This window comes from Micrasema longulum, unplaced genomic scaffold, assembly GCF_059751315.1.
Source record: "Micrasema longulum isolate JH-2025_06_02 unplaced genomic scaffold, ASM5975131v1 h1tg001703l, whole genome shotgun sequence".
Lineage (NCBI taxonomy): Eukaryota > Metazoa > Arthropoda > Insecta > Trichoptera > Brachycentridae > Micrasema > Micrasema longulum.
This window is the reverse complement of record NW_028278881.1, coordinates 16,336-88,424: the sequence shown is the minus strand read 5'-3', so window position 1 is coordinate 88,424 and position 72,089 is coordinate 16,336. Positions and strand designations below refer to the sequence as shown.

Genomic DNA, 72,089 nt, shown 5'->3' with positions numbered 1-72,089 from the left:
ACACTGAGGCATAGACATGCCCTGATCCCCCACTAATGATGACACTTAACTCATGCCCAAACGCCCAGTCATGCCAAACGCGTATTTAGTTGTTCTCCGACTGCCAGCCAGGTGTGACGTTTAGAATCAGAAGCAAAATGCGTGATTGTCATAAAAGCGTGTAAAAACCTTTCGTATAAACATTGAAAAAAGGATTGTGTAATTTTTTATTGGTAAATATTTGTTCATGAGTAATTAACAAAGCATAAAACAATAATTATTATTCTTGTGTCAAAATGTCAAACTATGCCTAGCAGCGCAATTGCAAAGCTCTTCTTAGTTACAGGGTTGGACTGATAGAAATTTTTGAAATATAATAAACCTAGTTTAAAATTGTTTTTGCATTCCTGAAAATCCAGTGAAAAGAAACAAATTTAAGGAAAGAATCTGTGATCCAACAAAGACGAATGTTAATTGTTAATGTTAAAATACAAACTTTTTCATGTACAGAAAATGAGAATCCTTCAATTGTTGGCATCATATGCATGATTGTTGCATTCCTGGTATAAACAAACAGTATGTATATACTTAGTAACTATCAGTATGTTTTCGTGTCACTACTTTTAAAAATATTTTACTCTATAGGGCGGGTCTATGTATAAACATGTCAGTGCACTGAGGTATAATCAAATAGAAATGATGTTTCATAGAACAACATTTTGAAATTATGTTTCGAAAAATGTGCATAATTGCATGAACATTGCCATGCAAAACGCTTAGTAAAGTATAGAAGACTTAACTGTCTGTCAGCTTACTGTAAATTCAAAACTGTATGTCGCGCCTTTTTACGCTGCTTCATGTTTACTGACTTTGGTTCCGAAACTTAAGTTGGATGGAACACAAGACAGTTGCTTAGTGCTGCATCTAATGTACAAGTAGAACTCAAATTATCTAAATCAATTGGGACTAAGCTCCATTTAGATAGTTGGATTTTTTCTTAAAAAGGGGCTATTTTAATTTATCACTATATGTATGTTGACAGTGGGAGAAAAAACTATTTTTAAAGAAAAAGAGCTATTAATTAATTTAATGGAAAGGCAATACTTACATGTTAAGCATAGTATGTACGTACCATACTGTAAATTAATGTAATTGCTTGCTGAAAGCGATTCGGATAGTCTGAGTTCGGATGCTCTATTAGCATTAAAATTATCAGAATATTTATTTTTTATGCAGGCTGTATTATCCAATACCACCCGATGTAATGTTCATTTACCCTCTACCAAAGTCTCTAAATGTTATTTCAGAACTCCAATGTAGAGGAAATTGAGAGACAGATCGGTTGTGGGCAGGTGGAAGAGTTAATACTGCAGGCCAGAAATGAGTTGCAACTCTCGAGAAAGATGTTACAGTGGAAACCGTGGGAACCATTAGAAACTGTCCCGCCCAAAGGACAATGGGATTGGCCACCGACTAACTAATAAACTTTCTTTTTGTCAAATATGAATATAATGTATTTAAATTTAGATATTAATAAAATGCAATAAATAAAACTGCTCGTTTTTTACTTACATTATTTATTTTTCAATAACTATAATATATAGAAACTATATAACTTAAAACACAACTCTAAAATTCTGGTGTCAAGACATCCACAAAGAGTATTCATAACCTTGTTGGGATTAATCTTATAACACACAATATAGTATCACAAACACGGTTAGCGGAATGGCTTGTGTGATCTTGATCACTTGCACATCAAGCAGATGGATTATAGATGCTCTACCACTTACATAAATAACATTTAATAGAAATGCATTCTTGGAACTGAAACAATACACTCATCACAGTATAATGTGGATTGGTACGAGATTAAAATAATAATTTATTGTAAAAAAAATACTTGAAATAAATATTTACACACGAAACGAAACATTCTTACGTAAGGACGGTTATATATTATATTGCTACAGTAATATAATTAGGTCATCTTGTAAAATGTTTAAATCAAGTTGGAACATAATATTTTACTGCTTATAGTTAGGCCAGTTGGAAAAAAGGAGTGAGATTTGATAATAAATAATTATGGCTGTACTGTGATGGCTCCTGCATTGCAATATTTTATATTTAACAACACTTAATTACTGTATATTTTTAAATTTGGCCACTGTTAACTTAGCTAATACTCTGTGGATTGATAGCGTGAAGCAGTTTTATACTTTGATAATGTCTTTAAAAACTGTCAACTGTATCAAAATCTCAAAGGAGAAAATAAATAAGATTTACGTAGAAGTGACTCCCTTCCTTGCCACGAGGAGGTTTAATACGGGGTGTTTCTTGATGTAACTGACGGCTTTTTTGTGAGTTACCATAGTAAAGTCATAACCATTACATTGGAGAATTTTGTCGTGCATTCTCAAGCCAGATTTTGCTGCTGGACTACCATCGTACACTTCTGTCACGTATATCCCCTGAAATCAACAAATTATAACATTACTAACATATTTATATATAACATCACAACATTACCAATAGTAACAATCGAAAGTAAAGAAATTAGCAAATTTGACAATAATTATGCATTTTTTTTGGAAAACATTAAAATACAGATATGCACATCATGAATAATTCTTGAATCTGTAACGATTACAAAGAATGGACATCCATGTCACTACACTACCACGGGATCACAACCCTAATAAGCAATATAAAGGTTAAATTATGGAAAAAGCAGATACGAGGGTTGTGTAAAAAATAAGGTTCCCAACGCTGTAAACTCGCCGCGCGAAATGCTAGACGAAATCCGGCAACACCGCTGTGCGCGCTGGTTCGCCCACTCTAGATCCTGCCTTAGTAAATCTCGCTGCGACGTTCAGTGCCAGCCTGACAGAAATCCGCGATGGAATCCCTGATCGCCGTCACCGCCAGGTGCGAAGTTCGTGCAGTAATCTGATTTTTGCACGCTAAAAAGTTACCACCGGTTGATATTCATAGGCAGTTGTGTGAAGTTTATGGGGAAGCTTGTACCAGCAGCTAGGTGTAGGAAGTTCTCCGATGGGCGCACAGACATCCACAATGAGCAAAGAAGCGGAAGGCCATCGATCTCGGACGAAGTTGTGTCGAAGATTGAGGGAAGTCTGTTGGAAGATCGGAGGATAACAATTCGGGAACTGGGTACCCAGGTTCCTGAGGTTTGTGAAAAAACATTCCATGCGATTTTGACTGAAAGGTTATGTCCCGCACATGCTTTCAGAAACCCACAAAGACAAATGCGTCACTTGTGCCCAGGAGTTTCTTCGAGAATGCGCCGAGAATACCGAAGATTTCTTAGACTCCATTGTTAGCGGGGATGAAACGTGGTGTCACTACGTCACCCCGGAAACAAAACAACAATCGCGACAATGGCGCCATACCGGATCGCCTGAACCGAAGAAGTTCAAGCAAACGCTATCCGCAGGGAAAGTGATGGTTACTGTCTTTTGGGACCGTAAGGGCGTCCTGCTTGTTGAGTTTACGATTCGAGGGACCACAATAAATTCGGAAAATTATTGCGAGACCTTGAAAAAACTAAGAAGAGCCATCCAAAATCGCCGGAGAGGAAGACTGACGAAAGGCGTTAGACTGCACCATAACAATGCGCGCCCGCACGTCTCTCGCCAAACCAAGGATTTAATCGAAAATTTTGGCTGGGATCTCGTTGAACAGGCTCCCACAGCCCTGATCTTGCACCGAGTGACTTCCACTTGTTTCCAAAATTAAAGCCACACTTGGGTGGACAACGTTTCGAGACTGATGAAAGAGTGCAGGAAGCGGTCACCAAATTCCTCCACGGACTGGCGGCGGACTTCTTTGAAGCTGGATTCCAAAAGTGGATTAGTCGTCAACAAAAATGCGTTAAAATTTTTTGGATTATGTTGAAAAACAGTTAAGAAATTAAGCTTTCCAATGATGTATTTTTCAGTTCAAATAAAAAATGCCTTAAACCTGAAAAAAAATTCAGAACCTTATATTTTACACAACCCTCGTAAAATCAAAGAGCACATAATTTGAAAGTGGAAAAAGTTAGAAATGTATGTAAGAAAGGACACATGCGGTGTTCTCAATGTGCTTTATGCTTCTAGCAATTAATTTATTTTTAATTTACATTTTCCCATCCACACCTAGTGCATAGGGCACTGCATTGGCACTCCAATCGCGACATATCTAGATAATTTTTGTGACATGGAAGGTAAGGTCATCAGTCTTATGTGTCAGGTACCAAAGGACAGTGAAACATTGCATTGAAACCGTGTTAAATCACCATTTCAGGATTTTTACCTGAGAGAACTTTAAAAAAGAAAATATTAAAAAATATTTCACTAGAAAAACGCAACATGTTTGGCATTGATAGTTGTGACGATGTTATAAAAAAGCTTGAATGGTTTGGAACAAAGTTGAAAATGAACATGAATCGTGATGTATTAGGGGCGTGGCCAATGCAATAACCGTTTTTGCGGGAATTAAAAATTACGAATTCAAAAATATTTTTTATGCTACTAATAGCAAAAAAGTATTTTTTTACTAGACAATATTTCATAGAACCTTATTACTCTAAAAATGTAAAAAAAACGTGATATTTCTCTATTGCTGTTCATTTGTATTTAATTTTAAATCAAGAGGTATAGTGTTGTAAATTTTGTGCAAGGTACATGTGACTCACCAAATGATGTTATCATTTTAGGTGCCACAAATAGTTGTCTCTTTTTTTATTTTGTTTCATAGATCGTATCATATTTAATCCCACCATTTTTATGTGTGTGAACGAGAAGTGCCCTAGCGTACAGTTGCCTGACGTCCAGAACACTTACTCGTTCAGTTTCAGTGCTGCAGAGCAGCGTTTATTTTATAATTAAAAAATACATAAAAGAATTTGTTAACCACTAAGTCTAAAGACTTTTCGGTGGGAAACATTTTTTTAATTTTTTTTTATGACAGGTTTAAATTACATTTATTTTATTTGTATTTTACAGATTTATTTATAAACAGGCACTATAAAGTATCAAGAAGATATTTCTTCGGTTCTTTTTTTTTCATTTGAAGATTTTTCATGTTGATGATGGTTTGTGGGAGATCATTGAACAATCTTGGAACAACGCAATTTAATGTTCGCTCTCCGAAGTAATTTGTAATTCGGGGAACAGACAGGGAGCCCTTAGTTTTTAATCTAGTGTTGTGAGTGTGGGAAACTCTTTTTATATTCCGAATCAACAAAGTGATCTACAATCAATTTGTAGTCACAAAGTTGTTTATCGGCAGGACATTACAGAATTTAAAATATACACTTTCGCCCATATGTTTCGCCTCACGGATTATGCTATCTGGTACGATCCCCCTCAACAATCTCACCTGAATATCATAAATTTTACCCAGGTGAGACTGGAAGGTGAGACCCCAGACACGCACTCCGTAAGATATAATGGATTCAATGAGCGAGGTATATATGTATATTTACGTTTTGAAAGGTAGTATGCTTTTAATTTCATAAATCACCTTAAGCCAGTACCTTAATCTGTCGCAGATTCCATCAATATGAACACCCCAGCTAAATTTAGAATCAATAATTAATCCTAAATATTTATGATTATTTACAACATCTATATAAGGACAATTACATTTATCTGATTCTATATTTAAATTTGAATGAAGGCAAGAATTTATATGAGCTTGTATTTCTATTTCAAATTCACATTTAGTAATATATGGTGAGGATACATGAACAATTTTAGTTTTTTTAGAATTTATTACTAAATTGTTCAAACACCTCCGTTGTGGGTGTCCTGATATGGACCCCGAGTAGAGTCTTGAGTACATACTTTAGTGCTATTTCCAAGGTATGCATAGCACTTTTGCTGGTTTCACCCCATGCAATTATTCTGTAATCTATAATGGTTTGACACATTGATTTAACGTTTGTTTGCCAAGAATGTTTCTTACAGTATTAAATACATAAACAAGTTTTTATAACTTTTACTGAAACATTATCTATGTGAATTGTTCAGTCCAAGGTACAATCGATTTTGATTCCTAGATATCTCATGTCTATAGGCTTAACCATACTTTGTATGAAAGCGATAAGTTAATAAATATGTAAAGAAATTCACATTATTTTAAGATGATTAAACTAAATTAATTGTAAAATTTGCAGGTTTGATGCGAGACTGGGGTCTTTCATCTTCTAAAGCCATTCTAGTTTTACACATTCCAGTGAATTCAATTTAAGAAGAACGTTGTACATATGTGTTGATAAACATATGACACAAACATCTAAGATAATATATCATAATAAATATACCTACAATAAAACTCTGACAAATATTTACTTTGACTAAGTAAGTTGATACCCAAAACCAAATGTGCTAACTTTTATAAAATAGAGTAAAATCATGCTTAAAAGAGAGATTTTGATTACACTATAAGAGGGTTTAGTTTTCTAGATGATTCAAAAGTTTCTTAAATAATAAAATGAATAACAAAATAGTATTTACATTGTCAGTATATCCTTGGGGGCTTTTGCGGAAGTCTTGGTCTATTCCACCACCTATTTTGAAACCACATTTCACAACATCTCTTCCTTCAGCATCAACGCTATTTTCCTTGTGTAAAGTAATAGGGATCTAAACAAAACATCCACGTTAAATCTAATTGAATGAAACATCACAATATGTCTGCTTAAAATTAAACCTTATTGTTAAACTTTGGGTCTGAAACTATTTTGTTGAGTTCAAGAAACAAAATCAATCATTCCGGTCTTGATCAAATTAAAATAATAATTGTTGTTTTTGGGATAAAAACGTAAATTGAAATAACTTACGCTCAGGCACTCCATCGCCGTGCCCGCTTGATGCTGAAATGCCATTTTCGCCATTTTTGAAGATAGTATTAATACTTTTCAATTTTAAAAATGTTGAACTGTAAAACACTGTATAGTTTAAAACCGCAATTAAATGCAAAAAATGATAAATATTTTAGTTTTCTAAAACTGATGGCACACTTAGCTCCGCCCGCAACAAAACCACTTTGACAAGTTCCATAACATAAGAAAAAAGGAAAAGAAAAATGTTATTAATTATATTCAGCGTTCGGCCATTCACCATAAACAAAAAAAACCTTTCAATAGGGATGTTCCAATGACACCAATATCTCAATATTCGTATAAATAGAAAAAAAAACCGAGCGTTCCTCACATATATTTTGTAAAAGACTTTCGGAAAACAAGTGCTGTATGTTGGTAGATGGTGTAATAAAGTATATGAGAAAAATAATTTTCAAATTTGAAACAGCAGTTTTCTGAAAAAAGAATATCAAAGTCGAAAATTTCAAACCACGTCTTTAAAATGAAAAAAAGGTGAATTTCTTATTTTAATAAATAAAACAATAAAAAAAACACGTGATGTGTTATTGACAGTTATTTAATATATATCTAATTTGATTAATATCTTTATTAAAAAAGAAAAAAACATCCGCAACGCTGTTTACATTATTTTTATAAAATTTGCTAACAACAAAAAAAATATTGCGGAGTATTAACGCAAGCACATTTTTTCATTAATTAAAATTATTCAATCACGAAGCTGCTGCCTGGGTGCTGCCACCAATGGCGATTGTGGGAAACTCTAGAAATAATCATTTAACACGACAATCCGGTGTTTTGTTTTTGGATGAAGTCGTCAAATATTGCTGTGTAAATACCTTTAGAAAGTATATTACAATTGTACGTCTGTCCTGTAAATCCTATAATGTGCATAACCTTTTTGTGCATAACTACATACACTTTTCAGTTTTTTTGAACAGCGCGTACATGGATGTTACCGGCCAACATAATAAAAATGACAAAATAGTTTTTACTCTCAGATTAGACTGCTGCTGCTGGCATACTAGAATAGACTTTTTTGTGCTCGGGTCGTTTTTATTTGCATGAAGTAATTCTTATATTATTTTCATCGAACCCATGATAAAATATGAACTCGCCGTCACTCATCTGGATAGAAAAACGCAGTAACGTGTTTTAAAAAAAAATATATTGAAAAATAATCATGACAAAATAAGTACAAAATTACAAAAAGTTTGTACACACATAATTAAAAATAACGTTTTTACCTCTCTAATAGAGTGAAAACTCGTGTTTAGAGAGGGAGTTTGATTTACATTTATTTTTATAGTGGATTATAATTATGGATATTTATTACATTTTATTAACATCGCATTTTCACTATATAAAACAGATTCCTTAAAATTAGACGTTGTAATATATTGTTAAAATGATCATTTTTATAGCACTAATTGAACGTAGTTATACAGAAAGCAGCCAGCCATAGAAAAGTGAAACTGAGATAATAGCCATTTTGTGAAAAAAATAAATTATAAAATCTTCACAACAGTTGTAATGTTTTTGACTTTAACAAACGATAAACAATGAATACATACGTTTTGTTGAAATATTACAAACAAGAATCTTATTATGTATTTGACCAGTTTAAATATTTTTTATAGTACCATAAGATTTTTCTAGTTTTGTGGGTGTTTTCTGCGAAATTGAGAAATACCGTTTTTGTGATCCACACCTTTTTCCGAAGGTGATTAATACCGTTTTTTGTATGAAAGCGGTCTGGCTGTTTTTAGCAGAACATAGAATCGACCTCACTGCACCCGATAACATCAATATCGCATTTTTCCAAAATTGTGGACTGGCAGCTTTCTGCATAACTACGTTCAATTTTGTGAAAATCTTGACATAGGCGCTGTACAATAAACATCTCAACACGTCTTGATTGGGATTTGGTTGAATTTTAGTAACATTCGTGAGCTAGATTTCAACGTGTCTTTCAGCTACAGAGCTCACGGGTGGTTTAAATCTAACGACCATTCAAACTTTACAAAAAAGTGACGAATATGTCTTCTTGCCCATACTGATCATTGTGATTTCAGATGTGACAGGGTTTAAAGAACACCCTGCATAAGGCTGAGACAGATATTATCAACTTAATCAAGACCCTTGCAATATGATAGAGTGCTGCATTGGTTTGGACATGCAGAGCGAATGAATGGCAAAAAAAACAGCTTAAAGAATTTACTATGCGAATAATGAATAAAGGAAATAAGGAAGACCGAAAAAGACATGACTTAACTTGAAGAAGAGTGTCATTAATGAAGAAAACTGTCACAGAATATGTAATTCAAGTCAAAATTTAGCTAAAAAATAATTTTTGTTTTTCACTCATACTTTCGAATAGTATTATGTAGGTACGTGTGATAAGCATGGATAAAAAACGTAATAAAAAAATCGATGTTTATTTCAAAATCGAATCGAACTCATTGGTTTAGTATTAAAAAACTACTTGTCTGTCAATCAACCAATAAAAGGCCGGCATTTGGGTCACGTGGTTAATAATCTGTCGTTGCTAATTGTGACATAAAAATACCAAATCAGTTTAGTTTTATTACGTAAAAAAATTGTTTTGCGCAAAAGCAAAAAATAAGCCGCAGACTACCTACCTCAGTAAAAAAAAAATACTATCTTAAATTCATCTACACGACAAATCTACAGATGCCTTTTGTTATTACACTACACCTTTATAGTTGGAAGTTTTATTATTCAATGGAAGAAGTTGAAGAATAGATTTAGGTAGTGAATTTACGTAATATAAAGGCTAAAATTACCAAACGTCTTGCAGCTACAAAGCGCATAGAGTGATAAAATTCTAGCAACGAAAAACTTTTTTTTTAATTCAGCAAAAATAAAATTATTCAATAATGTCATTTTATGACATGTGCAGTAGAGATGTATTATGTCACTTTATGACATGTGCAGTGAAATATATTATGTCACTTTATGACATGTGCAGTGAGATGTTTTATGTAACTTTATTAATGTTTTTAGGTAATTTCTAAAACACAAACATGTCTTGGATGCTTTTTTCTTACGTTTAAGCTTGAAAATTTTTCGATGAACTGTCAGAAAAAGTGGCGATTATCTTGTGTTCGTTTTATTCGAGAAAAAAAATGTTTGCGTTTCTGTGTTTTGTTTTTACATAAATAACCTTGAGGGGAATGACGGTGCTTAGAGTATATACATATACAGATGTATATACTCTAAGCTACGGTGACTTTCACAGACATCTTTGAAAACACAGCCAAACTAGATTGACCTTAAAATGGTTTAATTTTTGGGTTAATTCTGAAAGTTTATATTTTTTGCCGCTAGGTGACTAAATCGAGAAATTTCATGCAGTCTAAACATGTGGGGAACGACCTTAAGGGGGTCTCACATACTTCGAATACTTAAGATTTCTCGATTTGGCGATCCAGCGGCAAAAAGTATAAGCTGAATTAACCCAAAAATGAAACCATTTTATGGTCATTCTAGTTTGGCTGTGTTTTCAAAGATGTCTTTGAAAGTCACCGTAGTGACCCTCAGGCCCATTTCACATGTGCAGCGCGTATCCATGCGACATCGCATAGTCAGTAGAATTGTATTTGTGTGTGTGAGAAGGGGATGGGGACTGCGGAACTATTTCATTCCTAAAGTATCGATTCGAATATTCGAATATCGATTCGATGTTACGGGATCATGTATATATATAAATATACATACAAATTTCATTTGTATGTGTATATATATAAATATACATACAAATTTCATTTGTATTTTCCAAATTATATACCTAATTTCTTTAAAATTTCATAACCTTGATTCATTGAAACACAGAAAAGATATCTTCAATCAGATCCTGCTTTACAAAACTGTAAATAATAAATTTGATTCCCCAGAACTAATTAATCTACTTGCATACCATGTCCCCTCTAGACGCACTAGACTGATATTTTATATCTTCCTAACATTAATTCTGAAGACGTTTTTTAAATTAACTTAAACTTACTGTCTTTTTTTTTTAAGTTGCTTTTCATCGGTTTTTTGAATCCCTTGAAATATGTAGGTACGTAAATATATTTTACCTTTAAAAAAAATGGTTTGTGCACTTGATCATGTTTTTTTATTCTTTTTTATTTTAACTCTTACTTTTTAATTACTTTAAGTAAGTTTTTTTATTAATGTTAATATTATTTCCATTTATGTAAATACTAACTAGAAACTTTTAACATAACTTTTTTACTTCGATTTTAATTATTTAATTACTTTCATTTATGTTTTTTTTCCCTTACAATATTGTACTTAAAAAATTCAAATAGTTAATTGATAAACTTAGCATGTAATATAATATGTAAACTTCACCGGTCCATTAGAGTTAACTCTAAATTTATGTACTATAAAACCACATTATTAACACATTATAGAATTTATACAATGGTTTCAATATGTCGGTACAAATATATACATTTATATATAATGTGTACAATTACATTATGAGGATAATTTTTACTGTACAATAATAATATTTATGCTAAGTACCTACTTGTTACAATGTATCAGTATTATTGTACATGTTAGGGAGGGGGACTAAATATATTGTGTGAGGGTGTGTATTTACTAAATATATTGTGTATTCATGTATGGGTGTGCATATATGTGACAATGTGTAGTGAATATAAGTTGACTTATTGAACAATGATTCTCAAAAAATAATTGTTTTTTTCAAACCTTTATGAGGAAAGCTATCAACCACCTTATCAATCGATTTAAAATTGTTAAGAATGCTCTGGCCTAAAATCCAAATTCAAAAATATGTAAAAATTTCAACAAAGTAATAAAAAACAAAAATATAAATATATATGTAAGTACTCATATACACACATACGATTACATCATTAAATTACTATTGAGAATAATATTCCGGCACCCTCCAACATACCCGTCAAAACAGCTGTTCCAATACACGAAGGTGCTGGATATGAGACAACTGTACCTAAAAGAAGCACTTACACGCTTTTGGTCGAACAATGAGGAGAGGTCTCAGCAAAATGTCCGTACGAGGTTTTCCCAAAGCATGAATTATGACATACCCAAAACCCGTACGACTTTTGCTCTTTCTTTTGCTTTTGGAGGATCTTTGTGAACACCATATGCTCCAACTAGGTAGCGGACATAGAATGATGATGATGATGATGACTTTTGATAGGTTGACTATCAAACAATTAGTAAAAAGTTAGTGCAAATACCGCTTTTTCGCTATTTCGATCAACTCTATTTGATGTTCAAACGTGTATCTTGAAAAGAATTGGTCCAAAGAAAAAAATATATGAACATTTTTAATAAATTTTATTTTCTCTTGGGCTTTCATATTTTTTATATTAAATCTATAGGGACGTAATTAAGAGCAAAAAAACTTTTTTTTTAAATTGCGGCATGAGCGGTGGTCGTTCAAGGTCACACACGGTTTTACTAACCTTTGGTTATTGTTGACGAAGTACTTTGTAAAAACAAAACACCGCAACGCAAATTAAAAATGTTTTTTTAAATGATTACAAAAACTCTAATACTTCACAAAAGTTAACAGATGGAAGAGTTGAGGAAATGAAGATGTTTAAACATAGGCAGAACGCTGAATGTTACAGTTTGTAAAGTGGCCACTTAAACCAGCCAATGACAGTTCATAAACCCAGTAAATACTTAAATTATCATATTCCCTTCTCAAAATGTTTTCCCTCTGTTACAACAAATTTTAATTTTAATATCTGATACTTTTTACCATGAGAAATCCTGCTAAAAAAGCCAGTAAGTCATAAAACAGTTTTATTGATTTGTTTCAGAGCTGAGAGACAAAATAATGCACCGGACTCTGATCTCCAGTCAATTGACATGAATTATTTGACATCACAACATCATCTGACTTTCTTGGCAAAAATAGCCTGTAATTTTTATTATTTATTCTTTTTTTGTTTTTTTTTTGCTTTGTAGAAATAAACCCTAAATTTCATGGTGTGGGTGGCAACCTTGAAGGGTATTTGTAAAAACAAACATCATGAAAGTTTGTTGGATGGTAACTAGGAAGTTTGATTTAAACTTGCCTCAAGTTTACAGAGTTGCAATCTCAAACTTGGGTCAAGCTTGAACTCTTGTTATTTCAAACTTGATACAAGCTTGAGTCAAGTTTACATTGCTATCTGGAAAGGCTATATCCATGGCAGATCTCCGCCAAGGAAATCGTCCAGCTTGTGTTTGTCCGAACATAGCATCTGGACCATCATCCGTCAACTCTCCGCATAGTGGAACCACCGGTAACATTGTGTTAGAATTAAGAAATAAGTTATTAAGAGTGACAATTACGACTTGCATTAGTTAAGGACCTAGCTCTGTAAGTATTTTTCTTTTTCCTATGTTTGTAATTAGCTCTAAGACAATTATCATGTTTAGCTTAATAAACATACATGTACATTCAAGCTTTTTCAATTATCTTCCGATTTCCACGTTTTCAGAATATATTCAAGTTTTCGTTATTTTCTTTTGGGCTTTAAATTCAATTAGAATAACATTATCACGACGGGAATTCAAAAATAGGAAAACACTTGGCGAATTAACTTGTACACCACATATCCTATAAGGCACTAGGAAGACACGATCTTCTATTACATCTCAAGTTTCCGTTCGGTGGATGTTCCCGCTTTTTCTCAGTTAGCGGCAAAATGGACAGCGTCCGTCTATTCATAAGCGCGAACGCGGAACTTGATTTTTACAGCCTCCAAGATAATCAAATCTCATCCATGTTTTTCTCAACCTCGCCATCTATCTCTCAATTAACCAAACTACCCCATAAACTTACATTCTTTGTCATTTTCCATATATTCCCCCCGTGATAAGTATGATACGAGCTAAACATACCCGTTAAAAATATTCAGCAATTAAAATCTTTTGTCCCCGTAAAATAAGCAGGTATTTTCGTTTTAGATTATAAAATCAATCTTTATTTGTATTTGTATTGTATTTGAAAATATTTCAATACGAATTTAAATATAACTTTCCAATACATTTTATTATTCTCTAATCTGGGGTTTCTCAGCAATAATGCATTTAAATATAACCTTTTAGTTCATGCCCACCAATTCTCAAAAGAACCCCATTTTAATTACCGCCTTTACAAATAAATACATTAAAATAAATCCCCATTTACCAGAGCCGTTACTAGGTATCCACAAACATTTCGTCCATTGTAAATGTCAATTACGACCTCGGGTTAAATTCAAATGACAGAGCGGCGAATTACCCGAAATTCCAAAACCCTTTCTATTGAAAATAATAAGTTTAACCATAAATATTGACCCATGTTTTCCGCTGGGGAAAACATAACCTTTTTTAATAAGAATTCGCAAACCGATGGCCATTAAAATAATATTTTATTTTAAAAACTTACCAATATATATATAAAAATAACAAAATGAAACGCAAAATTAATTTATCAATAATACATACCTCGCTTTTTCAAAATCTTCTTTCGTACGCGTGCCGATTATTTTAACTTGACATATGTGAACATAAAACTTCAATAAATTTCTACGCCATCATTTTCTTATCCGCGCTCGTGGTACACAAGGCACTGCATGAGTGCTCCGATCGCAACGTACCAGCGTTAATTATAATACATATAAAGGCAAGATGGGCAGTTTTTACGCTTTAAGTTCCAGTCCAGGAACTACAAAACATAGCAGCGTAGAATCTCATTTTTATTTTATTTTTTATTCAAGAAGGTAAAAACATGTACAGAATATATAAAAGGAAAAATAAAACGCATAATCAATTCCTCAGTAATACATTCAAAACTTTCTTCTTCAAATTTCATACATCTTCATTTATACGCGCGCCAATTATTCCAACTCGCCACATATTAACTTAAAACTCTAATTAACTTTTGCGCCATCATTTTCAAATCCGCGCCCGTGGTACATAAGGCACTGCACCAGTGCGCCAATCGCAACGTATCAGCGATTATTTTATAATATGTTTGAAGGAATTTTACATCCACCTTGCCAGGAATTGAACCTAGGATCTCAAGTATGGTAGGCGAACGCACCAACCACTACACTAAGAGGTGGATCATTTCTAAATTATTAGTTCTTGATTCCTTTCTAATCTACATAGGTATAAGTTAGTTCAATAATTTAGTTTTCCATGTTTAGTAAATGTTTATTTTTAATTAATTAGTTTTAAACGCATTTAATATGATATACATTCTAATCTTAGTTAATTATAATTTAGTTTTATAAGAAACAATATACAGAACATAGTATTTTAGTTTTAAATATGACGAGGTGTTTATTAATAAACATGGAAAAGAGACAACGAGTTTTAGGCAATAAGTGAAAGAGAGAAGGAGAGACCTCCTAATTTAGGAGTTATAAAACCACCCCAAACAGTCGGAACAAACGAGTCGGAAAAGAACCAGGAAGGAGAGTCGACCAAGAGTCGGTCGACAGTCGGGAGAGTGAGTTGGGTCGACGCGATCGTACCGTCGATCGCGGAGATGATACAATGTCGAGAGTCGTGGAAGTTGAAGTGAAGTGAGTGTACGGGTAGCCAGTGCTACGTAGCAAACCTCGTGGAATCCGACTACTCCACGAGGGTCGTCGGAGGCAGCCTTCCAGCCTCGAAGGTCCCTCCACATCCAGGACATTCATCGTCCTCCAAAGGAACGCCAGTTTCCTGCACCGCCAGCGCGTGTGCCCAGCCCACGGCTGGCCAGTCTTCCAGCTGGCTGTCGCCGTCACCATCGCCACGGGACCGATTTCCGAGAGCCGCCCATGGCTCTATCCATTGCAGATCCCCGCCCAGGACATCGCCCAGAATGTGTTCGTATGAACACAGCATCCGGACTCCCACCCGTCATCTCTCCACATAAGTGAAACCACCGATAATATTGTGATAGAGATAAGATATTAGTGAAGAGTGACAATTACGAACTGCATTGGTTAAGGACCTAGATCTGTAAGTATTTTTCTTTGTCTCATGTTTGTAACTAGTTCTAAGATTATTTCCATGTTCTAGCTTAATAAACATAGGTACATAAAACATTCAAGCTTTTTAAATTATCTTCCAATTTACTCGTTTTCAGATTAGATTTAAGTTTTCTTTATTTTCTTTTGGGCTTTAAATTCATTTAGTTTTAATTAGGATTATATTATCATGATGGGGGATAAAAAGGGGAACAGATGGCGAAGTAACTTTTTATTCCACATACCCGATGAGGCACCAGGAAGACGCGATCTTCCAAATTCATATCAAGTTTCCGTTCGGCGGATGTTCCCGCTTTCTCTCAGTTAGCGGAGAGACGGACAGCTTCCGTCTATTCATACGTGCGAACGCGGAACTTGATTTTTCACAGCCTCCGAGATGATCAAATCTCATCTTAAATTTTCTCTCACCACCACTCTATCTCAATACCGAAACAACCCCATAAAAAAATTTTTTTTTTTCATATTATTTTACCCCCCCGTGATAAGCAGAGTTTGCGGAGACAAAATTGAAACAATTTAAATTTTGTTTTGCATTGGGTTAAAATGATATCATATATTTTAAATGAGTCCCAGAAATTGAATCTCGAATAGTTGAGGGAATTAATTTATGAATTTGGAATATTTTATTTTTCATAACATCTGTAATAATTATTTGACTAGCCCCTCGTTTGTTGTACTTCAGTTGACAATTGCCACAAAATTCCAGATGAATCGCATGCAGGAGCTCAGTATACTGATTTCAATGCGATTGTAAAATGGCTGAATCCGTCAAGAAATGTCGGTAATAATTCATTTTGTGGTGTTTTGTATATTCTAACATGTGTTACAAATATGATCTAAATTGCAAGTCTATACCAGTGTTAACGTGAACTATCGTTTCGTGTTTAAATACATTACCTGTTCACGGCCCCATCCCAAGTTCGCAGAATTGTCATTCATATTCCCATTCGTGTGCAGTGTGCATTCACTCAGTTCTCACTATCGACTTCTTGGCGAGCAGAAAAACAACATATTGATTCTGGGATGATCAAACAAATCTGGTAAATTTGCAACTTTTAAAATAGTGCTTTTAGTTTACGGTATTATTATTAAATGGTAGCAAACATTGTTCCCAATAGTTACAATAATATGTAATCTGATTTCCATCTGTCATATCATAAGCTTAGTCATTATTATTTTAATACGTTTTTACAATATACCGAATGTTTTTTCTGTATTTGTAATAGTAAATGCCATAATATTATTATGATTTTAAGTGAGTGTTTATGAAATGAAAAATTTCAACATTTTGAGATAAATTGTATCGTTTTATAAAGTGCTGTTTTTCTAAATTTTATAGTAATTTTACTATGCAAGGGACCATCTGTAATTTTCAAAAATGTTCAGGATCGCTGGAATAAGACTCAATTTCAAGACTTTAATCAAGAAACGCAAATATTTTGGTGTTACTTTTCAATAATAAATTACCGTTCTAAATGATGATGTTTTTTCTTTATTTGTATTTACTAAAATATTTATTAAAACTTTTGAAAACAAAAATAACTTTAAAAAAAATACAGATGGTCCCTTCTGCTATCTGACTACCGACATATGAGGCAACATTGTATGTACGAGGATAAGGTGAAAAGTTCTCAGCCTGACAATGAAAGACTGCGATTTTCAGTTAAAAAATGATTTTATTTTTCTACATAATCTCCCTTGACTTCAACACACTTAGTCCAGCATTTTTCCAACATCATTATTCCTTCTCAGAGGTGAGAGTCTGGAAGGCTGTGAAAATATTGATCTATGGCCCTCTCAACTTCTTCATTAGATGCGAAGCGCTTCCCAGAAATAAATTTCTTCAAGTTTGGGAACAGATAGAAGTCTGAGGGTACCAAATCAGAAGAATGAGGGGGGATGGTCGAACAAATCGTATCCCACAGTTTTCCCATTGCCAATGCACCCTTGTGTGCAGGTGCGTTGTCCTGGTAAAATATTTTTTTTTTCTTCTTCAAGCCAGGCCTCTTCTCGCGAATTTTGGCATCCAGCTGGTCAAGAAGGTTGGAGTAATATTCGCCTGTAATTGTTCTGCCTTTTTCAATGTAATCAGTTAACAGGATCCCCTTGGCATCCCAAAACACGCTGGCTATTCCGGCAGATGTGATAGACTTTGCTTTTTTTGGTGTTAAACTACCGGCTTCCACCCACTGCTTGGACTGCTGTTTCATTTCTGGCGTGTATTGGTGGATCCATGTATCATCCATGGTGACAAATCGTCGCAAAAAATCAGTTGGATCCTTATTGAATCGGTCCAAACATTGCTGCAAAAGTCGTTTGTGCATTTGCTTTTGATCGGCATTTAGTAAATGCGGCACCCATCTCGCGCAGAGCTTTCGCATCCTTAATTCTTTGTGCAAGATATTTCGGACCCTTTCTTCCGATATCCCTACAGCCTCAGCTATCTCACTCACCTTTACTCGCCTATCGTCCAACACGATATCATGCACCTTTTCGATGGTTTCCAATGTGGTGGTGGTGGTTTTTGGCCGTCCTTCACGTGGGTCATCTTCGAGGGACGTGGGACTACGTTTAAATTCAGCTGCCCACTTTTTAACGGTTGATATGAAAGGAGCGGAGTCCCCGTAAACTCTTGTCAACTTCGAATAAATTTCCTTAGGGGTTAATCCATCCAAAACGAAGAATTTTATGACTGCACGATATTCAAGTTTATCCATTTTAATGAAAAACACGCAAGACATCCACTGCAAAATTTCGTGTAAGCATACTACTTGAGAGAACAAATTGAAACTTGTCATACGAACTAATGACACGTGTACTCAAGCAGGCAAAATAAATTTTTGCTGATTGCAACGCTATCTCTGGGTCAGGCCGAGAACTTTTCACCTTACCCTCGTATGTATTATAAAATAAATATATGAATATGGAAAAAATCTTTTACATATTGTCGGTGTAGCGCAAGAAGTCATTAAGTAAAAAATTCTTGTTTTTCAGCAAATTGCTTCCAAAGTTTCTATGCCTCTATAAAATACATACAATGACTTTTTTCATCCGCATAACAACTGCTCCACGGCAAAAATCGTGTTGACGACTTCATATTCTGATAGTAAAAATTAACCCATAATGACTTCTAACTCGGTTTAACCCAAAATGATACTTAATAACTTCTTGGGCTACACTGACGATATGACGGTGGGTGCCATAGTAATTGCACACTAAATCTAACAGTCAAAATAAAGTAAACGTAATAATTTATCTCTTCAAATAAATGCATTACATTTATTTATTTTTGACCATCAGATTTAGAATGTCCACATAGGCACTTTGAAGTTGATGTATACTCCATTAGTGAGAAGCTAGTTAGATTTAAAAATCCCTTTCCTCACCTAATGGTGCATAGGGCACTGCATTGGTACACCAATCGCAGTGTATCTTGATAATTTTTATTACGTGAAGGTAAGATGATCAGTCTTACTCTTCAGGTACCAGTCCAGGGACTAAGAAATATTCTGGCGTGAAAATATCCTTTTTAAATAAATATTTCATATCAACCATGTCGAGAATCGAACCCGAGACCTCTTGCATGATAGGCAAACGCGCTGACCATTTCACCACGGGGCCGGCAACTTAGATTACAACTCGATAATATTGAGTCCTTACTACAATTGTCACCAAAATTCTCTGGAAAGAGTCCAAATTTTTTTTAATGTACATAATTTTTAAACTTGGAATTAGTTGTGAACTATTGAATTATGATTTTTTATTAAAAACATTAAATTTGTTAAAATTTATTCAAAATTGTAAATTCAATATGGGGTTGCTCAAAACTGTTATCTGTCATCAATTTCAGGGTGCCTGGAAGAATGACTAAACAGGTGCCATCATTATGTAGTAACAATTCTTGGACAGTGTATACTTGTAATGCCGTATTGAACAGACTCCATGAACTCTTCAATAGTTATTCCCACGTATCGGATATATTTAATGTAGGGTATTATTCCTATAGAAACCCATTGAACTTTTTCAAAGATGGTGAATGGTAATTAAACCTTTCGTATAATTATTATATGAAACAGTAACTTCATGATTTTCGTGTTATATTAATATAAAAATATTTTATTATTCAATTAGATTTTTTAATTTAAAAAAAAATTGTTTCAAACTTCTACTGAATATATAATTTTAAGGTTTAATTTTTGTTTTCTAAATCTTAGGTCAAAAGACGTGCCGTTTGTGCTTCAAATATAAAGTTTATATTTGAAGCACAAACTTTGTGGTTATTTATTTTATTTATGTTGTTATATAATTTTAAGATTTAATTTTTGTTTTCTAAATTTAGGGTCAAAAGATATGTATGTTAATATAAAGTTTATATTTGAAGCACTAACTTTGTGGTTATTCATTATAATAAAATAAATAAAACAACCTTGTTTTTAACCAATTAGTGGTTTGAAACTGGTCAGTAGAAAAAATATAAATAAGTGGTTAAAAACAAAGTTGTTTTGTATTTATTTTATTATAATGAATACCAAGTTAGTGCTTCAAATATAAATTTTAAATTATTTGATCATTCGCACAACTTTATTCTTATCGTTCTATTATGATTAAGATAAATCAGTCACTGACATCAGCAACAAAAACTGATCTTACTATAAAATTCACTTGTTAATACCAAAACCGTTTTTTCTTTTTACCATTGATGCGCTTAATGTGCAAATAACACATTAATAATAATCAAACTTTAAAATGTTTAAAGGAAAATAATAATGGTCGTGGATTCAATAAGCTCACCACTATCCAATCATTAGAATTAAAATAATAAGTAAATATCATCTTCGTATCTAAGCTGCAATTCTCATGATTTTATTTATATCTATTTTAAAAACATTTTTATACTTTTTTTATTATCATACTACATGAGAAAAAAGTCTAAAACATGATTTATGAGCCCTCCTTTCTAAGATTACCCGTTCTAAAGAAGACTGTGCAGTGTACAAAATTTTATTTACAAATATACTTGATAAAATATTAAACATTATAATTTATTGCTCCTTCGAGGATTCTGTGTCATGAAGACTCTATGTCTTATTCCTAGTTTTGTTTTTAGAATGTTGAGTGATCACTGTGTTCTCTGTGTGTGTAGCATATAAATAATCACACCAAATGTTTTAGCAGTATGTAATTTTTTTAACATTATCTTCAGTTGATATTATTTGATAAGATAAAATGAATATTCAGAATTCTGCAGTCAGTTTAAAATGAATTATTTTACGATTATAAGTATTATAATGCAAAGTATTTGGAGGGAATGTGAACCTTAACAATAAGTTTTCTTGAATTTATTATTAGAAATAATTATCAATTACTGTACAGTTACCTAAAAGCAATAAAACATTTCCATGATAAAATTGTGCGGCATTCTGCACAATTTTCATATTTTTGTTAGACAAATAACATAAGACTCTTATTCCTTCTGAATTCCACCCCTTAGGGAGTTATCAGGATTTAAATAAATCACAACAGAGAGGGATCCCACGTCAATAAAGGTTTCAGCTTTTATTTCACAAAAGTCAACAGAGATGGAAGAGGTGAGTAAAATAATGAATACCAGTGTGTATAGTGAGGTCATATGATATGTATAACCCGAAATCTTAAAAAAAAAGAAGAAACTTGTTAATTAAAAATATCAAAACAGTTTAGTAAAAAAAAATTGACAAAAAGCTTATACTTAGAGTTAAAACTTTGAATACAAAAGTTTGATTATTTTGTCAGTTGGTTTACTTTACCTGCAATGGGGTGAAATCGACACATCCTACGTACAACTGTGTAACTGAAAAAAGTAAATTGTACAGGAGAGCATTTTAAAGATTTAAAAAAAATAACTCGTGATATTTCGCTGTTCTTAAGTAGTTATGCTGTGAAATTTGGCATAACGCTTTGAATTGAGTTATTTATTAAGATAAAAAATAAATGTTCTTTCTGAGATCACTAGTTTTTGTTTTATCACACATACACACTTAAACTTTGCTACGTAACCTGTCATCAATACTGTAAGTCGCTGATACAGGCTTACTCAATGGGATTCATTGAAATGTTTCACGAGTATCTGCCTAGTTACATAGTTTTACTCTGTACTTCATTTGATATCTTACCTAAAATGTTCACTTACACAGCTTTTACCAAAAAATCCTAATTAAATACGGTCTTATATTTGTTTATGTATCGCTGTGACAACATTAATATTAGATAATTTTCATTATTTTGATAAGTATATCTGTGTTTTTCAATTTTTTCAAATTTTTGACCTGAGCCTGTGCGCTCTCTCTCTCTCTCGTTGTCCAAGGTAGAACTGAGCGACGGGCAGATCTCCGTCGCCCGCGCCGCGCCGCATTACCCCCGTGTAATAGTCTGTAGCTGGCACGTACTTAATTATTCCTCGGATTTTGTTTTAGATATATGCAGTTAAACATTTATTGTCATATAACCGTGGATGAGGCAGTTACACAGTTGTACGTAGGATGTGTCGAAATTATGTTTTCTCTTAAATTTAAAAGTTTATTTATACTCTGCACATTTCTACAGCTCGGTGAATTAGGGAATTCTACGACATTGTTATTTCGCAAAATGGTAGTCTTAGTTTTCTTTTACTTAACCATGTTATTTATTAAATATAGTTTTATTGCTTTGTTTTCAGACACCTAGTTTAAGTATGGAGAGTGTGGCGACAGGGGCAGCTCCGCCAACACTGGAGGAAGGAGAGGGGAAGGGGGATGGAGTTCCTCCCCCCACCCCGTCCCCTGGGGGCCGTAGCTCCCCCCCTCCGGACTGTGCAATCTGCCTGATGCAGTGCAAGAACAAGTCCTTCACAGATTCCTGTCTCCATCAATTTTGCTTTCACTGTCTGCTCACTTGGAGTAAGGTATGATCCGGTACACTTTATTATTTCTCAAATTATTGTAGATAAAGTTTTTTATAGGCTATAGTTATTATAATGTAAATTATTCCTTTATCTGTGTCTTGGCATCTTAAAAAATACTTGTCTGTGTGAAATAGAAACATAATATGTGTCGCAGCCGAATTGTCATTTTAGCTGGAATACATATTGACTAGCGAAATTAGGAAACAGGCTCCGTATTGTAAAAGGATAAGTCGGCGATTAGCTGTATTGCATTTTGGCTGAATGCTATACATGCCACAATGAATGGTATATTTTTTCATTCATTCCAGTCGACCGAACGATCAGCCATAAAGTTTATTATGTAAAAGAAGCTAGGTGCCATGGTTTCAGGTGAAAAACAGACATCCACTAAAAACTACTAGGAAAAGAAATTTGATTTGATGAATATAGCCAATGAATGAACCTTATTATTAAGAATAAAATACCTGAAGGTTAGGTTAGTTGTATTTCCTGCTAATTTCTGCAATCCGGCTGCTACATATTATGATATATTGAATATGTATTTTTATATTTGATTTAAATTAACATTCACACATCTTAGACATGAGTTCATGACTTTTTTTGTTTATTTCCAATATTTCTGTTTCTATCCTATTTTTTCTCCCTGTGTAAGAGTTGTATCATTTTATCTAACTTGTTTATTTCTCTAAAAATGTTTTAAAAGCTGTTACAATCAAATAAACAATCTTGGACAAGTATTCTCAACTTGACAGCTACTCTTGGGTGAAAAAAACAAAATCAAGTGAAGATATTATTAAATGAGTCCACTTCGTAGTGTAGTTCTAGGTTTGATTCCTAGTGAGGACGACACAAACTATTTATAGAAAAGTGGTTTTACACTGCAATTTTTCTCTGTTCCTGGACTGGCTGAAACGTAAGACTGATCACTTTCAATTGTGTTATCAATAAATTATCAAAATTGACTCCTTGCCAGTAATTTTGATTGACATCCTCAATCTAACTAAAAAAAATCTCATTTCAGATCAAACCAGAATGTCCTCTCTGTAAACAAACGTTTAAATCCATTATCCACAATGTGAAATCCAACCACCAGTATGAAGAATATCTTGTGGAGCCACCAGATCACCGAGCAGAAGACTTCTTGGAGGTGGATTACTACGAGACACCTCGCTTCCGTTACAGGTTACTTTATTACTGTGTTATTTCTCGCATATGGGTAGGCAGAGAGGATGTCTTATAATCCTAGCTTTTTCCACTTTTGTTCATTTTGCCAAACATACTCGCGTGTTCGACTATGTCAACTTCTTATCATTTGACCATACCATCTTAGTGACCATTCCTTAATATTTCCAATCCCAGGGTCCTGATTTCAACGGGAAGTTAACAGGGTTATCTTCAACTGCCTATAAAATAAAATTGTATTTTAAACATGAAAATGTGTATATTTGTTTAAAAATTTGCAGTATGTCGGTAACTTGTAGTCAAAGATGTTTCAAAAAAATGATTACAGTGATATTTAATTTTTCATTCATAAAATTCGCTCTTGCTTTATAAACAATTGAAGATAACTCTCTTACCTTCCTATTGTAATACAGGCCCAGATCTGGAATTACTTTGTAAATCTGTCATATAGGTAATGTAGGTTAGGGAAAAAGTAATTTCGTATTTTTCGCTTTATTTCAAAGCTTTATAAAAAGTGTTACAATCATCAGATTTAAGTCAAATATGCGCCGTTCTGTTTGATAACTTGTTGCCAACGAGAATCCAACTTCATAATGCCCCTCTAGTAGAAGTCCTTGCCCCTATTGGCAAAAAACTCGGACAACCAATTTTCACAGGCCTCTTTTGAGGCCAAATTTTTACCCCCAGGCGCGTTGGCCATAGACAGGAACAGGTAGTAGTCACTCGGTGCCAGGTCTGGACTATAGGGTGGATGCATAAGAACTTCCCATCCGAGCTCCCGGAGCTTCTGACGCATCATCAAAGATGTGTGCGGCCTGTCCTGATGAAACACAATCCCTCTCCTATTCACCAATGCTGGCCGCTTCTGTTCGGTCGCCAGCTTCTAAGTGTCAAGTTGTTTATAGTAGAGGGCGGAATTGAGTGTTTGGCCATAGGGGAGCAGCTCATAGAGTATTCCCTGCCAATTCCACCAAACACACAGCAACACTTTCAAGGCCATAAGTCCTGGCTTGGCCACGGTCTGGGCCGCTTCGTCGGTTTTCGACCACGATCTTTGTCGCTTGACATTGTCGTAAGTGACCCATTTTTTATCATCAGTCATCATCTGCTCCAGAAATTACTCTTAAAAGGGTTTAGTGAATCAATTCATGTTTATCAGCAGAGTAGTCAAAAGTTAATATCTATAGGCATCAAACATATACAAATTAAAAATTATTATTATTATGGATAACTTATATAGCGCCATTTTTGTAATATAATACATCAAGGGCGCTTTAAATTGTCTAATGAATTGACAGAACCAATACCTACATACAATCAACATATTAATTACATATCTCATTACGATCCCAGTACCGAATAGCAGCTTGGACCTGGAGTTCTACTGGTATTTTCCCACCTCGTTTGTGTCCTTCCAAATTGAGTTTTACTAAAGTAATTATAAGTCTCATATTTTCTTTTGAAAAACAGTATTCCATCTTGAACTCGTCCTAATAATCTTTAAACGGGTCGGATCTTTTTTTATACAATTTTCGTGCACGAGAAGGTCACATGAATTTGAAATTGTTAAAAATTGAAAAAAAAAAGACAAATAATCAATTATTACTGAAAAATATGACAGATATTACAGTGCATATTTTTGACAGATAAGCTGTTACGGCCACCAGATAACGACACCGCTTTCTCTTAGTTCACATCTCTAGACATCGTTAAGACGATCATCTTATTACACCCATCGCATCGCTGTATATTACGGCTGTTAGATAATGGCACCGCATTCCTAGGAAAATTATAGCTTAAGATATTGCATTTACTCTGCTTTTTAAGTTAGTTAAATTATTATTTTCAAAATACATATATTTTATTATCAATATTAATCATTTATTCTAATAGTATTTATGGAAAAAGAAAATTATTATTGGCAGCGATTGTATTTCACTTGAAAAATATCTACAAAGCGTGGCCAGCCCTTTTCCTAGTAAAATAAGAAACTAGCGGATTATAACTTATTTTTCCGCACATAAAAGTGACTTTATTTTATATCTTAAACATTTGAATACTATTTCAAAACTTTATTTTTTAAAAAAAGGGCTATTTTCCCTTGATAGAATACGGTTGACATTTATGACCACCAGTTTTTTTAATAAAATGAAATATAACCAGAAAAAATATAACTGGATTTTGCATAATTGGTTGGCTCGAACTGCAATGGATCGCTGTGATAGAATTGGAATAACCGTTGAATGACGATGTATAAATGTAAAGTCTGATGAAAATTATAATAATCCAAGTCCAATAATCTTGTTTAATTTTACACCGTTAACTGTAGTTTTCCCCCGCATGGACACAGACACTTCATACTCACTAATATCACTTCATTATTAATTCACCCATAAGGATTTATCAAATCTGTGTTTTGGTCTGGTATATTTAATTATCTAAAACATTATGCATTGCACGTGCACCTGCTAACTTAAATCAATAAGTAATTTAATATTCTTGCTTCTTTTACATTGTATTTATAGGAAAACATTCAATGTAAAACTTTTTAAAAAGGAGTGCAAGAGATATTAATAATTTGGATGGAAAAACTGGCCCATACTGATCACGCGTAGGCCACGCATTTCGTTTGTTTATTTGGAAGATCTTTTAAAAATGTATTCATTATAGTAACTATGGGTACGTTTTCGTGTCACTACTTTAAAAAATATTTTTCTCTAAAAGGCGTGTCTATTTATTATATGTCATGATAACCGCATTTGCTATAATTGTGTTGGTAATATGTAGGATAGTTACATTAAAATTCTTCCATATTTGCTAGAAATGTATAATGTCGCAAGTGCAGGTCCTAGACATAAACAATGCAATTGCTGCTTGCGGCACACGCTGGATATCCTTAGTAAATTACCATAAATGAATTTCTTGATTACTAATCAAAATCACTTTATGGCCTTTTTATAAAATTATAAAGTAATACTTAATAGTTCAAAAGAGCATTCACAAATATACAGTCAAAGGTACTATACGAAATTAGAATATTTCAGAAAGTTTGGTCAAGACAGCATAAAAACAAAAGAATAAAATGAGCGTGTTTTTCTCGGAATTTCCTTTCATGCAAATGTGTTGGTTATCAAGTCTCGTTTTTGTGCAATCTAAGAGAGGTAAAATGTTTTTTCAGGACCACGTTGACTCTGCACCGGCACGAGGGTCTCGCCCTGGAGCGCCTGCTTCTGCGCTACCCCATCGTGCCGCTGGGCGCTCTGCCCACCAGCTTGCCGCCCCCCCCGCCGCCTCCGCCGCCGCGCCACTCCCGCCGCCCGCGCCCCTCCATGTTCCGCCAGTCGGTGTACCGTAACAACCTGTGGGCGTGCCCCTTGCCCGACGTCACCGGCCGCCGCAGGGAATGCTCACCCGAGTTTTACAGGTCACTATTCTTATTTCCGGATCATACAAATCGGGCAGATCATTCTTCTTCTTTTGCCGCTCCTACTGCTCCCACTATCCTGGGCCAGTCTTATCAGCGCTTATGCATCTGACACATCGAACCACTGTCTTTCTGTGCCATGATGCCGTTTTCTGTCCCATACCCCGCCTGCCCTCTATCTTTTCTTCCATAATAAGTTAGAGAAGGGCATACTTCTCATTGTGGAATATATGACCAAAGTATGAGGTTTTTCTTCTTTTGACAGTGGTCAGTAACTCCCTCTCTTTGTTCATAATGCTTAAAATCGCTTCATTGGAGACGCAATCAGTCCATGAAATTCGAAGCATTCTTCTGCACAACCAAAGTTTAAAGGCCTCAATTTTGTTAATCGTTGAGACTTTGAGAGTCCAACCCTCCACTTCATAGCTTTTATTGCTCTCCATCTTGTGCTCAGTCTCAGATCTCGGTTGCCCAAGAGTTTCTGCATTTTATAGAAGGTTGATCTCGCAATCTCAATTTTGGTCTTTATTTCTGAATCTGGATTCCGCTCGTCACTAAGCCAGCATCGTAAATATTTAAAATGGGTAACTTGTTTATATCCAACTACCGTCTATAGTGAGGCAGATCTTATTGCCTCTCCGTTTGCTGGCCACCATAGCTTTGGTTTTTAGAGTGTTCATTTTGAGTCCGAATTCCTTACCCGCATTATTTACCTTGTCGACAAGTTGCTGTAGATGATCAGCAGTATCAGCTATAATGGCAGTATCATCAGCGTGTATTATACAAAATAATAATATTACACAAAATAAGAACTTCATTAAAAAATAACACATACCACATCAATATAAAAAGAGCAAAGACAAACATTTACATTTAATGCTAATAATAAATAATTTATTCCTATAAAAAATATACAGTCTTTCTATTCTTTAGCTTCATTTATGGTAGATTTATGATTAATTTTATTATTTCCTTTTACAGGCACAACCCGGCACAAATTCACCGCCTCGTCCCATGGCTGACGAGAGAATTGGCTTACCTTATATCAGACTCCAACCGTGTACTTTCCAGAATACTAGAAACTCTCACAGTCATTCCGATTCTCACCACTGCATTTCGAGAATTAATACATCCCTACTTAAATATATATACCGACCACTTTATACACGAATTTTATTCCTTCGCAAGTTCTCCTTTCGATATGGTTGGTTACGATTGCGCTGTGCAATACCAAGCTGTAGACAGTAGAGTAACTGAAGTTTTGTCTAGTTCCGATGGAGAAAATAGCACAGATAGCGATATTGTTGTAGTGTCATCTGCTGGTCCCTCCCACGCCTTCCCCGTACCCTTCTCTGCTCCTCCCGAGCCTGGACCCTCGGCTCGCAGGCTGGGTGGTCTTAGTGACCCCGTTATTGCCATTGAGACGCTTTCTCACTCTGACACGGAAGATTCTTCTGACGAAGTAGTCATGGTGGGGTACATCAAGCCTCCCCATCAAAGGACTCCCGAAGTGGTAGACCTGATAGCCTCTGACAGTGACACAGTCATCATCGAAGAACCTGGTCAATCCACGGAAACAGTAGAGGAGCCCCCTACTCCTACTTCCTCCGGTCTTGTGAAAGTAAGCTTAAAGAGGAAGCACGATGGGAGTGAAGAAGATCGAGTCGATGGCAAGAGAGAAAGGCATACTCGCCCTTTATCTAGGCATAGCGCTTCTACAGAATGCACTGATCGCGATACAGATTGTTCCGATTCAGATTTTGAACCCAATAGTGATTCGGAGATCAGCGAAGATTCGAGCGCGAGTTCTGACTACGAGGTATCTGAAAGGAGGGCTTCTAATAAATCTAAGCAGGTTCTTGCCTCCAAAATACTGAAGGAATTAAAAAGAAATTCCTGGCGCAAACGTTTAGAGTCTGCGAAACTAGATGATAGTGACGGATCCCGATATGAATCAGAATATGAGGATTGTTCTTCACAAACCAGTTCCACTTCGCACAATTCTAGTAAAAGGAAATTACGTAAAAAATCTAGGCGTAAAAAACGCCCAGAGGTTGATACAGATTCTAATTCCTCGAGTTCTCTCAGCCAAAGACTTAAATTTGAAAGTCACTCAAAAAGCAAGGAAAGAATGATAACGAAAATTTTTGAAAACAAGCAATCTAAAAGTGCCAAAGGAAAAACAAGTTTATCCAATAAATCTAAGGCAAAAAACAAGTGCTTTGTAAAATCTTCAAACAGAAATATGGCAGAAACAACTGGACCATCCACCAGTAGGGGAGAATCATCCCGCCCCTCTGAGGCTGACACAGAGAACCCAGAGCACCCGTGGAAGCCCGAGGATGAAGCACAAGGTACCAGTAGCAACTTATTGGACATTATGGGCAAATCCATCTTGTCTTCTAACAATCCTGTGCTTTCCATCCACAGTGAGAGTTCACCTGCTCCGGGGTACAGCAATGATTTCCCCGATGATATTGTAGCATCCCTGTTAAATCAATTCGATGAAAACTTTTTTAATTGTGTGAATCCCAGACCCCTTAACTTAAGTGCAAATAAGGAAATAAATGACGAGTTTGGATGACAATCCGGTGCTTTATAATGAAAGACTTTCTTGCTCTAATTGAGTATGTTTACCATTTGTATCATATTGCGGGTTCAATTATCTTGTCCAGTGGTATAAACATGTTTTCTCTTTATACTGATAAAAGTTTTAACATTAGATTTGTGTCATCTTGCAAATACTCGTTTTGCCAAACTTAACAAGCCCGCAATGTAATGTAACACTTGTACTTCTCCATATTTTGTATGTACGTACATAATATAATACATAGTTGTATTGAATTTGTGGTGATAAGCTGCATTTTTAATAATTTATTGTGTCATTTCCAGTAATGTTTTGCTATTAGTTATTTTCAATAACTAAGCTAAAATAGTTAGTGCAACATACATAAACAGGAAATTAGTATTACAATCAATATGCCAACACTCTGAAAATATTTGTGAACAAATTAATAGACATAATATGTGTAGATATGAATGTACAACAGTTATTTCCACTCATACAAACCACCTACATAATATAAACTATTTGTATGTTACCTTTGATGCTGTAATATAGTTATGTGTACAATGGATTTGTAAAAAAAACTGAATTAATTATGATTTTTGCAAAATAATTTATTGTTTTGCCGTATTTGAAGTTATATTTTATTTTTACTTATATATATATGTAAATTATTTCAATATAAAGATAATTGAGTTAAAATTGACAAATTAGTTTTTTTATTTTTCCAAAATATTTGCCAAATATAATATATAAAATAATAAATCAGCGGGAAAAGCGTAAGTTGGGCATACGAATTTTGACTAACCTGGGCCCGTATTCTAATGGGAAGTTAAAATTAAGAGTTGATATTAAGTTTTCTGTATGAAAAATATATGTTTACAATTTCTAAACAGGTCAATTACAGGCTACCGACGAAAATACTTTGAATTTTCATACAAATATGCCCATTTTCGTACATAAATATCGATATTATTTTATACCGTCTCAATATGTGCCGATGAAGATAGCGTTTATAATCGTGGCCCTGATCCTGAATTATAATAAGAAAGGGATTTACAGATGTTTGACAATTTTCTTTTTTTTTCCTACGAGGAAACGTCATGATGTTTGTTTGTTTTTTGACCATGTTTTTGACAATTCACTTTCTTAAAAATGTGCATTTAATGCTAATGTGTGTAATTCTCATATAAAATGTCATACTTGTTGGTTACACAGTTGTAATTACATATTATTGACAAAATTACATACAAATTAATAGTATAATTTTTGTGGACAAGGTCTTAGTTTGTTTCATGTACCGATGATCAGTGGTACATTTCTTTCCTCTTCTTGTAATACGGATCATAGGATAATTATGGAGGTCAAAATAGTATGTTCAAGATTTAACTACTCATTGTAAACAGAACTCACTTTGACTCATCCAGCAAGACAAGTCTTTTTATTCTCATGCAACAAATCTTTCCATCATTTGCTTTAAGTGAAAATAATTCTGAAGACTTTTTAGAAATTCTTTAAAATTTCACATTTATTTACCATTCTAAATTTATTTTCAAATACATTTTATAGGCAAACTTTTAATTACAATTGATGGATTTACAAACACGCTGAAGGAATTAAAAAATACTTGTATTTTGTTGGATATCCTTCGTTTTTAAAACCGCTTTGAGTTCTCAAGGCATCAAGTGCACCAAGCATTGCAAATTTTTAGGCGTAAACACAAGGAACCAGGCCAGGATGATGGCTTCAATCAGCTCTTTCTTGTTGCTTGGATTTTTTTCAAGATACCATCGCTATCAGCCTTGACCATAGATTTTCTATCGAATTTAAACCTGGATATTGCCTGGCCAAGGCAGGACAGTTCTGTGGTGGTCACTGAACCACAGTGTGCAACTCCTGGCTGTATGGTGTGGCACTCCGTTCTTCTGAAAAATGCATTTTTTGATGCAAAAAAAAATTTAAGTGTTTTTTTACTATTGAATTTTATAGCAGTATTTTGAGTATGTCTAAATCTTCGTAGAAAACTATTTTAGGGAATATGGAAGTACAGGTTGGGTTGAAGTAGCCATATTTCACTACTACACTGTAACATTCACCATTCTGCCTATGTTTGTTTTTTTTTATTTTTAGAGTTAAAAATGTAATATTGCAAATTCTATAGTTGCCGAATAGGATGAGAAGAAGAAAAGTTTTACGAATTAAAAGGATATTTATTAATAATACTCTCATTGTTAACTACATTATTAATAGTATTTTATTTATTTGTTACATATATATGCCTGAAAGCCAGATGTACAAAAAAAGTTTGAAGTTAAATAGGTAATTGTTGCGTTTTTTATGAAAATTGACAAAATGCATTGAATTAAAAAAATAAGGTAACCCATTTTGATGAAATTGCAATATTTTTTTATGGTGCGCTACTGGCCCTAAAAGGTTTTTTTTAGATAACAAATTATGAACAAAGATAAATGACCGTATATTTTTACTGTTTATGAAATTCCTAGCTAGTTCGGAAGAGCCGAACCTACCATAGACTCAGTTGGCACAAACAACCTGACACTTACGAGGGGAGAATAGTATGCTCATATTAATTTACAAACATGTATATTCCCGTCCCTTTACACTAAGCGACGGTGTGCTAGTTCCCTTTAAATCCGGCGCTGCAGTAAGGAGTCGGGACCAGAAACGTAATTTACATCTATCCGAAATGTAAATTAATAAAAATCACCTCTCCCCTCATTATATTTAGGTATACTATACAGAACGAGTATTAATAATTAAGTAAGAATATTCAGGCTTTTTTAAAGTTACAAGATCTACACTAAAATCAAATAAAACAATAATTTCCTAAAGGAAAAAAATGTATGTTCGAATAATCGATCAACAGTATCAACACTAGTTTGATTGTTTATTTGACCATAAACAGATTCTATGACATTTATCTTTGCTTTGAAATGATTATTTTTCTTTGATCGCATGGTAAAGTTATGACATTTGGTCTCATACCTCACTTGTTTCGGATCAGTTGTAAAATTATAGTTTCGTTATCGTTTTTTTATTGACCCCGTAGAATTAAAACATGACTACGCTGGACAATCTATTTAGTTGTTTCGATGCTGATTATTTTAAAGATATTAATTTATCTAAAAGGTAATTAACTTTAAGGCATAATTATAAATAAAAATCAAAAGTGATGTTCGTTATTCTTACAAATAAATATATATTTATTACACTTATTTGTTTATAAATTTGTATAAACGACTTAATTTTTTTTTAAAATACACTTCGACCGGTTTCGAGGTTACTACCTCATCGTCAGGAATTTAACTAACTTATAATTACAAGCATTGCTATTTATATAATAAAATATTGTATGAAAGAGACAGAAAATTGAAAGCAAGAGGGATATAGATTTCAATAATGGCTATGAACTAAATTTAATTGACAATATTTTGAATAAAAAACTTAAATTAAACCATAGGAAAAAATACGCATACAGTTCCCAAAATATTTCCAATAAAAATGAGAACTGGCGTAGAATTTTGTACATTAATTCATTTTCTAATAATATAGCACAAATTTTACCTAACAACATTAGGCCAGCTTTTTATACTAATAATAACATAGGCAAAATATTAACAAATTGTAAAGATAAGGATGATAAATCAAATCATTCGGGAATTTCTAAATTAAATTGTTTAAATTGCCCAAATTTCCATATTGGAAAAACTTCACGTAAATTTAAAGTTAGAATCAAAGAACATATAAGATGTCTGAGTAATAATAATTTTTCAGAATTCGCAAATCTTATATCCGAAAACCATGAATTTCATCAAGAAACGTGTGTAGAAATTTTGCATGTCAATAAAAATGGTTTTCGTTTAGATAATTTAGAACGATTAGAAATTAGTAAAGCCATTAATCAAAAACTTCAAATAATAAATAATTAATTAAATTTAACTTCGAGTCCTCTATTTCCGTTATGATTTATTTTCTTTCTCTCTCTTTCTTTCAATTTTCTGTCTCTTTCATACAATATTTTATTATATAAATAGCAACGCGTATAGTGTATAGTTAGTTAAATTCCTGACGGTGAGGTAGTAACCTCGAAACCGGTCGAAGTGTAATTAAAAAAATTAAGTGGTTTATACAAATTTATAAACAAATAAGTGTAAAATGTCATACCACAAAGTGAAAAATGTTTTTGATAACAATAATATATATTTATTAGCCTGTGTTATTCTGTCACGCTTTATTTTGGTACTGCGATTATAGCAGAATTTCATAGTGAGGGAATAGACTAATGCCGAATGATTTTTACCATTGTGTATTATTTATGGAACATTGAATATTTACTTTAGTCATTAATCGGCTTATTTTAGAAATGAAAAAAATCAGGATGCAGACACGAGAGTTCGTTATCCTAAAAGAAAGGCAGAAGATGATCTCCGTTCTATGGTAAAATACACAAGAACTAATCCATTACTCGATGTTGATATTGAGTAAGTACTAAAATATTTTGTGAATTTGCGTATTTCTACTCAAAGTTTATAAAATTACGTAAAACAAAAAAGTAGAAATGTTTTCATGCTGTATTTCATGTTGTAGCGTCTCTTCTCTGGATCCTGGAATAGTAATTCATACTATTGCCAAAGACGAAGGCTGTTTGCATGAAGTGGCTGTGCCCCAGGTTCAGAAATTTCCTAAACTAAATGAAACCGATGGCCCTCCAGCAAAGACATACAAATTCGTTTTGGATTCATTTCAAAAGAAAGCGATTTCATGTGTTGAAAATAATCAATCTGTTCTCGTATCTGCCCATACTTCTGCTGGTAAAACTGTCATTGCAGAGTAAGTGGACAATTTCATCCAATTTCCTATAATATTTATTTAAGTACACAGCGAACGGAATAGCATAATATTATCGGTGCACATGGTTTCTTATTAATTAGTTTATTTTTATTATTCTGTAATTTATGCTTTGGATTTGTAATTTTTCCATGTTAGTGTATAAAAATATCACTACTAATTGTCTTAATGACAATTTGGTAAAGAAAATATCACCGTGTTAAATGTTTTTTATAATGAAATTTCTCTTTAGAAATGTTTTCAGTATGTACGTGCATATTTTAATTCCAGGTATGCTATTGCACTTGCTTTGAAAAATAAACAAAGAGTTATTTATACAACTCCCATAAAGGCTCTCTCAAACCAAAAGTACAGAGAAATGTTGGATGAATTTAAAGATGTTGGTCTTATGACGGGAGACGTGACCATCGATCCCATGGCTTCCTGTTTAATCATGACAACTGAGGTATGTATTGTGATTCATACTTAAGTTCGAAAATTCCTTGTATTATTACTTAATTGAAAATTTATTTTATTTTAATGTATCACTATTAATTTTTTACAGTCCTTTTAGTATGTACCATTATTTTGTGGTTTATAGACTTTTAAACTTTTCTTTCATAAATTTTAGATCTTGAGAAGTATGTTGTTTAGAGGATCGGAAATCACCAAAGAAGTCGGTTGGGTAATATTTGACGAAATACATTACATGAGAGATAAAGTAAGAGGTGTTGTTTGGGAAGGTAAAATGAAATAAATCTTACTAATACTATAGTATTTAATTATTGATAGATTTACCATAAATTATCTGTAAGTTTATCTTAATTGTTTTCAGAAACATTGATTCTTCTCCCTAGCAATGTCCGGTATGTATTCCTATCGGCCACTATCCCCAACGCTCGCCAATTTGCAGAGTGGGTTAGTCACCTTCACCAGCAGCCATGTCATGTTATATACACCGAATATCGCCCGACACCCCTGCAACATTATCTTTTTCCCGCCAATGCTGATGGGATGCACTTAGTTATCGATGAGAAGGTACAAATACACAATTCTATTTTGTCTAATATTTGTTATGTTACCAATATTAAAAGTTTAGGCTCTGTGAACAGCACCTTTTCATCTATAACCTTTTCTGTCTGAATCCTCGATTCTTGACTTGACTCCCTTAACAGACTTAATTGATCTGTGCTCGAACTTTTTAATTATTTTTGATGAAGAAAATTATATCTTATAATTATGTGATAAACTGGCCCATCATGGGAAATCTTTCTCTTTTTTAAAGGCGTGTTTAAAACTAAATAAGTTTAATGGTAATGATGATAATAAGAATAACATGTAAACAAATAAAAAAAAAATATAGGAAAATACCTTATCCTTATATGAAGTTTTGAAAAATTCTTTCCTCAAAAATTAGATATTTTTAACAAATTACAACAGGGATGGAGAATACCTTAAATAAGGGAATATGGAAGTCTAGGCATTTACAGGGCTTATGACCTGTCATTGGCTGGTTTATGTGGCCACTTTACACACTGTGTAACATTCACCATTTTGTCTATGTTTGAACATCCAAATTTCTTCAATTCTTCCATTTGTTGATTTTAGTGAAGTTAAAGAGCTGAAACCATTATTGTTGTGAAGAGATTCATCTGACTGAATTATTTCACATACTAGGCAACGCCTGAAAACAATTTTTCAATTTTTAAACTTCTTCTTGGACCAGTTGGTTTCATTACAATATTTGATTCCCTTATTTAAGGTATTCTCCATCCCTGTTGTAATTTGTTAATCTTAATGACTCCCGAGGGGGTGAAATCCAGTCTTTTGTCTACGAACATTTGGACGAACTCAAATATTATAATTAGATATTTTTTCTATTAAAAAATACATGTTAAGGGACGAATATTAGAAACATTACTTCACATCATTCCAACATTACAATATTACTGATGATTGAATTGTTAATTCTATAAGGATAGTTAGGTAAATACCTAAGATATACTAGGTGGATCAAAATGTTTGGAATGAGTGAAACAAGAAAACATTTTTTGGGCAAATTCAGTTTTTTTTTTCAACATACATTCAGTGATAGAGTGATTCCAATGATTTTCCTTTTTTATCCCGTTCAAAAAGTAGTCCTTCAGAAGCTCTCCAAAATAGGCCATAAGGCCGTTTTACATTGGGCACAAAATGGTACAAGATCTTGTGCAAGTTCTCTATTGTGCCAAATCTTAGGCCATTTTATTAGCTGTTTTACATTGGGCAGTTTCTTGCGCGTAAGCATGCGCATTACGTAGTATTCGACGCCATTACAGACAACAGGCTGTTTAACATTTGACAGTTTGCAAACCGAGCTATTTAGTGACGATGCCGTTACTGACAACTAATAATATATTGTTATTTTTGCGATCAACAACCAACATAAGGCTTCTAAATCAACATGGATTGGGAAAATTTGCTCCTAGCAGCTTTTGCAGTATCTACAGTCTGCAGTCTACCCGAAATGTTCTTTCTAAAAAATGACAAAAAACTCAATGTCAAAAAAAGATTTGATTTAAATAATTTAAAAATAAAATTTAAGAAAAACGTTAGATTTTTTTTATTTTAATAATTTTCCTCTTCTCTTCTTCTTCTATCTTCAAAATCATTGGAACATATTTTATTTCAATGCTTTGTCTTTATATATGAGTACCAATGGTACCAATGTAGTTTTTAATCTAAAATTCAAAAAGCGTAATCTGCCGGTCAAAAAGATATTATATTTTAGTTATATAAAACTTCTAACTGAATTTTTTATCAGAACTATCTTAAAAAAAATACATAATTAACTCATTTTTAATTATGTTTTTTATCATATTATGAAATTTGAAAAGATCCGCGTTTTAAAATACCAAAGTCGTATGATTTCCTTACTTTTCATCAGACTACAGCCTTTACATTTTTATTTTTGTTGTAGGATGCGCGCGCAATTCTTGGTTGAAAAATACACGTTTTATCTTTATCTGAATTTGACCACAGATTTATTATATTTTACATACTGAATAACCTACAATTTGTAGATATTGAATTCTACGATAAAATTATCTTCTTAGTGTTTCTCTTTGCTTTTGTAATAAATGTCTAATTTTTTTTTATCAATTTAATGTTTTTGCTAATAATTCTTTTTTTTTTTTACGAATAAACAAATTTAAAAAAAACAATACTTGCAATACAAAAATGCCGTGTAATAAATAGATTTTAATCTGAATGAATAAAATTAATTAAGTTTGGCAGTTCAAGTCAGAACTATGGATCGCAAACCTTATTCGGGAGGATGCGCAAGAACTGGCAGCTGACCAACTGACAGATGCATAGAGGCTCTGTGTGGACACCATATGATCCAACATAGGGAGACAAGGGGACATAGAATGATAATGAATAACATTATTTAGTACAGCGTTTTTAAATCACGGTTTTAAAATTTGATAAGAAAGGCTTGTTTAAAATTCAACTTTAAAAAAAAAAAAAATATTCTCTCATTAGCTTTGATTTTTGATCTCTAAAAAATAATCAAAATTCTAAAAAACATACAAAAAATCTATATGTGCTTATCTCTACTTATTTATTTCGTTTTTGCAATAAATAAATCGTCGATTTGTTCTTTGACACAAGCAAAAACAAATAATTTAATGCGCTTTGAAAATTGAAGGTGACAGTTAACAATATAACAAGTGGGATGCGCGTGCAGATATTGACTCAAATATTGTATGAAAAAAAGGAGTTCTTTCATGTTTTTGGAATTTGACCACATATTTCATCCAATTTACAACACAATATTTATTGGACTAAATTCTGCACAAGATCTTGTACCATTTACTGACCAATATAAAACGGGCTTTTGTTTCTCATCGTCTACATTTCTCCCAACGTGTAACAAGTTTTTTCATTCCATCACTGAAAAATTCTTCTGACTTTTCTTGAATCTAGGACTTGATAGCTGCCTTCACCTCACCGTCCGAGGAGTAATGATTACCCTTGAAGTCTCTTTTGAGTAGAGGGAAAAAAAATTTCAAGGCGCAAGATTGGGGGATTGGTGGAATTGGTTCAAACTTCAGGTTTTGCAGACCCTATTCAGTTGCGCGCAAGGTGTGTGGACGAGCGTTGTCGTGTTGCAAGATTATTGGCACCGGGCTGCCTCTAACACGGCAAACTTGACAGCGGGGGTGTTCTTAGATAACAGCACGCTGTTTAACTCGCGTTGACATAGCACTAAAACACGCCCCCATACTTCCACTTCTCAAAATACTCTGGATGAACGAAACGCCTTCAAACCTATGCAAGCTTATAGGAAGGGAATGTTACTTCCACATGCCACCCGCCGCGCTTCTGAAGGTCATTTCTTTTACGTTCTACAAGCATGTGTGCATTAGTTTTCAGTATTAGGTAGTATGTGGGAGTGTGTAAGTACATAAAATACCTAGCGTCGGCAGCCCACTAGACTCTGGGGAACTTTGAAATTATTTTTCTAATATTTATATGCATTCAAATATTCAATGTTTTTTTCTTTCAATATGGAAACTTTTTATAAGTAGTCAAATATGTAGTTTAAATAAGTGTATGGTTTGTGAACCATATTTTTTAGTTAATGTTTGTTTTAGGGTTCATTGATTCAAAAGAATTTTGACGCTGCTATGACATCTGTTGGTGTTCAAGAGAATGAATTCATTGATTCACCTGAAGAAAAAAATATTACCAAAGTAAATAATGTTTTTAATGTTGTCAAAGTATTGATGCACAGACAATTAGCGCCGCTGATCATTTTCAGTTTCAGAAAAAAAGATTGTGAAAAATATGCCACTACTATGGCTAAATTAAACTTCAACACAGGTAATTTTTCATCGATGCATAGGATAAGATAAAAAAACTTATTGATAAGTGGGTTTTTAAATCTCTCTTGTTTATTTATTTTAATGTAAAAAAATATATATTTGTTCAGCATTACCTTTACCCAGTAGCCAGGCTCTTTATAGACCTGAGCTTGGAGAGCGAGAACTATTCACGGAGACCCGTCACAATAGATCTTCACAGGTCCCAGTGACGTCAGGAGCTTGCATAGCACTGACCCCCACCATTAAGAATAAGAATGAGCATTAACTTTTAAATATTCCAATACATAAAATAAAAATATAATATATATTAGTCTTTTTTCAATTCGACCTTGACCTTTTGAATTTATTTTTCTCTTAAAATATATATATTTAATTTTGTAGAAACAGAGGCGAAGTTGGTTAATGAAGTATTCAATAATGCTATTGACATATTAAGTGAAAGTGAAAAGGAACTGCCACAAATCACGAAGATTCTTCCGCTTTTAAGGAAAGGTATTGCATTTCATCACAGTGGACTTCTTCCTATAATCAAAGAAACTGTTGAAATTCTATTTGGGGAAGGTCTTATCAAGGTGAGAATATTAAATGATTAAAAACTAGTTCAGAAATATTGCCATACAACTATTTTTCTGTTGCAAACTATAATTTTTAAAGTATGTACCTATTTTATGTTTTAACCACATTATTGTTTTAATACTGATGTAAGTTTTTATTACCTGTTTTTAGGCTCTATTTGCTACAGAGACATTTGCCATGGGTCTAAATATGCCAGCTAAAACAGTGATATTCACAAGTATAAAAAAATTTGATGGGGTCAAACAAAGAAATGTGAGTGATTTTTATTTAGATGAAACCATTGATATTATTGATTTACATAATATCTCCAAATCTGCGAGGGCATTCGTTGAAGTTAGGCACAACCTCCTTCACATCCGACTGCAAGAAAAACTTGTTTACCATATTGGAATGTTCTTCCCGAGGATGTCATAAATGCACTTTAGATTTATTAGTATTTATAGTATGATTTATTTTCTCAATAACCTCGTGCCTTATCCCCATCAGCTTCTAGCAGTTTATATACTATTTAATAATAAATATTGGAAGTGATCAATTGCAAAATCAAATTTGTAAGGTATACATTTTATTTGTATCATCATCATCATAAGCTCGACAGCCCTGGTTGGGCTTTGACTGAATCCAGGAGTCTTCTTCACTCTTGCCGGTCTGCTGCCCTTCCTCTCCAGTTTCTCACTTCCAACGTTGTCATATCTGCACTGATGCAGTCCACAAATCGCATTTTGGGCCTTCCTGGTCTTCGTCGTTCTTGTGGGACAGAGAGAGTTAGGTGTTTTATGAGGTTTTCATTGTCCATTCTAATTTTTTTATTTTTCTTTAATATTCATTTTTTATATATTTATTACAGCTATTTCCAATGAATTATTTATGCAACAAATTAATTAAGTAGTAAAAGTAAACATATATTTTTATTTTTTTTGCTGGTGGTTCATCTAAACTGCCTAACTAGGGATAGCTTCGCCGTTCTAAGGCAGTAATTTATGTATTTTATAATAATATTAAAAAGTCATTACAGTTTTATTATGTGTGCTTTTTCAGTCTTAATAGTAAATAATAAATATACAACGAAAACATAAATAATACCAAAATCTTAAAAGTCCTAAGTCATTACTATGGCCAGCCCACCTCAAGCGCCCCACCTTGATGGAGTTGATTACATCGGGCGCTCCATAGATTTCATACAGCACACTATTGCGGCGATGACATCAATAATTGTTTTCAACAACAACTCCGAGGATTTAATTTGTTTTTATTCCATCAATATTGTATAATTCAATCATTTTAAATTGTAGGTCAGCTCTGGGGAATATGTTCAAATGTCTGGAAGAGCAGGGAGAAGAGGACTCGATGCCAACGGATTAGTTGTTGTCATGATTGATGAGAGAATCTCCTCCAAGTTGTTAATGCAAATGATGATGGGCACTACGGATCCTCTTAACTCTGCATTTCATCTCACCTACAATATGATACTCAACCTTATGAGGCAGGAAGAAATTAATCCTGAATATATGATTGAAAAAAGCTTCCTAGTCTTTCAAACCAGAGCCAAGTTATTAGAATTGAACAAAAGTATGTACTTATTTCCTAGTAAAAAATAAATTTAAATTGTAGTTTTTTTAGATTGTAAAATTTAATAAGTTGATGTATCATAATAATGCAAATACATTATGTTCAAGACACGCGGAAGGAATGCGGTAATGTGTTTTGACACTGTCCAGTTGAGTTTCAATAAAAATTGGCACGTCGATATTCTAGAATACATTATATTTGTCAATATCGACGAGCCAATTTGTATTGACACAAAACACAAACGCATTTCTTCTGTGCGCTTTGAATGTAGACCTCGTCTTTAAGTATTTCAGTAATGTAAATAAATTAATCATAAAATTTTAATTAATTTATGATATATTTTTTGATTGCTTGTAATGTATAATTCATAATTATTAATAATTTTATTTGTTATCGTATTCATAATTTTCTTTGTTTTGCAGGTTTGAAAACGAAGCAATTAAAATATTCGAGAATACACATTCAAAATGAAGATATTGTTATTTCATATAACAATCTTGTTACGCAATTGGAAAGTCTACATGAACAAATAAAAGTTTATGTGTTGGAGCCACATTACGTTATGCCTTTCCTACACAGTGGCAGATTGGTCAAGGTAAAATATAATTATGTAATTTTCTTTAGTTCGATCGCAACTTAAAAATATTTATACTAATGCGTTTTTTTTACCATACTATTAAATTATATTTTTGAGAATAATCTGCATTCTTTTCTTAATTTACATATATTACAGATAAAAAAACTAGAAATAAAGAAAAGCAATTAAATAAAATATACCTTCCCGACAGAAGGTGTTATCTTAGCCTTTTAACATCAGGCAATACTACAACCAACTTCATCGTGAAGTTCCACCATTAGGCTTGAAATGACAGTATATGTTATTCCCCCGAAGTGTAAACAACATATTTTTTGATAGCATTAAACATGTTGAATTTCATGTCAAAAAATAGTATTTGCAATATATGTACTATTTTTATTTGCATTTTATTTTTTAAATATGCAGCTGAAGCACATTGAATTTTTGTGGAGACTTACGGTGACCATGCTCTGTCGGAACATTATCACCATCATCATCACTGCTCTGCACCATGATCAGCTGGGTGTAGTGTATTATGAACTCCTCAAACCCTACAAAACCATCACGGGAGATTACTTTTGACTACAATGAATGCGTTTGAGCTGAGCATTGAAGAAAAAACGGCCGCAATAACTTGGGAGACACGACAAAGTAATTTTGCAGCATGCCAACGCTTGGCCACATGTTACAAGGCCAGTCAAAATATACTTGGAAACATTCAAATGGGAAGTCCTACCCCATTCGCAGTATTCACCGGACATTGCTCCTTCCGATTAGCTCTTGTTCCGATTGACGATTCATGGCCTGGCTGGGCAGCACTTTCATTCTTATGAAGATTCCGAAAAATGGCTTGTTTCGTGGATAACCTCAAAAGATGAGTTGTTCTTTCGAGATGGTATTCGCATGCTGCCAGAAATATGAGAGAAAGTAGTCGCTAGCGATGGACAATACTTTCAATGAGATGTTCTGTACCAATTTTTTTTTGATAAAGCATTAACTTTCACAAAAAAACCACGAGAACTTATTCAAGTCCCCAATATTTGTTTTGTAGCATTTTCTTCTAGTATTAAATTGACTCTAAATTAATAAATAATAATACGACTTTTTTTTTTATCTATTAGCTTATTTAGACATGGTCTTTTTATTTTTTTTTAAATGGTTAAGTTCTCAGAATCTAAAAATATTTTATTGCATGTATAATATTTACATACACACCTCTTCGATGTTTTATTTTCTCATGCTAGTTAGGTACAACGCTTTTATGTGAAGATGTTGCACCTTTTTTTCTGCAGATAAAACTGGACGATGAAGAATTCGACTGGGGCGTTATAGTGGATGCTAATCGCAACAATTCAAAAAATAACATAAAGATAAATATCCGAGTAATGATCCATGTGTGCGGAAAATCTGAAAATGTACTTTTGAAACCTGCTTTCAGTCGAAAGGTATTAAAGTTTTAAAAAATGTTGTGATTATTTTATATATTATGTATATAATTTATTCTATGTCTAGGTAGATTAAGAATACAGTTCTGCACGTGAAAAAGAACTAGAACCTGTTTTGTGAGTCAATGGCTACTCTCAGGTAAAAATCCTGAAAAAGTCAATTAAGTGGAAATAAATCGCCTATCATGTTTGAAGTTCTAGGCTCGATTCCTAGCAGCTGGGTGGACGTGAAATATTGATTTTAAAGGTGGTTCTACACTGCAATATTTCATCGATCCTGGAGTGGCACCTGAAGCGTAAGTTTGTTTACCTTACCTTCCAAGTTGGAGCACCAATGCGGTACCCTATGCGCCATTGGGTGTGGCTAGGGAAATGCTTATGATAATATACATAATAATTATATAGTTTGTAAAAAAAATATGAAAAGGAAGAATAATAAGGTAATACTTTAAAAGATAAAAACAAATTTTTTAATTACATATTCAATTAACTGATAAATTTATGTAATTCTCTTGAAGAGTAACATGAATAGTAAATATCTTTTGATACATTTTTTTGCTTTAACTGCCGATATGGAAGTTCAATGTTTTTTTATTATTATTTGTTAATATACTATCAAACTACGCTAAAAAAAATGTGTATTGTATTATCATAGCTACGATTTTTTAAAGTTTTGTAATTTTTTTATTACTCCGCGCGTGACGTTACTAGTTCTCTTCAGTGAGTTGTCCTGATCGGTGGGTTGGTTTCCCGGAAACCGGAAATCTATCACAACACTATTATTGGTTAATTTAGAAGAACTCGTGACGTCATTCAAAGTAGTTCATTTTTATTAATTTTTTCATACATTTTAGAGTAACTTCAATTTTAAACTCTAAGTTTTACCGCATTTAAAAAGTATTTGTATGTCCAATTTCCCAAAGCACTGAACTTCTTCATTATTTGTGTGAAATTGATATTTTTGAAAAAAAATTTTTTCATTATAAAGTCATAATAATAATATTATTGATACCAAAACTACACAGTTGCTTGCTCCACATCCTTTATAAATATTTATTGTTTTTTTAATATACCCTAAAATTTCAGAAAAGTCGTGTGACTGTTGTTACAGTTGACCACATGTCTATCATTCAGATAAGCTCTGAAAAAATAACTTTGCACGGCAATAATAAGAAAGATCGCACTAAAAGTTTTTTCTCTGCGCTCCATAAATTGAAAGAAATTTTTCCACAAGGATTTCCTTTACTTCATCCTGTTAACGATATGGGAATTGATAGACTGGATGTAATAGGAGTTTTAGAAAAGATTAGTTATTTAGAGAATTTGTAAGTACAACCGAATACATAAAAGTTTATTGCAAAATAAATATTCTAAAAATTGTTATTTATGTTAACATTTATCATAGATTAAACTTCTTTTTTATATTTTTTTAGGTTGCAAAAACATCCATATCATGGAACAAAAAATAAAAAATCACTCCATTATTTTAATCAGAAAATGGCTCTGGACAAAGAAATTTGTGAAATTAAGGACGAAATGAAAAGATGTCAAAGTCTACTCAAAATGGATGAATTACAATGCCGGAAGAATGTTCTTAGGAAGTTGAGCTATTGTAACGAAATGGAGGTTATAAATATGAAAGGAAGGGTAGCTTGTGAGCTTAGTTGGTAAATATTATATATTTGAGAATTTACTTCGGATAGGAAATCACTCTGTTTTTTAAAAAATTTCTTTTCTATGTTTATCTCAACAGAAAGACATGTTTTTTTTACGGTATTATTAGTGGTATGTGAAAAATAGAAGGCTTTGTTTAAAACAACTGATGACAAAGTTTATTTCAAAATATTTGTAAAAGGCAGATTTGCCGTTTATGTTAATAAAATAAATAAATAAAATAAAGGTAATATGTATTCATGATACATACATATTTATGATTTTTTAGTGTGATTTTATTTTATGATAATCAACAAAATGTATTTAAAAATGGTAAGTATTGGTTTATTTATTTAACTTTGTTTTCAGTGTTGATGAACTACTGTTGACGGAAATGATATTCAATGGTATATTCACCGATCTTCCCGTAGAATATTGTGTGGCTCTTCTCAGTTGCTTTATTAGTAAAGAATTATCCGAATTTCAAAACAATGATTTTGATGTAAGAATTCAAAAAGCTCTTATGTCAGCAAAGGTAAGTGATTATTTTTCTGCGTTTTTACCTGGTTGGTACATTCGAAATTGATTTCATTTTAATTTGGCAGCCGAAATTCAAGTTTTGTGTTGTGATAACTCACCACTCTTAAGTGGAACTCTTAGCCTGCAAAAATATTTTTTAAAAGTAAAATACTCACAGAAAATTATGACTTTTTAACTAAGAAAATATGTTGCAAACCTTCAAATTTGTGTAATGAGGAACTTCAGCTCTACGGGAAATTGGATACAAAAAATGTTTTCTTGCTTGCGGTAACAATTAGAGCATTAAATTGCAAAATTACTTGAAAATGTACGAAAATAATTATAAAAAATATTTTAATAAAAACGCACTACTTTGAAAGATGTCACTGGTTCATATGAACCATCCAATGATATGAGAGCTTTGAAGGATATCCGGCTTGGTCACCATAAACGAACCAATCGGAAGAACTGTCAGAGAACAACCTCTGACGTCACACAATATGAAATATAAAAAAAATAAAAATTGGCTTAGTTTAATATTCTATTAACAAATAAAAAAAGATAAAAAAGACACTGAACTTCCTCATTGTAGATGTGCATTATTTTTAATTTTAGGGGATTGCATCTGTAATTGGTGATGCAGCAATAGAATCAAAGTTAATAGAAAAGAAAGATGATTATACAGAAAAATGTTTCCAATTGCATCTTTATGAATTGGTTTTAGCATGGTGTCGTGGTTCTTCATTTTTGGATATTTGTAAAATGACACAAATATATGAAGGTATTTTAATGTTATTTTTACTTTTTATCTTCAATATGAATTTTATCAACATAAACTTTGGTTATATTTGTACCTCCTGAAAAATGATTTAATACATTCATATTTATTAGTTTCTGTACATAAATGGTGAAAATGAATTCCAAATCTTGTTTAAAATCGAATGGTATGTAAAATATCCATGAAACTATGTTATAATGTGTTGTTTTTATTTTAGGATCTATTATCCGCTATTTACGTATGTTAGAAGAGGTTCTAAGGCAGTTGTGTAAAGCTGCTACCAATGTTGGGAATATAGATTTAGAAAATAGATTTAGTGAAGGAATCAGAATTCTCAAGAGGGGTGTAGTTTTTGCCGGAAGTTTATATCTTTAACTGGAACACTTTCGCAGTTTCCCTTGTAATTTTAATAAACAATCACAGAAATTGTACACATGTTCAGTGTATTTTATTAATGTGTATTGCAATTATGAATGTGATGATATTGGTTTCTAAATTATAATAATTTAACACTTAAAGGTTTTGCATTCATTAGGCATGAGTAACTCAATTTTAAACCGGTTCAAAAAGACGGTTTTGACGCTCTGACCTGTTGAGCTGCATTCTAATTTCTAATAGGCGACTCACAGCGGTACATTGTGAGTTTTGTTTGAATTGTACGTGTACGCGACACTTTACAAAAAAATAAATATCAGGTCAGCCGACTCAGCGCATTAGCGGTGATTCTGTGAACCATACATTTATTTGAGCTGAACGGTGTCATTTGTATCATTCGGCTCACTGCCATAGCCGTTTCGTGGCTCGGGGGAGTCGCGTGGAATAATGTGAGCTGATCTGCGAGCCGGTTCAAAACTCCAGCTCAAGTACTTGAGCTGCGAGCTAACCTGCAGCTCAAAAATAATCTCGAGTTACCCATGTCTTTCATAATGGAGTCTATAGAGTTGCCGCATACATATTATAATATAATGTATGTATTGTTGGGGTGTTATTATCTAAATGTACAAGTGCCACATTTTTTGTCATCGATATATGTTTATTATATAATATCAATAATAAATTATACGTTATTGGATGTACCTACATGTTTTTTATTTTTTAAATATATCTTGTAAAAATATTTTAAGGAAACTAACTAGTTTCACAGTTAGCCGTCTAATCAGCTGCGCCTACCAATGCAGGTCAATGGCAAGCAATTGTTTTATATAACCACTCGACTGGTTGTAGAGATTTGTATTATCAAATCAACCATATACTTCTTGTTGCAAGTGTGTACCACATAACAACGTAGGCTTTATCTGTTAATGTTAATATTTTGAACTGTGAACTATTAAAAGTTGATATTTTTATCCAAGATTATTAATAAAGAATAATAGTAATCAACAGGCTCCACAGATATTGTATTTATGTGCGTATATTGGTATATTTATACTAAAAAGTCAATATTTGCATTCAAATGATTTATATTTTAATTTTGTGAACTCTAGAAAACGGAAAACAAGATGTGGAAAAGTTGGGTTCCAACCTCAGACCTAATCCGGAATCTCTGATATTTTGGATTGGACAATGTTACAATTCAACAATACTGTACAACAGATTGGACCACAACTTGTCTAAATATTAGATTTAGTCCATATAAAATTTGTATGTAATCCTTGTTTTATGATAATGGTAGAAGGAAGAAAGTAGAGTGAATGTGTTTGAAATGTGATGGCTTAGACCAGTGGTCGGCAAACCCATTAGTCAAAAGAGCCAAATATCAGCAGTTCAACAATTAAGATTTCTTTTAAGAGCCAATTTGATTTCGTAATCAAACATTTCCTCTTTAAACCCAACGTTAATAGGCAGCAGAAAGTGTGCTTATTCACTCTCTATTTCAACTAAAAATTATTTTTATTGGTGGTGGTATAAAAAGCTACAATTGTGTTGATGATCTTGAGCACGAATTCCATGACATAACAAATTTTATTAATTCCAATAAATAAATAAATAAACAGTGTAAGTCACTCTACAAGAGCTAGTCTCTTTTTTTGGAGAGTTACAGTTATAACATTTACTAAATGTATAAAAGTGGATTTGTATTGCAATAAAAAAACATGTACCATTTATGAAAATATATTGATTAATAAAAAAATAAAATAAAAAAGCCTGCTCACAAATCTCTTCTTGATAAATGATGCAATGGGAAACGTGATCAATTTTTGGTTTCAAAATAAAAATAAAACCTTTTCTCACTCCGGCTTTACTTTGGGGCCCATCTGTTGAAATTTAAATAATTTTATCAAGTTAAATATTTATTTTTTTTATTTTTTTTTATTTTTATTTAATATAATCATACAATGCATATACATTATACTCCCAGGAGTTATTAGAACTCATTCCGGGACTGAGGAAAATATAACAATTTTATAAAGTACATGATATAAAGAGTTACAAGAGACATCGCATTTCTGGCTAATCTTAAACCAGTTCATACAAATAGAAATTTGAAGATCAACCAGATCAGATTAATTTCAATAGAGATATGCCAGTTTAAAGTGTAACAATTATACAATTAAAAATATACATCCTAACTACAAACAAACATCTTACCTTAAAAGAAAAATCTAACAATTATAAAAAAAGTACATCATTTAAAGATCAACCAGAAATGGACCAGTTTAATGTATAACAATTATAACAAAATACATAATATGATAGACTAATAAATTTATACTACAATATACAATTATAAAATATACAATATACATCCTAACCAAAAAGTACATAGTATGAAGAACAAACAAGAAAAATACTATTTTATCCTACAAATATGCAATTATAAAATAACAAAAACATACATCCTAGCTAAAAAGCATTAAGCATCAGATATAGAGAAACCTTAAATAAAACAAACCATTAAAAAGCAAGCAATCAAAAAGAAGGAAAACAAACACAATTTCTTATAAATAGAAACAGTAAAACATCAAATTAATATCCAGTCAAAAATAACCTTTATATTTGTTTTCTATAAAAAGGTTTAGGAAGAAATTCTTAAGGGCCACGCTTTGCACTTTACGAATTTTGTTTTCTTTAATTTTACTTGGTAGCTTGTTATAGAGAGTTCGAGAGATATTCTCCAAAGACTTTTTTCCAAACTTCGTTGAATTAATGAAGTATTATATGAAGTTTATCTGAGCATTTAATGACTGTATTTAAAATACCCTCAATTATCCAAAAGGCAGTAATTCTATAAGTAGGATCCTCAGACGAAATAAATCAAACGAAAAGTGTACTCCGCGTGCGACTCTCGAGCCGTGGTTTGCTGACCACTGGATTAGACTAATGCGTGATAAATTTTGAACAAGTATAAATACATTTTTTTTAAGGAAGTGTCCCAAGGAAGGGTTTGCATGATCTGGTTTTCGATGAAAAATATATTTTTAAGAAGGGAATATCTGCGTTCAGGCATTATAGGACTTGTCCTGTCAATGGCTGATTTAAATAGCCACTTTACGCATTGTGTAAAATTTGGTAACATCCGCTATTCTGCCTACGTTTGAAAATCAAATTAATTTATTTATAATTAAGCGTAAAGCGAAACTTTTTTTATAATGTAAGTAGGCACCTTAAGATGTTTTTGCACTGGCAATATAAAATTATTCGTATGCGCGAAAGGAAAATAAGTAGTAATATTGTTTACAAGTTACGATTCAAGCTGACTAGCCAATAAAAAGCCTTCAAATTCGTAACGCGTTATGTTATTGGTCAAATTTCCAAGATGGCTAGAACTGAATTGATTTTCCTCCGACAAATCTAATTTCCTTCTGCTACCCATATGAATATATATCAGCTAAAGGTTCCATAAATACTCGATTCTATAGTGACGCAGCGATTTAGAGGACGCGGAGTTGTCGAGTGAGGTCGCTCAGGAGTTATTTGTGGTGACTGTCTGAATAGAAGTGAATTAATATATATAGTTGTAAATTCAGATATTAGAGTATGTAAACTAATTTGATTTTATCAATTTTATAAACTGATGTAAATGGACAGCTGTCGGTGAGCATTTTAAGGCGCTTTGTTGTGGTGTATCGAAAGTTCTTTGTCCGTCTATTTCGGCGACCATTTTGTCGAAACAGCCGTGATCGAAAATTAAGCGAGGTTCCGACAGCTGTCGCACAAAGCATAATACAAAGTATTATATGAAATCGAAGCTTTAAAAGAACTGAGTCTGCAGTGTTTCGCTCTGTGATACTCTTACGAACAGAATTTTAGTTATTTACCTATCGAAAAGTTCGACGCGTATTATTGTCAAAGCGGCGGGTAGCCGTGACGTACCGCGCATCTAAGGACTCGTGAAAAGAAAGTGGAAAAGCAGCTTCGATGACTAACTCGCACGGAAGGATGGCGGCGAAGAGTGCGGAGAGGTTGGGCATGGCGACATCCACCAGAAAGGCGGGCAAGTTCCAGAGGAAGGGCTCGGCCGCCCTGCGCCTGGGCAGCCCGAGTAGCCCGGGCCCCGTGGCCTACGCGGGTAGCAAGTGGGGCGAGTCTCCCGCTCCCGCGGCCCTGCCCCGCCCGCCTACACACTGGACACGGCCGGAGCCCAAGATGCTGCTCAGCGTGTCGGCGTAGAGGGCCCGGGGGGCACGGCGGAACTCTCGCTCCTCCACGAGAGGAGTCCCCATATTGGTCAGGATTATGTTCGGCCCTGCCCACCGCCGCCCGCTGTAATTGTATATAAAATGTTTCTAAACTTTTAGTATTAAATGTCAGTGTGATGTTCATCCCGGTTCCATAAACCGGGTTCCGAGAGGGTTGTCCGAGTGAAAAGATCAGCTTTAATATTTTATCTCTGTGACTTTAAACCTGGTTTTACTATTTCTAATCTGATTTTAATCTTCAACACGAGGCATTCTGTCGAACTTCTCTTTTTATTCCTCTTTATTTTGTGGACCCTTACGTGTTGTACATGTACATATCATTTCGATGGCAATTTTTCCTCTTCCGTGTTTATAGGGAAAAGAGGAAAATTTCTGTCATTTTTCTTTTAATTTTTTTAATAATCCTACATTATCCGTATATTAATGTTTACTTTTAATATAGTCTCGAGATATCTTTTAAAAAATTACAGTACCCACCATACTGGCTTTCTCAAAATCTGTATCTTAATTTTTGTAAAGATGTCTCCGTAATGCGTAAATGTAATACTCCGTCGAGTACCGAGCATTCTTATATATTAGAAATTTTTTAAATCGAATGCGAAGGCTCATTTTAAATCTATCATTGTCTAAATTTGAGATAGATTATTTGTTTCGCATTATATTAGATAAGAAATTATTATTGTAAGGAACCCCTCTCGGAAAGAGAGCAATGTCTTATTGAAAATGATGGAATGTAATAATTATTAGATTTAGTTTGCCTATGAAATCTACGAAAAATGAAGTTACAACTGTGATATTTGATAAAATTGTTCGATGGTGCATCATTCGCTAAATTGTCTAAAGGAAAGAAGTTCTCGGGAGCTAGTGGCCCTCCCGCGCTCCGCGTGGGGCGCCGCTGGCTCGCGGGTTCCCCTTCCTGCGGTGAGCACACTCGGGCACTTCAGGGTCCTACGTACAAACATCCGGCCGGGGCGCCCTCTCCTCCGACCTTCTAATCTCCCCTTCCCGTATATCGTTAGTCGAACCCAGTGTTCGTTTTCGTATCCAAATTATTTTTACCGCATCTAATAAAATTATAAAAATCTCTGTTTCCACCGGCACTAGCTGGCGGAATGGGGGCAAAAAAATATGTTATCATTTACGGAGGACGGAGGAGAGGGGCCCGAGGTAAGCTCGACCCGGCCCCATTGCATTTCTTTAGTAAGTTTAGTCGTAGTCACTGCCATTGTCACCCGGGGGGCGCGGCGCCGTGTTAGTTTTATATAAATGAATACATGCGCGTGCGAGCCGGTAAGGTGCCCAACGGTGGAATGTGACAAGACAATATGTATTAGTGGAGATGTGTGCTTGGAAGTGATAGGAAGTGTGAATGCGTAACTGCGGGAAGATGTGCATTGTAAAGCTCGGTGCGTCAGCGGGAACGAGACCAAACTAACCGAACATTCCATTGCTGGGAGTCGTGTGCCACTTACGGCAGAACAGAACGATGCGTGTCCGCCTCGCACCGAGCTAGTCCCGTTCGGTACAATTTTGTCAAATGTCTTATCGAGTGATACCGAAGTGTGGAACAGAAAAGTATGCAGAGTGATTTGGCAAAGGGTGAATTCTTCTCGTAAAGAAGAATTTGCTCTTGAAACTTGACATCTTTCCATCTGCTCATAGGTATATCATAATGTAATAACTTTTTTATAATTTTACTAAAGAGATTAATATTTTCATCGCAATTGTATTAAAAAGTTTCAGATATATCCGTAATTTGTGCGGATGTCCAATATTGGATGTATAAGTATAGTGACAATTGTTATGGCGATATTTTCCCTTATGTTACATCTCGTGGAAGTGATAGTGCGCATGTGATATTTGATGAAGTAAGAAATGGCATGTTTGGAATACGAACAGTACAAAAATGTATTACTCATTTAAATTTTGACATTTTAATAGATTGTCCTCGAAGTCACGTTAGGAGTATGGGACAAGAAAATATATTATAAATGTTGTTTGTTAAAGCATGCACTAGGAGGAGACCAATATTATATATATATTTATAGTCGTCACTGCGCTGGGGGAGGTTGAACGGTCGCAGTGGGCCTCCACTCTTCAACTCTCCGACCTCCCCGCAGTACAGTGTGTTGTGTTAGTATGTATGTTCCATGTGATTGACATCTGTTTAATATTTTACTTTTTCATTCGATTAATTCCCGTATTATAATGAAATTGTAAAATCTGATAATATTTTTTTGTAAATTTGGCATCTTCAGATCTCAATTGATATAGTTTTAGTAAACACAAGTTTCTGTTCATCAAAAAAGTATCGTGGATATCAATCTGGTGAGTGGTTGTGAGACGCCTGAAAGAAGATCCTTTTATAATTTAAGGGCAAAGGGTGAAAGTCCCCGCCGGCATGGCCGCCCTCCTGATAGATTTAATTTTGTTTAATATAAATATTTTTGTTTATTATGGCAAATATTTTGGCTTACTTTTGTTTTTGGTTCGATAAAATTATATCGATAAACTTTACACGACTGTTTAAAGATAATCATTATTTTCATATTGTATGTGTAATAATATGATCTCAGTTCTGATTTTCCGTCGGGAGCCGGTAATGTGGCTTCTCCCAAGTAATATTAGTAATAATACTACATTGTACTTGTGCGGAACTCGGGAAGATCTGAATCTATAACTGTGATGTACAAACATAGGATATTCATTCATTCATTTTAACTGAACAAGACACATGTACGTTAATTTTAAGGCATATACTTTTAAGTAAACCGAATTATCATAATTCACATTCATCTCGCAAGAGGACCTGTGGATTCACCCAACAACTGAAGACATCCCGACCTCTCCGCAGTGTTACCGACACTGCTTCCATCAACAGCCAACATTCATCCGACGTACATCCTCAAGATCCTTCCGTCTGCGCAAGACTCACGTACCTGTCCACTATGGCATATCACAGTCTCCCTCGTATTACCACCTGGAAGCCATTTCTCCGGCACAACCCAAATTCTGTCTGCCGCTGATCCGAGTGATAAAGTGCGATATCAGAACTCTATGAAGTCCAACAAATTATATTGAAGTTTTTACACTACTTATAACGCAACAAATCCTCGAGAAATGTTCCTTACTCGTGAGGGATCCCACTTACCACCTCAAATTCCTTCCCCCCCCCTGTTGTTCCTTCCCAATCATCCCTCTGTCCTTCCCATCCCCATTCCTTTCCTCCGGGCCCCTTTAGGGGCCCCCAAATTTATTAGTCAATCGATACTGCTTTATGCTTGCTTAACGGATTGCCTCCATCTGCTGCACTGGACGAAGTTGCCACCATCCGAGACCTGCTTCATAGAAGGCCCTTCCACTGATGCCACATGACAAGAGCCATCACGGTTTGTATTTTTCTAGCATCCATACTAATATTATAAATGTGAAAGTGTGTTTGTTTCCTTCACGTCTCAATGGAGCGACTAGACATTTTTTTTTGCATAGGGATCCCAGAGAGGTAAGAAGTAAAATAGGATACTTATTTTTCATCCCGAATTTGGAAAAAGCACACTGAAAAATATATATAGCATATCCAACAATGAGCAACGTTTAAAAATTAGTAGGGGGTAAGGTGAGATGTCAAAAAGAATAAATTTGAAAGTAATTCTTAAAATTTCTATAATTTACTTTGACTTGCTTTATCTATGGTTTGTTTGGTTTTGTAGACTATAGTCCTTAAAATATAGCTTGATTAGAATGACAGCTGTCAAACAAATTTCATTAGTGATGGGAAATTACTGATCCCTTGTCAAATCAATTTTATTAGTTATTTCATGCAATCATGAAACTGTTTACGAAAATTGAAATAAAAAACGCAAAAACAAGCCCGTTATAGTGTGTTTAACAGAATTATTCACCAAAAAATAAGACATTTATTTTTTTCATGAACAACATCTAATTATTATTTTTTTCTTCAGGGACTCTGAAATATTCTAGTGTGAAAATACCCTTTCAAATAAATATTTCATATCAACCATGTTGGGAATCGAACCTGAGACCTCTTGAATGGTAGGCAAACGCGCTGACCATTACACCCCGAGACCGACAAATGAACATAATGAACTAGTAGTCCATGAAAAGAAACTAGTTTCCAGTTACGAAATATCCTTCAGGATTTACATTAGTTCCTAACCCTTTGAAGTTTTTTTCACTTTTCTAGCTTCTAGTGCCTTTGTCAATTTTAGGATTGGTTGTCATCAATTCAGTATGACGCATCTGGGTCTTAATTTTTTTAAAGTGAATATCAAATTAATTTATTTTTCACCTTTTTTTATATACGTTTTGCAAAAAAAAACTCACCAGCAAAATTACATTAAATTATCCAACAAATCGTTGGCTGAATGCAGAACATCATAAATTTCATTATAGCAAGCATCAGGGGCGCGATTACAAACGTTATCTTTATCGGTACATATCGAGACGGTATAAAGTAAAATCGATATTTATGTACGCAAATGTGAACATTTAAAGTATCTTCGTCGGTAACCTGTAGTTTATCATGTTAAGCAGAAAAACGTAAACATATTCATACAGAAAGCTTAATATTACTTCGTAGATAAAATTGAAGATAACTTTTATGGACTCAACGCCACGATTACAATGGGAAGTTAACAGAGTTATCTTCGACTGTCTATAAAGAAAAACCGATATTTGTGTACGAAAAATGAGTATATTTGCATGAACGATTAAAGTATCTTCGTCGGTAACCTATAGGCCCTTTTCACATATGCCACGCAAATCCACCCGGCCCGGTAACTTTACTGTGTTCATGATACAAACGCATACCTACACTAAGTGTCAGCTTTTGTAGGGTGAACCCGGTAAAATTACCGCGCCCCCGCCGCGTCGACTTGTTTAGGGAAAAGTGCCTCACGAGATCGTATTATCAAATCGATTTAAATCATTACAGTTTTTTTTACTAATAATAGAGTTTTGAGGCACACGTAATTCAAAAATATATTTTTATTAAAAATCATTGTCAATTTCTTAATAAATACTACTTTGTCTAAATTTACTCATGACAGCAATTGTACTTTCACAAGCAAAAACTTTGGAAGGACACAGCCAGTACTGCCTGAGTGGCAATGATACCACATGTAATATTGTGTGCCGCGGAAGTTTCGTCTCAAATTGAACTCAAGTCTCATGTTGTATGCTTTTACGGTACATTTATTAGAGCTTTCGTCCTGTAGCTGGCATCTTCAGTTATTTATTTAAAGAATTTATCCTTCTCAGTTGAAATATCTTTATAGCAAAATGTTTTTTTTCGTGATTTAAATCCACGTAGTTAAGCACTGCATATATGCGTAGCATAGATGCATGTATGCATAGCATAAATTCATGTACGCATAACATAAATTCATGTATGCATAGCATAAATGCATGTATGCGTAGTATTAATGCATATATGTATGACATAAATGCAGATATACATAGCATAAAATATAGATGTACATGGCATTAATGTTCTACGTTCTAAGATATCGAGGTTTTACTGACAGAATGCATTATATGTTTGGATAATTTATATAGCGCCATTTTTGTGGAAATCTCAAGGGCGCTGTACAATAAATAAATATCCCAGCACGTCTTGCAGCTACAGAGCGCATGGACGGTTGGGATTCTAGTTCCTCGTCTCCAATTATGATATATAGGAGCTAGATAACAGCACGTCTTGCAGCTACAGAGCGCATGGACAGTAAGAAATCTAGCCCCTATTTACATTTTTAAAATTTATTTAACAGTGAAGTTGAAAGTGATATTTTAAAAACGAAATAAAAAGCAAATTTATAATAATAGAAGTAAGATAACAACAAGTCTTGCAGCTACAGAGCGCATATACGGTCATTAAAACAAGTTCCGAGATAATCGCATTTAAAGTTTTTTATTCTTTCAACGCATTTTTTCTCCCACGATTTTTTCATGTATTTTTTTAAAGCTTTGAAAGAGAAAGTAGTCTTTTTTCTCTAAGCATAGCAAAACATTTGAAACCAACATCTTTTTATTTATTTTTTATTTATTTAACTTTTTGTACATAATGTTATTTGTACATTGGCGGGCTTATTGCCAAATGGCAATTTCTTCCAACCAACCAATAAAATAAAAGTTTTATTTTTATAATTCAAGTTACAGAACATATTCAATAGAAAAAAAAGATTAAAAAGTTAAAAATATATAAAAATAGAAATAAACGTATTTGTTTGTAAATAACCTTAAATCAAAACTATTACTCAATGGGAAAAATGAAAAAAAGGGGAAAGAGGAAAAAGGAAAGGAGGAGAGATTAAGGAAGAGAAAGGAGATGTTTCTTCAGACGTGATTTAAACAGAGATAATGTAGTAACATCTTTGATGGTGGATGGGAGATGATTCCACAGTCGAGCCGCATGGACACTATATGATAGAGAAGAAAGAGGAATTGTGGATGGGTATTAAGAGAGTGCCTTGAGAATTAGAACGAAGAGGTAAACCATGAACTGATAAGCGTTGACATTTTTCACGCAGGTATATAGGAGCGTTAGGACTATGAAGTACATTGAACAGAAGTGAGAGGGAGTGATAGTCTCTCCGCTGTCTAATTTTTAGCCATTTCAGTTGCCTACGATAATCAGAAATGTGGTCATATTTCCTAAGACCAAAAATGTACCTTATGCTTGTATTCTGAAGTCGTTCAAGTTTATCGAGTTGCTCACAGCTTAAATCAGTCATGGAAACATCAGCGTAATCTAGAATGGGTAGTAGTAATGCTTGTACAAGGGTGCATTTAAAATTTTTGCAACCTTCTAAGTGAGTGTAGACTGAAAAATATTTTGCGGCTTAATTCATTAGTATGAGCTCGCCAGCAGAGATGTTCATCCATTTGTACTTCTAGATTTTTTACGGATTTTCTGTATTGAATATTGGTACCATTGACAATACGAGGATTAAGTGAAGGTATGTCTAGCTTACTAAGCAATCTTTGACTACCCGCAAACATAATTTGTGTTTTAGATGGGTTTATTAGTAAACCATACTCTTTTGTCCATGTTGACACATCTTCCGCCTATATTTAAAAATATATAAAGACTGTTGACTTAATGCATTCTGTTAGTCCTCGATGTATAATATATTTACGTTACGCATATCTATAGATATGCTTTGGTATGCATAGCATAATGCTTTGCATAAATGCACGTATGCATAGCATTGCATAAATGCATATATACACATAGACAGGCGCCGTGGCGTAGTTGGTTAGACGGCCAACTGCGAAACTGGCGTCGCGGGTTCGATTCCCGCCAGTTGCAAGAAAAAAAATCTAAGAAAGATTTTTTCTCAATTGGTTTTGGTGTTGTGGTGTATTTTTCATTACCTCCTTCCATATACCCTCTTATCCCACCTGCTGACAAGCCTCAACATAGAGGCTTAGCGGGTTATTCCTTTATGTAAAAAAATAATGCATGCATGCATTGCATAAATATTTTGAAAAGTAAAATGGAGATTAAATGTATAAAGTACTTTTTTCAAATAAATAATTGCGTTCTTTTAATTTGCCCAAATATTTACATTTTGAGGCCATTTTCAACTACATAATACGAAATAACTGTTCGAAAATGAAAATCAACCTCGCACCTCTGATCCGTGAGTCGGCCTCACTGTCACGGGACTACAACCGGTTAATTGATTTACTATAAACGTTATTATAAATTAGTGGAACCGTTTATTCCAATAAAACGTCTGGTCACATTTTGTCAGAAACATAATATATAATACATATTTTATTTACAAATAATGTAATTACAATACTATGGCCGTTTTCACATTATGGTAAGAATCCACCCGGCTCCATAAAATAACACCGGGTAGATTGTCATTTATCCTATTATGATTGTATTTATTTAATGGCAGGTAAACGCACTAACCTGTACACCATGAGACCGACTAATTTCCACTCGATTTCCTTCTGCTTAATTTTTACCTGCGAGTAAAAGCGAAATAAATTAAAAGCGAAAAAAGAATATAAATAATAAGTATCCACCCACCCTAATTTTACCGGGCCTGGCGGTTGGCACTGACATGTGAACGGGCCTACCTCTCGGATGCCGCTTTGCTATGTTGCCAAATTTAAGAGAGTAAATGGCTTGCTAGTTATTTTTTTAGTGTATGTTTTACATTGTAGGTATATAAGATAAAATGATTCATCTTACCAAATATAATAATCGTGAGAGCAAGAGTATAAAACGGAAAATCAATAACAGCTCTCAGAAAAGGATGTTTATTTTTAGAATCCCGGGATAGACTTTCCCAAATACTTTCATTTCCTATAACGTTTAGCTATCCATGTTCGTATGCATGTGTCGTGATGATTTTAATATAAAAAAACACAAACAGGAATTCTTGCTGCCATAAGATTTGTACCTATATCCGACAAGACCTTTAAAAGGGACGTTAGCGAGAAGCTCCATTGGGCAAACCACTACTACAGTTTGATTTTCATTTTCTATTACAATTTAATACTATTTGAATACGGCCTCAAAATTGAAATATATTTGTCTCTACATAAAATGAAATAGGTAGGTATTGGTATAAAATGTTATCAGTAATATCATGCATAAAATTTATGTTACCTACGTGTAAAATAAGTTCTTACTCTCCAGTTGCCAGTGGCAGTGTAGAATTACATTTCACATCCACTCTGCCAGGAATCGTACCCAGGACCAGGAGAATTGCAGGCGAACGCGCCAACCACTAAACCACTAGGTGGACTTATCTCTACTTGATTTTGTTTTTCAGGGTTTATACCTGAGAGTGGCCATTGAGTCAAAAACGCTCGTCCATGTTTCTAGTTCTTTTTCTCAATCAGAACTCTATTCTTTATCCGCCCGGACTCCGAACACAGACCGAAATATGCACTTAATGGTAAAATAATATATTTTTTTCTTTAATATTTCGGGCCTTGGGGCTGGGAATTACACGGAATTTCAACTTTGTTTCGTAAAACCGAGTTGTTTCTGCTACCTTTTGCTGACCCTATGCGTTACATATTGTATCAATCTTAGAGTTTTAACACGTCTATGGCTAATAGAGTCGCCCTTTTTTTTAAAAAAAAAAGGAATAACCCACTAAGCCTTTATTTAGAGGCTTGTCGGCAGGTGGGATAGATCGGATATGGAAGGAGGTATTGAAAAATACACTACAACACCCAGACCAATTGAGAAAAAAAAACTTGGATTTCTTTCTTGCAACTGGCTGGAATCGAACTCGCGACGCAAGTTTCACAGTTGGCCGTCTTACCAACTGCGCCACGGCGCTTGTCAATACAAACCATTCTATGATTGTTAACCACGAAGTTAGCTACAGTTCTACATCGATACAACGGGCCATAGGTACTCGGGTCGAGAATTACAAGCGCAAACCGAAACAGGCCGTTACACGTTTGTTGTTGAACTAAAAACCAAGCAAAAAATTCGGAACACTTTTTTTTGTGCAATAGAGTTAGTTTCATAATAAATAAAATAAAATATGGGGAGCCGTGCGATTACACAGGACAGTTGGTCACCCTCTCTCAAAAAGGCGATTTTTTGTTTATTATATTCTTCTTTTGATTTCTTATTCCCTCAATCGGCGGACTTGATCTCAATAGGTATACACTGTATATTGTAATATAATAATTATTACAGTTGAATGTACAATCATGAACTGCGCAGTAGCAAACGACGAAAACACTCTGCCCCTCCCCCCACGTCAGCTGTTCCTCTTTCCGTCTGTGTTTGTGTAGCGCAGGTCACGTAGCCGAGCGTTTGCCAAGTTTGGCAACGCCGCGCATCGTGTGTTGAATGGGGGGGGTCTGTTTTGAAAACAAAGGATGCGTAAAATTTATATTATATTCATTGGGGTATATAATTATGCTAATGTTACTTACAATTTATTCTGATCTTTAACTCTTGTGTGGCCGTGATGTCACACTAGTCTACATCTAAATATATATAAAAAGCAATGTTCGAATGGTTGTACTCGATGGACTGAATAACTACCCACTGTACCGATTTACGTGCGGTTTTCAGATAAATGTACATCTTTGCCAGGAGAAGGTTTATAGCTCATAAAATCTTTAATTTATTAAGTACAAAAAAGCTAGGAGCGTAAATGTTTTTTATCCATCACCAGGGTTGCATTCGCCGAGAATACAAATAAAAAAAATGGATGGAGGTTATTTTTTAATGTATAAAGTAAGCTGGTTTTTGAATGTTTACAAACAACATTAATTTTTATGGATCACAATCAGATTATTTCCTTAAATTCCTTATAAATTACATCCATTTATTTCTTTTTAGTGGATTTTTGGTTGTACTAAAACAATGTTTACTGTCATTCGATACATTTTTGAAAATCGCATTTCTAACTAAAGTGCACTCCTGACCATAGTTTGACATTGGCAAAAATAATTCTATATTTTAAAATGAATTATGTAAAGTTTTGGAATTCAACCATAAACTAGTACTTAGGTACCTGCTTAAATTCAATATTTCAAAATATCACGACACCAGTATGACGATGTCGGTCACGACGAAACCCGGTCTGCTGTCTAAAAAAAATAATAAATTCAGTTTGGTATGTAGGTGCGGAAAACGGGACAGCGAAACGTCGATTTTGTTTATTCTAACAAAAGGTCTTACATACAGTTGTCTTTTTCGCACAGAATCGGGGAGGCATTTGCAAGACAGCGACAGGAAAACAATGTTCGAATTCCTATTTATTAAAGATATGTGTTTGTCATTTTTTGTAAGGATTAAGTCCGGTAATAAATAAATAAAAATATAAAAATTCTGTCCTCACAATTTATGTAAACCGAAACACAAAAATAATAATGTATACGTACATATCTTATTTGGACTAAATACAATACTTTATATCAAACTTTCGATAGTGTTTATTTAATCTGTATACGAGTATGTACTCAAATCTAGCAATAGCAAAGCATTGCCGGGTTCAGCTCGTATGATATAAGACTTGATATATCTCTCTATTTTAAAAAAATTATGTAGTTGAATTTTTTGTAAAGCTTCAAATTGACATTTTCACACCGGATTTGGAAAGTAAAATTTGCAAAACTGTCATTTTTGATACAAAAAATAATTATCCTTGCTTCGCGAAGAATGAACTGAATGAATGTCCGCCAATACAGCAATAAATCCGTATAAGATAGGTCTCATAATAAGGAAGACAGAGACTCTGTTCTGATGCCGGTGTTTGTGTGAAACAGATTCAATAGGTTATTGACAGTGATGGGGGACGCACGCATGTAAAATGAGCGGCGTATTTATGATTTTTAATTATGTGTTTATTTTTATAAATTATGGAAATGGAATTATTAAACAGTATATGTCTCCATGTTTTTATTTTTTCAAATGTCGGAACTTTAGAATATTCTGTATTTTGCTTGTGGGTAACACGAGGTACGTCCTGGAAGTGATTTTTTCATTAATGGTCCTATATAAATTATCCACAATAATAACGATGTTACATCACCGCGCGCAAATAAATTATTTAGCACATTCTTTTAAGAGTTAATAACCTCTACTGCTTTATACATAAATATGTACGTAACAATAAGTTTTCATATGAATCATTCTAGTGTGCCTAATAGTTAACTCAGCGTAATTTGTATGTTTAGGTATTTAGTTCACCGGCTGGCACTAATACATTAGCATGGGGTTATTAGTATTAATATGGATAACACATATATCGCCATTTTCGTAATTTAATACCTCAAGGGCGCTTTACAAAGTGATTCTATGAATATCAATTTAAGTTTACCTTAAAATGTATAATTTAAGCAAACCAAATTATTTTTTCTTCATATAAGCTACGAAATTATTTAAATAATTTGGAAAACAGTTAAACATTTGAACGCACTACAGTGCTATTAGCTACTGTACATAGTTCGTTCAAATTCGCTGCACGCACTCCATTACCTAATGAGAAATTTCAGCCCTACGGGAAATTGAATACAAAAAATGTTTTCTTGCGTGCGGTTAAAATTAGAGCATTAAATTGTAAAGAAAAGTTTCTTGAAAATGTATGAAAAAAATAATAAATAATATATTTTACTTTGAACGACGTCACTGGTTCATATGAACCAACCAATGATATGAGAGCTGTGAAGGATAGGTATCCGGTTTGCTTACCGTAAACGAAACAATCGGGAGAACTGACAGAGAAGAACCTTCAGCGTTACACGCGGAGTTATTTCAGAAATACAAAACTTTAAAAAATCAAAGCGCCGATATAAAAATAAAAATATTTTTTTGGCTTAGTTTTTTTTTTAAATTAACAAATAATGAAAAAAAACACAGAACTTCCTCAATTTACTCTGCTTATAAGGGAAATATTTTTTTATAAGAAATTAAAAATAGTACAATAGGGAATCTATATTAAACTTGGTTGGTCTGTAGGATAGAGTTTTAAAATTACGAATACTTTATTTAATAATAATTTGAGGCGACGTAAACCAGTTATATTATATTTTTAAAACAATATGCGGAATAATCGTTGATTATTCTTGAGAATATGAATGAATGTATCCACAGAATAAGTCATGAAAAAATAATTTGTTATGCATTCTCGTATATGTAAATAATAAATTCCAAGTCAAATTAAAATCGATATTCATATAATCACTTTGTAAAGTGCCCTTGAGGTATTATATTATGAAAATTGTGCAATATAAGTTATCCATATGAATACAGGGAGAAAAAATAGCTAGCAGGTATATATGCTAGGTATGCGGTATGCATAAAGCATTAAAAATAGGGTAGAATCGCATTCTATCATCTCTACCCTCTCGAAACTATCCGCATTTTTTAGTAACAAGTAGTCTTGCATATTATTTGTTTGGTCACACATTGTTGGTTATTCATGTGGACGCAGAAGCAGGAGGCAGGAAACCGCTTTCCGGTTCCATCCGACGCCGCCGTTGCGCGCTTGCTTTCCGACACTTTCTGTACACAAAATGGCGCAGCGCGGACAGGCTAGGCAAGAAGGCAAGCCGGGCAAGCTGCGCGTTGGCGCTGGTTCCACTTTTCAGTACTTGCGGAATAAGCTTACCGGCTGCACGCGCCGACAGTTATGGATTGCGACGTTTTAATCGCCCATGTTCATGCTAAACGTCCCATCTGGGACAAAAGGGACAGGCGACACTCGAACCGCCATATGGTAGATCGATGTTGGACGGATATTAGTAAACAAATGCTTGTGGATGGTAAGTTTCTTTAATCGTTATGTATTACAAAACGTTTTCCACGAGCGCATTTTCCTAGCGGGGAAACAAGCGCGCCTATTTAAATGTGAAGATAAACAAACGAACTTATCTATAGAACACCGAGCGCCTCACAGCGGACGAGTCGTGGAGTTACAAAACCCGCTCGAGGCTTTTTCTCATATGAGCAAATCACGAAAGACAATTATTTTACAATTTGCATTCACCTGAGTATATATTTTTATATTTCAACACACTGCGCACCGGTGCGCTATTATTTGTGACTAGTCGTATTATTTTGTAGATTTTTCGAAACATTTTTATACCTTTATATTTTTATTTCAAAATTCGTCTAGAGCTGGTAAGTAACTCTATGACTCAAATAATACATGTTGTATAACTATTTTTTTACGAATGAAAAAAGCTACTTCACAAAAGTCAAAAGATGATGTAATTTAATAAATATGAATGTTCAAACAAAGGCAAAGCGGTGAATGTTCATAAACCATTTGAATCAACAAACGACAGGTCATAAACCCTGTAAATGCCTGCCTTCCATATTCTCTTCTCAAAAATGATATCTATCTCTGTTGTAGAAATATATGAAATGTTGATATATTGAATCAATGTATTAAATAAAAGAAAAATACAATAATGGCATGTCAACACACATTGATGTGGCGTCAGGAGTCATTATTTTAATTTCTGTTCGCTCTTCAGATGAGTTTGTGAAATTATAAAATTGTAATACATAAATAATATGTGCACGTCGGCCTCGTGATGTAATGGTCAGCGCGATTACCTACCATGCAAAAAAATGAAATATTTATTTGAAAGGGTGTTTTCACACAACAATATTTCATAGTCCCGGGACTGGTACTTGAAGCGTACGACTGATCATCTTACTTTCATGTATCAAACATGATCAAGATACGCTGCGATTGGTGTACCAATGCAGTGCCCTATGTATTATTAGGTGCGGAAAGGTAATGATGTTGATGATGTTTTATTTTATATTTCCACAAAGTCATCGAATTTATTTATAAAAGTTATAAGCCGGTTTCTGTATTTTGCCTATGGTATTTTAATAAGTAGAATCGTATACTCACTAGAATATGACATCGTCGCCGTTTTTATAATTTTCCCCTTGACTAGACTCAAGACTCTACTCTTTTAGGATATTTGATATTTAATAACTGAAATTGACCATATATGGTCTTTTTCTAGTTCACAATTTTTCTTCTGTGAACAAACAATAAAAATAATAAAATAAACGATAATTATTGTTTCGTAGGCATAGGTACTGTGAATATTTCTAAAAAATAAAGGTGCCTTAAAACGCGTGAAAATAATAGTAACTATTATTACACCTCGAAATGGCCGTAAACATTTTGTGAAATTTAATTGCTACAAAATTTAATTCAAGAAACTGCTAACTGCTATTCGCAGGTAGGTACAATTAGCAGTTTGGGTTTTGGATACCTATTTATATAGACAACATCGTTATCAAATATTGAAATACAGCATGAAGTTATTGAAACATATCTCTATGATAGGAATTAATGAATTCTTTTTTTATTTATATTGTATAAATACATTTATCTAACGAAAAAAGAGGAAGTTCAGCGGTTATTAAAAAATATTTTTCATTTATTAATAGACTATCAAACTAAGCCAAAAATTTAAAAAATATGTATTCTTGTGTATAATCATCGCTAAGATTCTTTAAAGTTTTGTAATTTCGAAACTACTATGCCCGTGACGCCACGAGTTGTCGTCGGTGAGTTGTGCTGGCATTTAAAAGTAGAACCCCGTAGCGTCAAAATACACTAAACGTTGAACAAAATGGCTACCCAGAAACTCTATATAACAACAAATAACAACGCTGTAATTGATTAGTTAAAATCACAATAATTTGTGACGCAGTTCAAACAAAGTAGTTTATTTTGAATAAAACAATTTTCATGAATTTTTGGTTAATTTTCGTGAAGCTTCGCCGTACAATATTAAATGCTCTAATTTTTACCGCGTGTAAAGAAACATTTTTTACATCCAATTTCTCGTCGTACTGAATTTCCTTATTGTGCTAAATTATTACAATAACCAGTCTTCAATTTGAAATCTTTCTAACTTCGCGTGATCTTGTGAGAGCCTAAAAATATAACACCGCTAATTTTATTCCAGAACCCATTTTTTAAAATCTGTTTTGTTGAAGTGTATGAATTTTCAAAATTAAATTTTTGGAATCAAGTTAGTGGTTTGCCTCTGAAAGTCTGTATATATAGAAAGAGGCTAGTATAATTATAACATTATAGTATTGTAATTTTTAAGAGCAGAAATGTGTTTTTTTCAGCAATTTCACTACGAAAAAAATGGAAATATATGCGTGATCAATTCGTCGTGGAGCTGGGGAAAAGTTCTACGGTAAATCCAAAAACGGGCACTCGCGTGCCTTCTAAATGGCTATATTTCAAAGCGCTTCTCTTCCTGAAGGCTGTAGTGAGACCACCACAGAAAAATATCAACGCATTAAATGAAACCAGCCAGAATTCGAACGATCTAGACGCAGAATTTGATGGAAAGGAAATGAACATTGATTCATCAGAACAGAAGACTGACGACAGTGAAGATGAGTTCCTCAATACGCGAAACCCGCATCCGAAAAATGATAATTTAAATCTGGCTTTAATCAGCATAGAAAAAGAAAAATTGAAAATTTTGCAAGACAGGACAAAGCTGATTATCCAAGAAGCTGACGATGATTACTTGTTTTTTAAAAGTATCATCCCCTTTGTAAAAAAAATTGAAGATAGCAAAAAATTGAAATTTCGAAGTCGTGTTCAGGAAATTGTTGACGAATTTATTAATGAAGAAGAATCTTACCTTTTAGTTTCAAATTCTCATGCTGACATTTCTAAAATGGAATTTACGGAGTGTTAAAAGTCATTCTTGATAACATTCTAAATTTTCGTAATATCATTTAAAATACCACGAGGGTCCATGTTTATATCTCGCTGATAACCGAACGCGCGTTAATAATCATAACATAATAGTAATAACATATGATCGTGATATAATAACTTAAAAAATAACAATAATCTCTAAGCATCGTCAATGTCAGTGATGTATCGTCTAAGTAACTTACTTCAAATGGAAAACATTCCAAAATATAATTGAATTCCTCATTATGTAAGCATTTGTGACAAGCGTAGATATACCCAAGTTTCCGTTACTTAGAGTTACTTCAAGTTTTCCCTTCGAGTGAGTTGCACTCGTAAATTGTATTTTTAGGACTATTATGTACATACATGTATTAAATCAAACTCGGAAAATGTTTTGCAGTATTTATTGTTATTTAGATCGGAAATGTGTTTTGTTTTCAGTAAATTCAGTGCGGAAAAAGTGGAAATACTTACGCGACCAATTCTCTGTGGAGCTGGGGAAAAGTTCTTCAGCTAGTGGAGAAACAGGAGACGCCTCTACTCCGAAATGGCCATATTTCAAATCCCTTCTCTTCTTAAAGAATGTAGTCAAAGTTAGATCAACGCCGACAAATCCGGGTGTGAAAACTCGGAAACCAAATGACGCTGTCATGGACCACGAGCCAGGAGAAGTTCCGGATAATGAGATGGGACAAAACTCTGACAGTGAAGAAGATAATCACAACGAAGATAAAACACACAATCAAATATTTCAAAGCGACCAATTAAGTTTGGCGTTAATCAGTATTGAAAGAGAAAAATTAAAAATTTTAAGGGAGAAGGCTAAACTAAGAACGCAAGAAACGAATGACGACGATGACACGTTTTTCAAAAGTATAATTCCGTTTGTCAAGAAAATCGATGATTCCAAAAAATTGAAATTTCGAACTCGTATTCAACAGGTTGTTGATGAGTTTATTGCTGTAGAAGAAACAGCCTATCATATTGTAGTATCAGACCCTCACACGACGTTATCCAAAATAGAGTTCGCGGAATGTTAAGGCATTGTACTGCTTCTTATATTTATCACAACTACATAGTGGTACGTTAAAAATTAATCTTCAAAATTCAATTCAAAAGCTTGTAGAGGGTGCAACCCCGTTGAATTAATTTCAAGTTTTGAATGTTAATTTAATGCACCCACAAAAATACACATTTTGTGTTATCATGTTAATATTTTTACAATAATTATTTTGGACTACACTGTACATTCACATTAACGTTTATTTATTTTAAAAGTAATTTTTCGTTAATTATTATTAATAAATAAAATAAAAAATAAAACGTGTTTATTTATTTGTTTAGTAGATTTACAACATAATATGTACATTATATGTATCTACCTGTACCTTTAGCGAAGCAGTTTCCAACCTTCATCCTGCTGAGCCTCCCTAAAAAAATTTTTTTTTTCTGCGCCTTCCAACCTTTTATTTTTTTTACCTCGCCTCCCAACCGTTTATTTTTTTACATAGATAAAATGCTATTGACTAGAGTTGGGCGTTTCGGCTATTTAAAAGAAGTAGCAGTAACAGTTTTACAAATTATTCTGTTATAAACAGTTTAGAGCAGCGAAGACCAAAAATCAGGTACAGGATAATGCAATAGATAAGACAATATTGTCTTGTCCCAGCTTCGTGAACAGCCTCGACCGCGCAGGACAGAACCCTGGGACAATACGAAAATTCGGCCGCAGTTCACACATGAGCGCTGCGAAAATGAATACACGTCGTTTATTATGAGCGAGTTTATGAAAAATATTGTTTATTTTATATCAAGATGTCTTGGAATTGTTAAAGGTTGAACTAAATTTCCGTCCTTTTCGGCCGAAAAAATGCGCGGGAGCGACACGTACACGTCGAGCAAATTGCTATTGTCATAGCCTGCGCGTCTGTTTCCGCAACAATGTCTGGCAACAATATCCTGTCCTACGAATTGCTGTTTACACGTGGACAATGGTCAAGTCCAGGGACAAAAAAATATTGTGTTGTTCACGTGCAAACGGCTTTTTAACATTGGGTTATTAAACATTTGGACGCACTGTACTGTTATTTGTTTTTTATTTATATTTCTAATAAATTTATTTAATACTGTTCCTGTTGCGCTTGGATATTTCGTGTCAACATTGTTGAGAATCGAGCCCCGAAATTGCTCGTATTGCAGGCAAACGCACAAACCACTAAACCACTTAACCAAACCGCAGGCAATAATGAAAATAAATGTACATTTTATCTACTTACAATTTCATACTACCCCAAGAATGGAGAAAGGTCTTTTTCTTTCCACGGTCGAAGTATAAGCAGACTCCTTCACGAGGAGGAGACCCCTTTGCCAGCCAGTAAGTATTCTTGCCTCCTCCCACGAGAATCCCGCATAAACAGTCGAAAAATTGTCTCCGACCTTTCTGGATAAAGTCAAAGGGTCAAATATAGTTTTATATGTAGAAACAGATTTTTACTTTTTATTTATAAATCATATAATACAAAGCAATGACAGTGTGAATCACTGAAACTCAATTCGGAACTAAGAACGTATTGAGAACCAAACAAATTAAACAATGTCTTAAACAAACAATGCAATTAAATTCAATCACATTTTTTGGTCAGATCAGTCTTTAACCACGATTTACGTATTTTATTTTTTTCAATTTTCGAAGGATATTTTAGAAGGTTGTGGAACGTAGTTCGTAGTGACCGACCGAAACGAAATTTTCAGCCGAAAACGAAACCGAATCTCGGCTTGTGTTCTAATTTCGGCCGAAACTAAAACTTATTAAAAAGGTTACAAGTAATTTCAAAACGCCCAAACGTTTTTATTGTTCAACTTTACGAGTTCATTAAAACAAGTGTTAAATAAAATACACAATTAAATAAAAGGCATAAATTGAATGAGTAAATTTGTATATTTTTAGCGCTTTATGGTTCGTTGCTATGTTATACATATCTTTTTATACATAGTTCTTCTGTACGTGTGATATCACTGAACTCCTTCTAAACGGTTTAACCGATTTACGAGCGGTTTTCAGCGAAATATAGATCTTTGCGCTGCGTGACCATAGATAATAAAATTTGAAAATCTGTAAAAAAAAGTAAGGAGCGTAAATATTTTTTTCATCGACCTACCAGGGTTGCATTCGACGAGAATGCATATAAAAAATGGAAGGATTTCGTTTTTTTTGTGTTTAAAAAAGTTTTTTGCTGAATGTTTACAAACAAAATTCGCTTTTTATGGATTCCGATCAGATTTTTTCCTTCAATTCCTCATAATGTCTTCCAATTTATTTCTCTGAGAAGAGCAGAGTTTAATATTTGCATTTGAAAATGAATTATTTAACGTTTTGAAATTCAACCATAAATAAGTACCTAGGTACCTACTTACATTAGTTATTTGAATATTAATAATTTTTAGTCTTGGAATTAAATCATGAATAAGTAACTAGGTACATACTTATTAATGAAAAGTCTTTTCTCAAGCTAATAGCAGGCAAGCCAACGTTTGGGCAGAACAAAGTCTGTCGGGTCTGCTAGTAACTTATATGCAACAGATCTTCAATGTACCTACACTATAGGAACTTATTAACTATAAAAGAATTACAAAAATATGATTATGAAAGGTCACGTGGCCGAGTCACGAGTCATAAGATGCACCCGAGTACAGCCGAATGTAATCAGACACATCACAACCGCAGGTTTCAGCCAAAAATTGACCGAAACCTAAACTTCGGTCGGTCACTAGTGGATTGTGTTCCTTATGTATTAAGTATGTTGTATATATATATATAATGTATTTATGTGTTTCGTTCGTAAATGGGATAGGTGTAAACTAGAGATGATTCATTCGAATGAAAATAATCGAATGGATTCGATTACTAAAATCATTCGAATGAATGTCTGTATGCAGTAATTAATTAGAACGAATTAGTAATTGATTGAATGAATGAATGAACGACTGACTGATTGATTGATTGATTGAATGAATTGATTGGCTTTATTATTTGATAAATATAAATAATCTTGTGGGAAAGGGGGAAGGGACAATTCCCACAGATTTACGAATTTTGTAGACTGACTTTCATGCGAATTTTGTAGCCATAAGTCATGGAAAGATACATTAAATTATTTCATTCATTCAGTAAATAATCATTCGATTAGTAAATTCATTCGATTATTTTCATATAAACTTGCATTATCGACAAAATCAAGAAAGGAGCTCTGCGCTGGTTTGGACATGTAGAACGAATGGACAGCGAAAGAACGGCTAAGAATATTTACAGTGCGAATGTTGATGGTTGCAGAAATAGAGGTAGACCGAGAAAGACATGGCACGACCAAATCCAACAAATACT

At 33.7% G+C, this 72,089-nt stretch overlaps 5 protein-coding genes across 6 annotated transcripts in view; 4 read left to right on the top strand and 1 right to left on the bottom strand.

Annotated features, from left to right (window-relative positions):
• Positions 1-1,532, top strand: part of ND-13B (NADH dehydrogenase (ubiquinone) subunit ND-13B) — a 2,154-nt gene extending 622 nt beyond the window's left edge. The window contains exon 3 of the mRNA XM_088237358.1: positions 1,287-1,532. Within this exon, the coding sequence (XP_088093484.1) occupies positions 1,287-1,460 (174 nt within the window). The 3' untranslated portion in view covers positions 1,461-1,532. The remainder of the gene's footprint in view (positions 1-1,286) is intronic.
• A 7-nt stretch (positions 1,533-1,539) lies between these two features.
• On the bottom strand, positions 1,540-7,116 carry LOC148274277 (tax1-binding protein 3 homolog). The gene is made up of 3 exons (XM_088237357.1): positions 6,830-7,116; positions 6,504-6,632; positions 1,540-2,450 (listed from the first exon to the last, which is right to left on the bottom strand). The coding sequence occupies exons 1-3, from the start codon at positions 6,881-6,883 to the stop codon at positions 2,262-2,264; spliced, it is 372 nt and encodes a 123-aa protein (XP_088093483.1). The 5' UTR covers positions 6,884-7,116; the 3' UTR covers positions 1,540-2,261.
• Positions 7,117-16,598: 9,482 nt separating this feature from the next.
• LOC148274276 (uncharacterized) lies at positions 16,599-30,587 on the top strand. Its single transcript, XM_088237352.1, has 5 exons — positions 16,599-16,958; positions 22,613-22,837; positions 23,859-24,019; positions 27,198-27,443; positions 28,425-30,587. Exons 2-5 carry the CDS (start codon positions 22,628-22,630, stop codon positions 30,025-30,027), a joined length of 2,220 nt encoding a protein of 739 aa, XP_088093478.1. The 5' UTR covers positions 16,599-16,958; positions 22,613-22,627; the 3' UTR covers positions 30,028-30,587.
• A 2,368-nt stretch (positions 30,588-32,955) lies between these two features.
• Positions 32,956-47,919, top strand: LOC148274275 (exosome RNA helicase MTR4-like). Its single transcript, XM_088237356.1, has 17 exons — positions 32,956-33,159; positions 34,392-34,511; positions 34,618-34,860; positions 35,149-35,323; positions 35,489-35,600; positions 35,693-35,895; positions 39,498-39,726; positions 40,110-40,300; positions 40,455-40,556; positions 41,597-41,873; positions 42,296-42,468; positions 43,743-43,895; positions 44,982-45,220; positions 45,329-45,562; positions 45,918-46,083; positions 46,683-46,848; positions 47,063-47,919. Exons 1-17 carry the CDS (start codon positions 33,089-33,091, stop codon positions 47,218-47,220), a joined length of 3,012 nt encoding a protein of 1,003 aa, XP_088093482.1. The 5' UTR covers positions 32,956-33,088; the 3' UTR covers positions 47,221-47,919.
• A 16,687-nt stretch (positions 47,920-64,606) lies between these two features.
• LOC148274274 (uncharacterized) lies at positions 64,607-69,031 on the top strand. Of its 2 annotated transcripts, none has more exons than XM_088237354.1 (2): positions 64,607-64,769; positions 68,150-69,031. In XM_088237354.1, the coding sequence occupies exons 1-2, from the start codon at positions 64,637-64,639 to the stop codon at positions 68,746-68,748; spliced, it is 732 nt and encodes a 243-aa protein (XP_088093480.1). In that variant the 5' UTR covers positions 64,607-64,636; the 3' UTR covers positions 68,749-69,031. The 2 variants fall into 2 exon arrangements, with proteins under 2 accessions (XP_088093480.1, XP_088093481.1); XM_088237355.1 differs by having other exon boundaries at positions 67,120-69,031.
• Positions 69,032-72,089: the final 3,058 nt, after the last annotated feature.

Excerpts from the sequence above, each read along its gene's own strand:
- LOC148274275 (XM_088237356.1), top strand. The coding sequence starts at position 33,089 with ATGACTACGCTGGACAATCTATTTAGTTGTTTCGATGCTGATTATTTT. Across the intron at positions 35,601-35,692 it reads AAGAGGTGTTGTTTGGGAAG|AAACATTGATTCTTCTCCCT; the intron begins GTAAAATGAAAT and ends AATTGTTTTCAG. Across the intron at positions 40,301-40,454 it reads TTGGGGAAGGTCTTATCAAG|GCTCTATTTGCTACAGAGAC; the intron begins GTGAGAATATTA and ends ACCTGTTTTTAG.
- LOC148274277 (XM_088237357.1), bottom strand. The coding sequence starts at position 6,883 with ATGGCGAAAATGGCATTTCAGCATCAAGCGGGCACGGCGATGGAGTGC. Across the intron at positions 6,633-6,829 it reads CGGCGATGGAGTGCCTGAGC|ATCCCTATTACTTTACACAA; the intron begins GTAAGTTATTTC and ends TGTTTTGTTTAG. Across the intron at positions 2,451-6,503 it reads CCCAAGGATATACTGACAAT|GGGATATACGTGACAGAAGT; the intron begins GTAAATACTATT and ends TGTTGATTTCAG.
- LOC148274274 (XM_088237354.1), top strand. The coding sequence starts at position 64,637 with ATGGATTGCGACGTTTTAATCGCCCATGTTCATGCTAAACGTCCCATC. Across the intron at positions 64,770-68,149 it reads TAAACAAATGCTTGTGGATG|TAAATTCAGTGCGGAAAAAG; the intron begins GTAAGTTTCTTT and ends TTTTGTTTTCAG.
- LOC148274276 (XM_088237352.1), top strand. The coding sequence starts at position 22,628 with ATGGAGAGTGTGGCGACAGGGGCAGCTCCGCCAACACTGGAGGAAGGA. Across the intron at positions 24,020-27,197 it reads ACACCTCGCTTCCGTTACAG|GACCACGTTGACTCTGCACC; the intron begins GTTACTTTATTA and ends ATGTTTTTTCAG. Across the intron at positions 27,444-28,424 it reads TGCTCACCCGAGTTTTACAG|GCACAACCCGGCACAAATTC; the intron begins GTCACTATTCTT and ends TTCCTTTTACAG.